The following is a 72,089-nucleotide window of genomic DNA, read 5'->3' as shown; positions in this document are numbered from 1 at the left end:
ATGCCACGAGGAGCAATGTCGCCTCATGGTAGCTAGGACTTGTTTGTCCACTAGGACTGGTGTTAGGCCCATTTTGGACACGCCCCCTGAGTCCGAGATCCCTTTGCCGCCCCCTTACTTTCCGTTAAGAGGAAGTGACGCAAATGCAGGAAGTCCTGCAATCCTCCCCTCATTACCCTCATCCACTTCCGCTTCCTCCTCCAGTACAGAATCCACCCCCTCTCGTACTAAATCTCCCCTTCCGGAATCAGAACCAACCCCCATTAAATCCGAATATCCTGATTTGGCGCCACTTCAGACTTCCGGTCAAGCTTCTTCTAGCTCGGCTCGAAGTGTTTTATTTACAACATTTTCCCAAAACCAAGCTCCCACATCCCCATACCCTATTTCTCCCCGACTGGAACCTATGACTGACGCCCCTCCACGTAGCCCCATACAGACCCGACAACTGACCGGTACCCAACAATTAAAACACTATCAGATGCCTCTTCGTCTGAATCCTGGGTCAGCCTATATCGATGCAGCAGGCCAAATGGCACATGCTGACCCGGTCTTTGTATATGTCCCGTTCACGACAACCGATCTCTTAAATTGGAAGACCCACAATTCCTCGTATACTGAGAAACCACAAGCTATGACTGATCTGTTCACCTCAATAGTACAGAACATAACCCGACATGGGCTGATTGCCAGCAGTTATTAATGTCTTTGTTCAACAATGAGGAAAGGACAAGAATTAATCAAGCGGCCATTAAAGCACTAGAGGATAAAGCCCGTACTTTAAACCAAGCCAATCCATCAGCATGGGCCGCAACACATTATCCCAACACCGATCCCGATTGGAATGTAAATGGTGCTGATATGGTTCAACTCAGAGCCTATAGAGACGCTATAATTGCTGGCATGAAAGCCGGAGGAAAGAAAGCCATTAATATGTCGAAGACAGTTGAGGTGATTCAGAAAAGTGATGAAGCGCCCAGTGTCTTTTATGACCGATTATTGGAGGCATACCGCTTGTATACCCCCTTTAATCCGGAAGACGCAGATAATTCCCGAATGGTGAACTCCGCCTTTGTCAGCCAAGCTTATGGAGATATTAAGCGCAAGCTACAGAAGTTAGAAGGGTTTGCGGGTATGTCCATCACCCAACTGATGGAGGTAGCGAATAAGGTATATATGAATAGGGAAACAGAAAGTAAGAAAGAGGAAGAGCGCAAGATGCGTAGAAAGGCAGACATGCTAGCGGTAGCGATCGCAGGCGTAGATAGACGGGGCCCAGATAGAGGCGATAGTAGATGGAGTAGGGAGCCCTTGAGTAGGAATCAGTGCGCGTATTGCAAGGAAGAAGGGCATTGGAGGAACGAATGTCCACAAAGAGAGCAGTACGAGAGAGACCAACCCAGGGCAGGTTACGGAAACTTTAGAGGCAGAGCGAGAGGTAGAGGAGGCCCCGGAGGGAGTAATGGTAATAGAGGGAGCAATGGGAACAGAGGAAGTGTTAGGGAAGATAGGTATATCCCAGCAGCGCAAAGGTCCCGCGATAGAGAAGGCAGGGACTTTGTAGGATTGGCTGACACGGTCATGGAGGACTATTGATACCGACCGGGCTCCATCCCCCTTGGTCGAGCGGAGCCTATGGTCGATGTATCAATAGGGGGAAAAAGGAGTGCGTTCATGATCGACACTGGTGCTGAACATTCAGTGGTGACTAATCTAGTTGCTCCTCCATCTGGAAGGACTATTACTGTAATAGGAGCAACTGGAAGAAGTGCTGAAAAACCGGTTCTTAAAAGTCGACTCTGTACATTGGGAGGCCACGTAGTAAAACATCAATTCCTTTATATGCCTGAATGTCCAGTCCAATTGCTGGGACGTGATATGCTATCAAAATTACAAGCGCAGATTACGTTCCTACCAAATGGAACAACATCCTTAAAGTTTAATGGACCTTCAGGTATTATGACATTATCCGTACCAAAGGAAGAAGAGTGGCGACTTTATACAGCGTTGACTAGCCAAAACCCTAGGAGTGATGAGTCATTATTCAACATACCAGGAGTTTGGGCAGAGAACAACCCACCAGGACTGGCCCGCAATATTCCACCTATAAAAATTGAACTAAAACTTGGGGTTTATCCAGTGAGCCTAAGACAATATCACATCCCGCAGAAGGCTAAGAAGAACATCCAATCTTATCTGGATAAGTTCATACGGTATGGTATCCTAAAATTCTGTACTTCCCCCTGGAACACCCCATTGCTGCCTGTTCAAAAGCCCGGTACAGATGAGTATCGACCTGTGCAGGACTTGAGAGCAGTCAATGATGCGGTTGTTAGTATACATCCAGTTGTACCCAATCCATATAACCTGCTTGCTTTAATTCCGGGCGGGGCTACTTACTTTACAGTCTTAGACCTCAAAGACGCCTTCTTTTGCCTCCGAATTGCTGCAGAAAGTCAATGTATTTTCGCTTTCCAATGGGAGAACGCTGTAACGGGCTCAAAACGCCAAATGACCTGGACAAGACTGCCCCAAGGGTTTAAAAATTCACCTACCCTATTTGGTTCAGCTCTAAGTCAAGATCTACTGGATTTCGAGTCCATCCCAGGAGAGTGTGTATTGTTACAATATGTAGATGACTTGTTGATAGCAGCAGTTACAAAAGAAATCTGTCAGCAAGCAACGCACGATCTACTACACATTCTCTGGAAGGCAGGATACAAGGTGTCTAGAAAGAAGGCTCAGTTGTGTTTGCCAACTGTCAAATATCTGGGATTCCATATCTCTGAAGGTCAAAGAATTATGGGGCCAGAGAGAAAAGAAGCTGTGTGCCAAATACCGATACCCAAGAATAGAAGACAAGTGCGAGAATTCTTGGGGGCAGCAGGCTTCTGTAGGATATGGATTCCCAGCTACGCGATACTGGCAAAACCTCTGTACGCAGCTATCAAAGGTACAGAGCACGACCCCTTCTTGTGGACCCAAGAACAGCAAACGGCATTTGAAGATGTGAAGAAGGCTTTGATGAGTGCCCCAGCATTAGGTCTACCTGATCACACACGACCATTCTACCTGTATGTACATGAGCAAAGAAGAATGGCTGTGGGAGTATTGACACAGTACTTGGGATCATGGCAAAGACCTGTTGCCTACATGTCTAAGCAATTGGATGCAGTGGCCAGCGGACTTCCACCTTGTCTAAGAGCCGTAGCTGCAGCCGCCCTGCTAGTAGCTGAAGCCGATAAACTCACTCTGGGTCAAGAACTTTATGTACGAGTCCCACATGCAATACAGACGTTGTTGGATTACAAAGGAAATCATTGGTTTAGTAATAGCCGTATGACCAAGTATCAAGCAATGTTGTGTGAAAACCCAAGAGTGCATTTAGAGACTGTAAACACCTTAAATCCAGCTACCCTTTTGCCACAACCTACTGAAAGTCAACATGATTGTTTGGAAGTAATGGATGAAGTATTCTCAAGTAGACCAGATCTTCGTGATTTTCCCATCCAGAACCCCGATGTTCAATATTATACCGACGGCAGTAGTTATGTGAAAGAAGGGATCCGCTATGCAGGATATGCAGTGACAACAATAGACAAGGTGATAGAAGCTCGGCCACTGGCGAAAGGAACATCAGCACAAAAGGCAGAATTGATAGCACTGACACGAGCGTTACAATTGGCTGAAGGTTTAAGAGTGAACATCTACACGGACTCCAAATATGCGTTTTTAACCACTCATGCCCACGGAGCTTTGTATAAAGAAAGAGGACTACTGAATTCAGAAGGCAAAGAAATCAAATACGCAGCTGAAATCCTACAACTATTGGAAGCAGTGTGGGAGCCGAAAGAAGTCGGTACCATACATTGTCGAGCGCATCTGAGAGGAGATGGTGATGTAACCAAAGGAAATCGGATGGCAGATAGTGCAGCTAAGCGTGCTGCTGAATCAGGAAGACAGGAATATGTGGGGCATACAGCTGCTCTTATACCAACTCCACTGTCCCAATGGACTCCAGTTTATACAGCTCAAGAAGAGGAGTGGTTAAAGACTGAACCAGGAAAGTATTTGGAGAACAAGTGGTATCAGCTAGAAGATGGAAGAATAGTCATACCAGCATCACTAGCGGTAGAAATTGTCCAGAATTATCACAACGGGACACATTCTGGGAGAGACAGCACAGAAGAATCTCTCAGAAAACATTTCTACATACCAAGATTGTCCAACTTGACCCAGGCCATTGTACGAAGATGTGTAACGTGTGCTAAAAATAATGCAAGACAAGGACCAGTAAAGCCACCAGGAGTCCAGTTTATGGGGGGACTCCCCATGTCCGATTTATAAATTGACTTTACAGTGATGCCTAAATCGGGTGGACATCGTTACCTGCTGGTAATTGTGTGCACCTATTCAGGCTGGGTAGAAGCATGTCCTACTCGTACAGAGAAAGCAGGAGAAGTTGTGAGATTCCTGCTACGAGAAATAATACCCCGATATGGACTACCCTGTTCTATAGGATCGGACAATGGTCCAGCTTTTGTTCACCAGTGCCTACAGCAACTGACTCATATGCTTGGTATAAAGTGGAGGCTTCATACAGCATATAGACCCCAGAGTTCTGGTAAGGTAGAGAGAATGAATAGAACTATTAAGAATCAGTTGGCTAAAATGTGTCAGGAAACCCAACTTAAGTGGAACGTTCTCTTACCCATAGCTTTATTGCGAATCCGCAGTACCCCTACCAGAAGGATGGGCCTCTCTCCTTTTGAAATCATGTATGGGCGACCACCTCCCGTACTTGGTAACTTAAGGGGGGACTTGAGTCAGTTGGGAGAAGGAATTACCCGGCAGCAGGTTGTAGAGTTGGGTAAGACTATGGAGGAGGTACAGAAATGGGTACAAGATAGATTACCTGTGAATATTTATCCCCCAGTTCATAGTTATCATCCAGGAGATCAAGTGTGGATTAAAGAGTGGAATAATGTACCGTTAGGGCCCAAGTGGAGAGGTCCTTATGTTGTTCTTTTGTCTACCCCTACAGCGATAAAAGTAGCCGAAGTGACTCCGTGGATACATCACTCCAGGGTTAAACCAGCAGCAGTCGATTCTTGGCAAGTTACAGCAGATCCAGAGAATCCCTGCAAGATCCGGTTAAAACGCACTACTCAGTCGGAGTAACGAGGAATTATTGTGGATTACAAATTTTATTATTTTTGGGATTTGGTGCGTGAGTGAGAAGGCCATAATAAAGCCTGTCCGCCCACCGACGTATAGTTTATAAGCCAGGGAAAGTCTCGAAGGGACTCCTGTGAAGACGAGCAGAACTCCATTCCCTGCAGCCCTTACATCCTGGAAGCTGAGGTGCCTTCGCACGGACGAAGACTGAGGATGACGGCGAAAGATGTGTTGATGATAGTGTTTATTTATGTGTATTTTTATATTCAGGAAGGTAGAGGTACCGACACTCCTAGCTGTGAGGTATGCATTAAGACTACAAGAACAGGTAACCATATTTCCCAAACCCTAATTTGGCATTCACAATACGAGTGTAAAGGAGATGTATCGAGATGTAGATACCTAAATATAGACTATAGTGTGTGCCATTTAGGAGTAGGAGAACCTAGGTGCTTCAGTCCAGAGTATCAACCCCGTACAATTTGGTTGACTCTCAGGAATGGAGATCCTCAGGGGACCCTAATTAATAAGACAGTGTTAGAATCCGTACATTCTTCGGGTGTTCTGCTATTTGATGCGTGTAAAGCGATATCAAGTGGTAGAAAGCCGTGGAATGTATGTGGGGATCTTAGATGGGAGAGGACGTATGGGTCTAATGATAAATATATTTGTCCCAGTAGTAAAAATAAATATGTGAGTCCTAGATGCCCAAATAAAGACTATAACTTTTGCCCATATTGGTCTTGTGTGGGGTGGGCGACTTGGGGACAGACAGTAGACAAAGACATGATAGTGACTAAGTTGCCTACCAGCCCATATTGTAAGTCTATGGAATGCAATCCCATCCATATACTTATAAATAACCCCGATAAGTTTTTAGACAAATATGGCAATTTATTTGGGTTCCAAATATACGGGACGGGTTTAGATCCTGGGACAGTATTGTTTATAGGGATAGAGACTGATACGGTATCCTCCCAAACTCATCAAGTATACCATTCCTTTTATGAAGAGATGAGTATAGATAATAAGATCCCCCATAATGCTAAAAACCTGTTCATTGACTTAGCTGAAAGTATTGCCGGTAGTCTTAATGTTACCAACTGCTATGTGTGTGGAGGTACTAACATGGGAGACCAATGGCCTTGGGAAGCAAAGGAGGTAATGTCCGGTTCTGAGGCAGTTGACCAACTAATATCTACACAAGCCGATTATCATATGAGTGTTAGAGGTAAATCTGAGTGGAGATTAAAGACCTCCATCATAGGTTATGTTTGCATAGCAAGGAAAGGAATAATGTATAATACTTCTGTAGGAGAATTAACTTGTCTAGGGCAAAAAGCTTATGATGATGATACAAAGAATACAACTTGGTGGTCGGCTTCAAATGTCTCAGAACCATCTAACCCGTTTGCTAGATACGCCAATTTAAAGGATGTGTGGTTTGATTTATCCATCACATCTACCTGGAGAGCCCCAGCAAATTTGTACTGGATCTGTGGTAAGAAAGCCTATTCAGAGTTGCCACAGGACTGGGAAGGGGCATGTGTGTTGGGTATGCTCAAACCATCCTTCTTCTTGTTACCGATTGAAACAGGTGAGACTTTAGGTGTTAAAGTGTATGATGTGAATCATAGGAAGAAAAGGGGACCCATAGAGATAGGCGCCTGGGAAGATGATGAATGGCCTCCCCAGCGTATCCTAGATTATTATGGGCCAGCCACGTGGGCAGAGGATGGTACCTTTGGTTATAGAACCCCTATTTATATGCTCAACCGTATTATAAGATTACAGGCGGTGGTTGAGATTATTACTAACGAAACATCACAAGCGCTCAATCTTCTAGCGAAGCATAATACCAGGATGAGGACAGCAGTCTACCAAAATAGATTAGCCTTGGATTACCTATTGGCAGTAGAGGGAGGTGTATGTGGGAAGTTTAACCTGAGCAATTGCTGTCTTCAAATAGATGACGAAGGGCAAGCAATAGCTGAGCTTACTAGCCATATGGTTAAACTAGCGCATGTGCCTACTCAGGTATGGAAAGGGTATAATCCAAGTAGTTGGTTTGGTAGCTGGTATGAGTGGTTTGGAGGGCTTAAGGCAGTGGTAGGTGGAGTCCTACTGATTTTAATGTTGTGTCTACTCCTGCCGTGTCTTATACCCTTAGTAGTTAGGTCTGTGCAAAGCCTGATAGAAAATATAGCAGAGAGGAAGGCTGCTGCACAGATAATGGCGATTTATAAATATGAGGCTCTAGATCAGGGAGAACCAATGCAGGAAGATGAGTGTTGAAGATTCACATCATAAGTTAAGTCTGGTCTGGTTCAAGGTAACTTGCGGTGTATGCAAACTAAGGTTAAGTGATGCCTCAAGTAATTGTGAAATATCAAGAGGCATCAAAGGGGGGAATGTGGTGGAATCTCGGTAAAAATAAATTTAGTAGGCCGAGATTACCACGTGGCATGTGTACGTGCATATGCTGACGTATCGATCAGTTGGTTGCACGAGGCAAGATACGATCAGTAGTGTACGGAGCATGTGCAAGAATACAGGATGTAGTATTCCCCTCCTCCATTGTGCTGGACAGGCCATGCGGTCAAGCAGGAAGTTAATTCTTATTTGTATTGATTGGTCAAGAGAATGTGCGGGTGGAGCTTAATATGGGAGGAGTTATGTGCCTATATAAGGAGCCTGCACTATTGTCCGGGGCTCAGAACTTGTGGTATTTTGGTGACGCTAGTCCCTCTGAGTCCCGATCGGTGATCCAATAAAGAATCTCTTCCTTCCTGAAGAAACCTGTGTCCATCTCTCTGTGCTTCGCTTCCGTCAGTTTCTCCGTTATCACAGGCTATGTGGTCGGTCTATTTCTGTCCTAAAAAACGGTAAAGTCCCAACCGAAGGCGGTGTTCGAATAGTCGAACGCACTTCGACTTTGTCGAAGTGTCGAAGTACAACGCGGTTAAAACTTCTGCGGTGATTGCCAGTCGGGCGGTGATCTACTTCCTAGGAAAAGATGACAAAGTCCCTTCCGAACGGGTGTTCGAACGTTCGAACGGGACTTAGTCTCCAGCCGTGTTGTTGAAGGACAGGGGAAGGTACCGGTCACCGCTGACCGCGTTGGACTGCACTAAAATGGCCGCCGCCACGTGTTCGGCTGTAATGGCGGCTTCGGCACTTCGACGGCTTCGGCACTTCGACTGTATTCGAAGTGCCCGGGAAAAGGTATGTTTTAATCACACATCAAGGGATTCCAGTATTTGGTAGGAATATACTGATAAGGAATGAGTCCAGACCACCGAACAAATGATTTATAAGGTAATTCACTGTATTATTCCACAAAGTTTAGGAGATAATAATGTTCTGTTACAGTTCTGTTACACTGCTCCCTTTTTGTGGAACACTCCGGCAGACCCGGATTGATCCTTTTCGGGTCAACTTGGGGCTGTCTGGTCAACTGTTTAGGGTAAAAGTTCTGTTTGCCTGGACAATCCATCGGCATTCCCATTAAACTTGCCAGGGCGGTATTGGATGGAGAAATTGTATGGCTGCAGTGCGAGACTCCATCTCAGTAAGCGTCAATTATCTCCAGCTACTCTGTTCAGCCATACAAGGGGATTATGGTCGGTAATTAAGGTGAATTCTTGTCCATACAAATATGGGGTCAATTTCTTTAGGGCCCAGACCAGGGCTAAGAACTCTTTTTCCACTGCCGCGTAACTCACTTCTCTAGGTAACAGTTTTCTGCTGAGATACGCGACAGGGTGTTCGCCCCCATCTTCACCGACCTGGCTTAGCACTGCCCCCAGTCCGTACATGGACGCATCTGTGTGGACGACAAATCTTTTGTTAGGGACGGGGGCAGACAAAACAGGTGCATTGATCAAGGCTTGTTTCAGGGTTTGGAATTCTGTTTCACAGGCGGGAGACCACAGGACTACCCTAGGTAAATTTTTCTTTGTTAAATCTGTCAGGGGTTTGGCGATGGCGCTGTAGTCAGGGACAAATCTCCTGTAGTACTCTGCTGTCCCTAGGAATGCTAACACTTGTGTCTTAGTGTGGGGTGTGGGCCAATTGGCTACGGCCTCTACTTTAGCGGGTTCTGGTCGTTGTTTCCCACACCCCACTCTGTGTCCCAAATACTGGACTTCAGCCATGCCGAAGTTACATTTCTCCGGTTTCAGAGTTAGGCCGGCGGCCCTAATCTGATCCAACACAGTCTCTACGTGTTGTAGGTGTTCCCCCCAAGTCTCACTATAGATCGCAATGTCATCCAGGTATGCGCAAGCGAAGTCCTGGAAGCCATCAAGGAGGCGGTCCACTAAGCGCTGAAAAGTAGCTGGGGCGTTTTTCATCCCGAAGGGCATGACCTTAAACTGGTACAGGCCAAACGGGGTGACAAACGCCGACTTAGGGATAGCGTCCTTGGCCAGGGGAATCTGCCAGTACCCCTTGCACAAATCAATGGTGGTCAGATAGCGTCCCCTGGCAATGCGATCTAATAGCTTGTCTACTCGGGGCATGGGGTATGCGTCTGTCACGGTTCGGTCATTGAGGCGTCGGTAATCGACACAGAACCGGGTCGTTCCGTCCTTTTTGGGGACTAGGACGACGGGGGATGCCCAGGGGCTGTCGGATGGCTCTATAACTCCCAGTTTTAACATCTCCTGAATCTCCTTTCTCATCTCTTCTTTTACGGCTTCGGGGTTTCTATAGGGAGTTTGTCGGAGAGGAGTTTGTCCTGAGGTTTCTACGTAATGTGTCGCTACGGGTGTGTAGCCGGGCTCCTGGGAAAAGGTCAATCTCTTTTCAACTAGTAGTTGCTGGAGTTGCTCTCTTTCGGTGGGAGTTAATCACTCCCCTAGCTGTACTGTATTAAGCAGAGTTTTGGGCTCGGGGTTGGCCAACAGATCTGGGATGGGGAGACTGTCAGGGTCCTCAGTGGCTGGGATGCATATGGCTGCTATGTCTTCGGGGCGTTCTTGGTATTCTTTTAATAGGTTTATATGAAAGGACTTCTGTATCTTTTCGTCCTTGCTACTGGCAATTACATAGGTGGTGTCACAGACCTGTGCTACTACTTTGTAGGGGCCTTGCCAGGAGGTCTGTAGTTTATTTCCTTTAATGGGTTTAAGTACTAGAACTTTCTGTCCTACCTGGAATGTTCTCAGCCTAGCGTTCCGATCGTACCACTGTTTCTGCCGACCCTGGGCCGCATGGAGATGATCCCGTGCCATCCGGGCTAACTGTTCCATACGGTCCCGCATTTCCAGCACATATGGTACGATGGGGACACCTTCGTGTTCTGTCTCTCCCTCCCAGTGCTCTCGGATGAGGTCGAGAGGGCCTCGTACTCTCCGTCCATAGAGCAGCTCAAAGGGAGAGATCCCTGTGGATTCCTGCGGTACCTCCCGATAAGAAAACAGGAGGTGCGGCAAGAATCGCTCCCAGTCTCTGTATTCCGCCGTAAAGGTCCGCAGCAATTGCTTTAGGGTACCATTAAAGCGTTCACAGAGACCGTTAGTCTGAGGGTGGTACAGTGAACTAAGCAGGGGCTTAATACCACAGACCTTCCATAACTGCTGGGTTAGGTCTGCGGTAAACTGGGTCCCTCTGTCAGACAAGATTTCCTGGGGAAATCCCACTCTGGTGAATATCCCGACTAGAGCACTGGCGACAGTGTCAGCCTGGATATTCGTCAGAGCGACGGCTTCCGGGTAGCGAGTAGCATAGTCCACTACAGTAAGAATATATTTCTTACCAGAGGGACTGGGGTTAGGTAGGGGTCCCACTAGGTCGACTGCCACCCTGCTGAATGGTTCCTCGATCACAGGCATAGGTAGCAGTCGAGCTTTAGGGTGATCCCCTCTCTTCCCTACCCGTTGGTATACGTCACAAGTACTGCAGTAACGTCGTACATCCTTCGAGACCCCCGGCCAAAAGAAGGTCTGGGTGATCCTGAAGGTGGTGCGGTTACCCCCTAGATGTCCTGCCAACGGGATGTCATGGCCAATTCGGAGAAGCTCCAACCGGTACTTTCTGGGTACTACCAGTTGGCGCTTCTGCGAAGGGATACAGCCCCTCTTCCTGCCTTTGGTCAATCTGTATAACCTGTCCCCCTCCCATATAAAACGTTCCCGCTCATCCCCTCTACTGTCGGCTAGTTCTCGGTACCTTTGAAGGGTGGGGTCCTGTCTAGTTTCCCTCCCAAACTCCCCTGGGGTGTCCCAAGCTATGGGTCTCTCTGCGGTGTTAGTGTTAAGTGTCCTTTTGTGGCTTACCTGGGTCTCCCGACCTGTAGTAGAGTCGTCCTCAGTATGGGTCTGTAAGCGGGTGGTCACGGGACAAGCAGCAGCGGTCGTGGGTAAAAAGGCTGAGGCTAGAGGGCCAATGTCATTGCCCAACACGACCTCAGCAGGCAAATTGTCCATAATGCCCACTGTGGTCTTTCCCGACCCGACTCCCCAATCCAAGTGTATACGGGCGGTTGGTAGACGAAAAACAGCCCCTCCTGCGACACGGACAGCAACGGTACGATTAGACACATGTTCTGGTTTTACAAGGTGCTTCTGCACCAGAGTGATGGTAGCGCCAGTGTCCCTTAGTCCTTGTGCTATCTGTCCGTTTACACGCACCTCCTGACGGTGATGCTGGCGGTTATCCGGGGAAGCAGCTTGTATGGGGTTGGCCTCATATAATATTCCCAGACATTCCTCAGGGCTCCCTTCCGTTTCCAGGCAGTGAGCAGCAGCGGGGCGTGATGGCGGGTTCTCCGTGTTCGGTGTTGTGCGCCTCCAGTTATTATTGCCGGATCCCAACGAGCAATATGCCCCGTGTTGCCGCAGCGATGACACGTCACTTTATAAGATTCCCGGGGTTGGTTGTTAGACCCCTGAGGACGTGGGGGCCCTGGAGGTACTGGGGCCCGAAATTCTGTGCGTGCAGCGTAGGTTGGGGTGCGTGCCTCTGTTCTAGGTGCTGATCGTGTGTTACTTTGGCTCACCTTCCTTGTTTCTGCGTATTCATCTGCTAGCCGCGCTGCCTCAGTTAAGTTGGCAGGGCGGCGATCTCTTACCCAGTCCTGTATATCTGCAGTCAGATCCTGGAAGAAATGTTCCATCAAGAACAACTGTAACACTTCTTCTCCGGTGTGGGCATTGCACCCTTGCACCCAATGTGATGCCACCCTTTGTATCTTGTTTGCCCATTCCATGTGGGAGTCAGCTGCCTTCTTTTTGGACTCCCGGAAGCGACGGCGATATGCCTCTGGGGTGACAGCGTATCGGGTGAGTAGTGCGGCTTTCACCCGTTGATACTGTGTTATATCTTGGGCCGTGAGTGCCCGAAAAGCCTCATTTGCTTTTCCTGATAGTTTTCCAGCCAGAATAGTAACCCATTGGTCTGGTGGTACCTGGTGCAGTGAGCACTGACTCTCAAAATCCGCCAAATATCCGTCAATTTCTTCCTCATGTTCTGCAAACGCTTTAAATGCAGTGAATGGTATCTTCTTCCCTGTAGCAGCGGGTGGAGGAGTAGGAACTGTATGTGTACTGGCTTGTTTAGCTAATACATGTTCTGTTTCTGGTCTCCTCTTAGTTTCGATCTCCTCTTTTGCGTCCTTGAACAGCTTGTTTGCTAGTTCCGTGGTTGTTTCTGGATACAAGGCTAATCTCCGCTGTACAATAGCAGTAAGTACATCGTCCTCGCTGACTGGTGCAATAGGTTCAGTCAGGGACGGCCTTAGGCATTTAGACGCCCTGTGCGAAAAATCTTCACAGCGCCCCCCCATCATCCATGTATGCTGTAATGTTTGTGTTGTCTGTGTATGTGATAGTAGGTGTGATGACGGTGTGTGATATGTATGCTATGTGTGATATTTGTAATGGGTGTATTAACAGTGTGTGATATGCGTGTATTGGTTGTATGTGACACACACACACACACAGAGTCAGACGGCCATACACACACACACAGGAAGACAGTCATACACACACACACACAGACAGTCAGTCATACACACAGACACAGACAGTAATACACACACACAGAGGCAGACAGTCATACACACACACACACACACGCAGACAGTCATACACACAGACACACACAGGCAGACAGTCAGACAGCCATACACACAGAGGCAGACAACCATACACACAGAGGCAGTCATACACACAGAGGCAGTCATACACACAGAAGCAGTCATACACACAATCACACACACAGAGGCAGACAGTAATACACACAGACACACACAGAGGCAGACAGTAATACACACAGACACACACAGAGGCAGACAGTCACACACACACACACACAGACACACACAGGCAGACAGTCATACACACAGACACACAGAGGCAGACAGTCATACACACACAGACAGTAATACACACAGGCAGAGAGTCACACTCACCTGACAATCCCACAATTTTTTTTTTTCAATCCCGGCCGGCTGTGCGGCCGCACGGCGCCCCCTGCTACATGGCGCCCTGTGCGGCCGCACAGCTCGCACACCCCTAAGGCCGGCCCTGGGTTCAGTTACCTCCATGGACCTATCCATTTCGTCCAGCTCCAGTAGGTCAGCTATCAGCTCTCTCCTTGGTCTGTTACTGGCACTCCTACCACGATTCTCCAATAGATCTTTCAGTGTGGGTCTTTTCAGCTTGGCATACTGGGACTCCATTCAGCACTTGCTCCTTGGATAAAAGGACCATCCCACCGCTGCCAACCAATGTAACGGCTACCCAAGTTGAGAGAGGGTATCTGCCGTTTGAGACGTCCTTTTCCCTGCAAGTTGCTGTGGAGAAGTAGAGCTGGTATAATCCCATCCACGATATCCAGAGAGAGGCAGGTTCAGCTGTAAACAGGATAATCCCAAATAATCCCCTTCCAAGAACGAGACGAGGCTACGTTTTGAAGGGTCAAGAAGAACTGAGGTCTGGGACACCCAGCCTGCTTTTTATTTACAAAAAGTACACACAGGACACACCCAGGGGGAGGCATAAAATAACCAATAACAGAATGGTACAGCCCACAGGTTCCCTCCCCTCTGCTTGGGAGATAATTGAGTTTCCTACTGTATCTACTCAATTATCTCCAAGCTAAAACTTATACATTTTTATGCATTTTTATAACTTTCCCATTTTACATAGCACAGGAATAAAACTTACATTTTTATGGACAACATAAATTGTGGAACAACATATTCAAAATTCGTGAGAATCCGTCCAGTGGTTCCAGAGATATTAAAAAGTCCCTTTGGACCGACCGCACGCCTGTATGTATACCCAAAAATAGTTCCACAGGTTCAGGCTATGTGGTCGGTCTATTTCTGTCCTAAAAAACGGTAAAGTCCCAACCGAAGGCGGTGTTCGAATAGTCGAACGCACTTCGACTTTGTCGAAGTGTCGAAGTACAACGCGGTTAAAACTTCTGCGGTGATTGCCAGTCGGGCGGTGATCTACTTCCTAGGAAAAGATGACAAAGTCCCTTCCGAACGGGTGTTCGAACGTTCGAACGGGACTTAGTCTCCAGCCGTGTTGTTGAAGGACAGGGGAAGGTACCGGTCACCGCTGACCGCGTTGGACTGCACTAAAATGGCCGCCGCCACGTGTTCGGCTGTAATGGCGGCTTCGGCACTTCGACGGCTTCGGCACTTCGACTGTATTCGAAGTGCCCGGGAAAAGGTATGTTTTAATCACACATCAAGGGATTCCAGTATTTGGTAGGAATATACTGATAAGGAATGAGTCCAGACCACCGAACAAATGATTTATAAGGTAATTCACTGTATTATTCCACAAAGTTTAGGAGATGATAATGTTCTGTTACAGTGAGGAAGGCTGAACTTGATGGATGCAAGCCTCTTTTCAGCTATGTAACTTTGTATATGTAACCTCCTATTCTACGTGGGGTCCCTAGACTTTAGTACAACCGACACAACACCATAGGAATACGTCTTCTTTCCCACAATATATTGGGAGGCAATCAGTAGTGAAACTAGATTGACTTCCTTACCTTCCAACAAAAAGGGGGTTTCAGGCTCGGCAACCTATAAAACATGTTTATAACGTAACAACAAATAGACAGACATTACGACAAAGTGCTGCTGAATTTAAGTTGTGAAAACATATTTATATGAAAATTATAATACGTGCAGTACTTCCCCTATGACCTCTAGGAGTCATTAGGCTACCAAAACCTGTTTGTGTCATTTAAACGAATGGCCGCATGGACTGTAAAATAGGGCGTTCAGCAGTAATCATATGAACGGCTCCAAAAGAGGGACAAAGAGTTGCATAAAAACCGAACGCTCCAATACAACGAAATACTATGACATATACCAGAGAATCGTGAGTATCGTTTGTGCGTGTGAACTAACTGCCGAATGGGTGAGTATAATTCCACGGAAGGTAATTATATAAACCGATAGAACATAGTGGGCAAACTACTGAAACTGTGCGTTCGAATGAAAGTTTAAACGAAAGACTGATGCCAAAGCAGACGAACTGAGGTATGTGAAATAGAGTTGGCCCGTGATGACGCTTTGCACCTGTGACTGTAGCTATGAGACCGTGTGGTAATGACCGGAGGAGGGGGGAAAAATCCCAGAGGCTTTGAACAGTAGAAGAAGCTTGATCCAGGCAGACATTCTGAAAGCAGGTAAGGTCTCCACGAGGAAAGAAAACAAGATGGCGGTCTGCTGCAGCCCGAAATCCAGGTATGCAAATCGCCAGACCATCAATGGTAATGAGGAGGCGTCTGGCGATCCTTAAGTAGAGAACTCATGCCCCTCCCACAACTACAGGCCCGGCCTCTATATATATATATATTAAACCAACAGGGCTGCACTCACCTGAACATGCTTACATTATAGGGTGCTGCTGGAGCCAATTCATACAACATACAAAATACACAATCCAGCGCACTCGCTTATTCACTAAACAATGATTTCAAATCTCACAGATTGTAACAGTTTTATTTAAAAACACCTCACACCTAGGCAAAAAATAATGGGGGCTTAGTTACATTATATGATCATATATTGCATAAGCCTGCCACAACGTCAATGTACCCTATGTCAGGATCGGGACGCAGAATACAAACAGGAGATAGGTACGTATACCGGACCTTAGAATGGCCGGACTAACGTAAGGAGAAAGCAAAGAATGGTCAAAGACAAGCCGAGGTCGAGGGTACGAGAGAGCAGGTAAGCGAGAGACGAGCCGAGGTCAAAGGACACGAGAGATAAACAGGAACGAAAGTACAAGCCGAGTCAAAACCAAATAGACAATAGAAATAAGAGCACTGAGGGACCAGACAAGCTAGAACCACGACAGGGCAATGAACCATTACACACATCCCTCTTTTATACCTTGGTTCTTTAATTGATGACTCCGCCCTTGCCGAGCCCTGATTCGTTGTTCAGAACTAGATTGACAGGTCGGGATGTGATTGCCGTCATGACGTCGGCTCCTGAGCGCCGTGTCATAAAAGGAAGCGGGGCTATCGCGGCCGGCGTGAGAACGACTATGAGAGCTGTGAGGATTGGGTGAATCAGCCCCCCTGAGAGGACGGCCGTTGGAAAGTCTAACCTCCTCCGAGGTAGAGACTTCAGGTACCCTGACACCCTATTCTTGGCAGGTCCTACCCTAGCAGCCCAACGCTTGCCCTTATGAGATCAATTCACTTACTTGGGAAATACTTCCTGCTGGAACTCTCTGCAGGTCTATATTTAAATAAGGATAGACAGAAAACAAAAACATGAGATGTAGACAGACAATATGAGTCAGAATAACAAATGTCTAAAATATATTGGAAGAAGTCACCTACCAATGTACCCGTTCTTGCAATGCCTAGGGAAAGATCTACTTGACCATTCACATGTCTGCCTTTCGGTCTCACCTTGGGCCCCGGGTGTTTTTCATAGAACTTCTAAAACCGGTCTTGACATCTCTTCCATCATTTCCTCGAGGATCAGAATCCGGATAAACTTAATCGAGATACTCTTGTGATGGTCCAACTGCTGCAAGATCTTGGATTGTCATTGTCAATGCGACAGAGTTATTCCTTCCCAATTGAGAGGGATCTGGCTAGGCCCATAGGCTTCCTTTATGCCCCTGTATGGGTGTTTCTCCTCCCCTCCCCCCCCCCCCCCGGGTCCTCTACACTATCTAGACGGCTTGGCCCCTGCGAAAGTCCACCTCATATGACCGGAGCTTTCGCTTGATGGATGAGGTTCATCTCGAATTTCATGGGTAGCTGTCCACATGGACGAGTGGAGTGGCAAGAAAATTTTCCGCTCCAATCCGGATTTCATTCTGGATTCAGATGCCGGATCTTTGGGCTAGGGCCTCAGGACTCTTTCTCCTGATGGGGTGTCCTCTGTCGTTCTTGTCTGACAAGCCTGGTTCTTCTTTGGTCTCTCACTCTTAATTCTTTGGATAGACCTTGACTTTGTGTAGCCTGCTGCCTTCGTTGTTACATCTCAGTGACTTCATCTTTGTAGTCATCTCAATCGCGTTCAGTTTTTGATTTCTTATGTTCGACCTTTTTATATCGGTCTCGGGTCCTACAATAGCTCAGTGTATCCTACATCTTGCAGGTGTAGAAGGTGTAGTGGAGCTCCCTGTACCCTGGCTGGGTACTTCCACCAAGGATCACTTCCTATCTGGAACCAGGAAAAACTCAGCGCTTCTGTCCCAGTCGCCGTGGGTGACTGTCCCAGTCTGTCCTCCTAGAACCTCTCTCTCTTGGAGACTAGCTCTATTCCCTCCCAGGGACTGGACAACACACAGTCCTGGGAGCTGTAGTCCTTACAAGGACTTTCCTCGCTTAATCCTCCACGAGCTGAAACAAGATGCTGAGCAGTGAATGGCCCTTTACCCTCCCAGATGACACACAGTTCTGGGAGTACAACTGATTTTAGTCAGACAAACTCTGCCTTTTATGCACAGACCCCAGCAGGGGGTATCAAAACAATACAAAGCAAGCCCCTCCCAGGAATCTCTAGGCCTGGGATATAATGGAGTTAAAGACCGGTAAGCTAATTACCAGGAACAGAGAGCCCAACACAAAACATAAAAGTAGCCCCAAAAATTCTAAAAACATATAATAAACCCACGTCATACATCCTGATCTGAGTTCCCATGTTGTCCAAATAGCGCTCAGATCCATACAGTATAGGGGAAACACCACTGTGTCAAAGTTCTGACCGGCTGCACATGTGGTCCTATGCCAAAAATAGTTCCAGAGCAATGTGTGCTTTGGCCGGCCAACTTTCAGGAGCTCCTGCGGCCGCACTATGGGGTGCTCCACCTGGCTCTCAGGGAGCGTTTGTTTCACTTGGTCTCAGGCACCTTTCCTCCAAAAAGCATTCTCCTGGCAGGTCGTAAAGTGGTTCAAAACCCTGGATCAATTTGTCCAGGAACCGCAAGGTTACCTCATGCCGAAAACAGTTCCTTAACATTCGCGGCTAAGTACAGCTGATGTGACCGAGAACCACGAAGTCCTCATGCTGAAATTAGTACCATAACAGTCGCGATTAAGTACTGCTGAGGACCATTCACTGGGTTTGTTCATGCGAACAGCCACCAGGGAGCTAGTGTTCGGTTCCATTCAAATGAAGGGAAAGTGCTGAACCAGGGACATCGAGGGAAAGCTGCTGATGGCGGCTGGGCAGGTTACCGTATATACTCGAGTATAAGACGAGTTTTTCAGCACATTTTTTGTGCTGAAAAACCCCAACTCGTCTTATACTCAAGTCACTGTCTGTATTATGGCAATTTACATTGCCATAATACAGACAGGGGGCTGGCAGCGAGCGCTTACCTCTCCTGCAGTTCCTGTCAGCTCCCTTCTCCTCTGCGCCGGTCCGTTCAACACCTCTGTCAGCTCCCAGTGTAAGTCTCGCGAGAGCCGCGGGGTCATAGTGCGGCTCTCGCGAGACTTACACTGTGAGCTGACAGGGGAGCCGACCGGACCGGCGCAGAGGAGAAGGGAGCTGACAGGAGCTGCAGGAGAGGTAAGTGCTCCCTGCCAGCCCCCCTCTTCCCCCCCCACTGAACTACCAATGCCACTGGACCACCAGGGAGTGAGAGCCCCCCTCCCTGGCCAGTTAGGAAGCAGGGAGGGGGGACGAAAAAATTAATATATATAAATAATAATAAAATAATACAAAAAATAATAAAATAAAAAAATTATAAAATAAAATAAAAAAATATTAATGAAACAAAAAACAATATTAAAATAATAATTAAAAAATAACCCCCCACCAAGGCTCTGCATCACACACACACACTGCATTCATTATATACACACACTGTAAATAAATATTCAATTAATATAATTTTTTTTAGGATCGAATTTTATTTAGAAATTTACCAGTAGCTGCTGCATTTCCCACCCTAGTCTTATACTCGAGTCAATAAGTTTTCCCATTTTTTTGGGGTAAAATTAGGGGCCTCGGCTAATATTCGGGTCGGCTTATACTAGAGTATATACGGTAACTCCCTGTAACGGAGCTTCCAGTTCCAGTTGGGTACCTCAGCCTTTCCCCACACACATGAGACGAGACTCTATGTTGAGGGTAAAACAGGAACTCAAGGTTTAATGGGACACACTGGCCTTTTATACAATTTTCCCAACAAGGTTGACGCCCAGGTGGACCTTGTTGGGCACAGGATACAAAATATACAAGCCAATCAAAGCAATGTGACAATGTACAGTAAACAATCCCTGCCCTCTGCCTGTGATACAATTAATGCAGATAAGATGATACATTAACTCAATTAACATTAGGCAGAAAAAACACATTTTTATAATGTACCATAAGTACCCCAAAACAGAACATGTCCCCATAACTCTTACACCCCCTGATAGCTCTGATCTGATGTGAACATGTCCCAAAATCACCCAGATCAGATAAGGGATTCAGACATTTTATGAAAGTCATATTTTTGCCCAGGTGAACCCAGGATTTCATGCCCAAAACACTTCCATAGATTCGCAGTTATGTGCTGCTGGAGGACCAACCGGGAACCACAAGGTTTTCATGCCGAAAATAGTTCCAGGGCATTCGTGGCTAAGTCCCCCTTAAGTCTATTCGCGGTTTTGGTCCATGCGAACAAGATGGCCGTCACCACGTATTCGAATTGCTGGCCACTTCGACTGTTCGGGAGTTCGAAGAACCAATGTTTGAAATGCCAATAGGCACAATTAGGGTCTCTCAGCCAAAATAAATTACAGGGGCCATAGTCACAGGGTAAAAGGATGACCAGTAGTCCCCTCCAAAACCCAGTGGCGAAATGGCTTTCATCACACTCCTGAACAGGGTCTCAGACCTGGACCATAGTCGGTGGGATGGAGGCCAGCTTCCACACTTCTTCAGGAGTTTGTGGCAAACGTCCGTAGAAAAGAGTGTTTGTCACAGAAGAGGCTTGTGGGGCCATTCAGTGCATGGTGCTGTGCCGTTGGCCGTGGATTTGGCCAGCTCGCTGTCTGAGTTTTTGGCTACAACGATTTGGTTGTGGGTATTCTATTTTTCAAAACTTTTTGAATCTGTCCGCGATCTGAGGTTTCTTTGCTTTGCTCTCGGGGCAATAAAAATGCAAATAAGAAGCCTCCTGTTTTGCTGTAAAATTGAGTATTATTTCTTGCCTTGGTGAAGAAATAATGTACATTTTATTAAAGACAGGAGGTGAATATTCCTCAGTTTCCTGGCTTTTTTTTCCCCTTTTCTTAATTATATTATTTGGGGTGTTATGGTGGTTTTTACATTGGGGATTTGTATTAGGAGTTAATATAATGCTTTGGTTTAATATTGGTTTACTGGACTGTTTTGTGATGTTGCGACTGTCTATTACAGTTTACTTTCACGAGCCTGTTTTTCTTTTCAGAGTGACAGTTTATCCAGATTTTCTTTCAGTTCCTGTTTGGTTGTTCTATTGTAAAGCTTTAAACCTTTTTCGTTTGGGTAGTGTGGCCCTTGTGCCATCTGGATACAGTTTAGGTGTTAGTCCATGCTGCTATCTTCTCCCACCTTGATTACAGCAGTCCACTTCCCGTAATATAAAAAATTCTGGTCCTTGCTTATAAATCAGTGATAACACACATGAAGGCATGTCAGTCAGTTACACGTTACTAACCCACCATGCTATTGTGTCAACCAAAAACAAAGATAATCATTTTAAGCTGTTTTAGTAACCCACTTTTCCCATAAATGAAATACATTGAAAAAAAATCTCAATATATCCTTCCTGGTAAAATATTTTTTAAATAAATAAACCTTACGGTTACCTTTTGGGTCACTTTACCCCACTCTCCCGTGGAACGTAAACTGGTTTGAGCAGGGCCCTCCGCACATTCCCTTCATCTGTGTCCAACCTGTGTGCAGCAAATACCTCTGTTAGTCCACCTATTGTACAGCACTACGGAAGGTGTTGCTGCTTTATGAATAAAAATTATCTGATTATATGGAACAGTTTTTAGAAATGAATGTCACCTTGTGAGGTTTCATATTAAAGGAACCACATACAAACCTAGTAAAAGCATCAGCAATCCTAAATAGAAGGATATTAAGGCAATTTGCAAGTGGTTTTGAAATGAAAGTGATGAAATGATTCAAAACTCACTCACGATTCCTCCTATTTAAACTCCCTTTACAAAAAGAACCTTTGTACATCACATGCAAATCCGGCCATTAAAACAAATAAAAGATAAAATAAACTTTGTGGAGCTTTTCCCCACCAAACATCACCCAGTGAATTTACAAATTAAACGTTAAAATATTTATTAACTTCATGGTTAAAAAACAAAAACGTGGGGAAAAAAAACAAAAGCACACGACAAAGTTTTATTATTTCATTTGAAACCAACTCAAGATGCTATACAACTTAGAAAAACGAGAGATAAATTCAAACAAGGTATGTACATAGCAAAACATCTGGATGGGGCACAAAATGAAATAAAAACATCCTTCAGGAATCGGGAATTAAGGCTTCTTCTTCAACGATACCCCCTTTAAACATGAAGAGGTTAAGTTTGGAAATTTCCGTACAGTTAGCAGATTCCATCTGAGCGATAGGCCGGCATTACTCGTATATTATGACTGTGATACATGGACACCCCTAATGTGCGATCAGGGAAATAGGATATTTAACAGTACCTGGCTAGGGAAACATAATAAAACTAATTTAAATTGAGTATAACACCAGAGAAAGCAAGAGAAAGATGGTTTCCTAAAAGCGTCGACTGTATGTTGAACAATAAAACTCGAAAACCAAATCCGAGCTTCGTAAAATAAAAAAAATTAAGCAAAAATAAATATTAATCAAGGACCGTGTGCCAGTTAACCTAAAAACATTTTTTTTTTGCTTTGTAACATAAAAGCCGATCTACTAAAAGTTTAATAGAACAGTTCCTAGTTTATAACATTTGACAAGTAAATAGTAAAGTTAAACTTAAAACAATGCCTTGCGATTAGAGTGCCAATAATGATCTCTAATTTCACCTGGCTATGTAGGCTATGGAATAGAAATCATTCTAGCCAGGGCATTATCACCTCCTTCAGAGGCCACGCTAGCTGTGGTAGGGTTTTCTAATAATGTCTGGAGACATGTTATACGATCTGAAGCAGAGTGCAGTAAGTTAAGTATTTCTCAAGAGCACCAGTGAGAAAAAAAAAAAAAAAAAAAAACATAAAAATGCACCTATTCCTTAGAGAACTGAGTGTATTAACCCATACTCCCGGGAGTCCCCACTACCCAGGAGCTTGTGATCCAAGAAATACTAGGTTATGCTACATCACCAGGCATTGTCATTGGTATAGTGAGCAAAGGAAAACAGACCAGTCTGAGCCCTCTTCCCTGACCTCTAACCCAGCTTTCTAAATCCCAAAATGAAGGTGTGAATAAGTAAGAGGAACTTAAACGGGAAAGTCAGGTTCCACAGGCACAACATGCAATTCGTTAGCTGCACCTTTCCAGCCCACCTGATTAATATTTTACATGTTTATACCAGGATCTAAAACATGGCTTTTAATTCATACATTTTGTACATAAAAAGTGAATTTATCAGTCCAGTCCTAAAGAGGAAAAAAAGAAAGGCAAAAACGATTATGTGTCCTTCAAAGCCAAATGGTATTAAAAGGTCCCAAAACAATTTCAGCTTTAAATAAATATTTTCTTCTTGTTTCGGTCATTCTGCCAAACCAGTCGTGTCCTTGCCTGCCATGGTTATTGGTAGCCAGCCGTTATCACTGTTTAATCCACCGATGATATCGGGCACAGTGTACACATGTGGAAGAGTTCTTTGTCACTGTGTTTGATAAGTGGCCATGCTGTACCCAGGGGCATTTGGTATCACTGGAGGCCCCTGTGCCTGTGGTGGTGGCTGAGCACTGAATCCACCCATCCAGGAAGCTGACTGGGATTGTCTGCAATGGGATAATAAGCACAGAATTGCTAAGGTTATACAAAGCTCTGTTACATTGTAACAAAAATCCTTCCGAAGAAACGTGCATGTGTAACAGGAATTACTTACTCGACACCAAAGCTTTGCTGATTCCAGGCTTGCCCATACATGCTGTAAGATGGCACCTGCCAGCCATTGGTCACATACTGTCCATATTGCTGTGGGCTCCCATATACCTGGCTCCACTGACCCCATTGACTATAGTCCACCTGGAAGAGACAATCAAAGTTGGAACAGCTGGCAGACACCAAACCATATTCCAGGACCACATTGTAAGCCTGGTACCCAAAACGAAACCGATCACAACAGTATTCTATAATTAAAGGGACACTATACGCACCCAGGCCACTACAGATTTGTATAACTAGCACTACGGTAGTATCCCTTTAATTATTTTTGGACTAAACCCCTGAGAAGGGGCACTCCAGATCCCTAAAGCACTTTAGCTTACTAAAGAGCTATGTGTGTGAAGAGTGTCTTTACTTTTTAGAATTCTTTATTTTTCTTGTGCATAAAGAACATAAGCGACTACATTGCAAAAACAGGAGTGGTAGGTATAATGATGACATTTAGATACTTAGGTATGGCACAGAAAACAAAAGCACAGTTTTATAAGTAATATGATAGGTCAACAAGCAAGTCACACATGTCTGAGGATGTCAGAGTCGGAGTGTGAAATAGACACGTAAAGCGTGATGTAATTATGTCAAGAAATAGAGTATGCCAGCATTACAAGCTTCATGTGAAAAAAAAAACATCACATCAACAGCAGCCCTGTCAGGCAAGTGAATAACCAAGTTAGCACAAAATAGAACTGTAGTGTTGTAAAGCTGTATGTGTGAAGCATATTGGCGGCACTGCACTCTATTGGAGCAGAGTCAGCCAAGCCAGCATCTTAGGGTTGAACATGTGCTACTCTGTTGCCCGACTGAGAAGTGTTGGATTGTAGGTGAGTGATTGTGGTGGTGGGGACTGGGATAACCCCCACCTGTCCAAAGGGGGGGAGGGGGGGGGGAGAGAAACAACAAGAGGGCTCGCCCACAGCTCAGCTACTGGATTGCAAGCGAGGAGGTTCAGCCATTACTCCCAGCCAGGACCCATGCTAGGCCGCAATTCCACAGTGTAAGAATTCCGCTGTATTCAGGTACGAGAGTGTGCAGGCAGATGTCCGGTAGCTTCAGGACACTAGTATGTTGCAGTGTCAGTCAATTATGGCTGTATTCACGTTTGGCGAATTGGGGAAAAATAAGTGTGGAGCTCACTGTCCATGTGTCTGCCCGACTCGGTGGTCAAGCCCTGCCCCTGAATGTGTCCTCTTTTCAGGTTACAAAAAAGTGCAGATTTCAACAGAAATTGGCACTTTTATAAATTATCCCTGTTACACCCCCTGCCTATCAGACACCCTGTCCTGTTACTTCCTGGTTTGGTTAGCTCAGTGAAGCTAAACTCAAGAGGCAGCACCTGCCTTGCAAAGACTTCTCAGAATTTCCACTCACCCACTAGCCATTGCAAGTGGTAGTTCAGCCCTGTTAAGTAGAAATTGACCCCTGGTCAGTGTGCAATGGACCTGCGAGGCTTTCAGTGGCGAGTAACGTTTAGGTCTGTCTATAGTGCAGTATCTGAAATTATTATTCTTATATTAACCTACATATTTTATAAGATTTAAAGGACCACTGTAGGTGTCGAGACCATCTAAATGAAGTGGTCTGGATGCAGTAGCCCTTTGATTTCAGTCCTGCAATGTAAACCATCTACAACATCGCACTTATGACAAATCACGGCTCGAGTCACTATCTTGCTTTGCATGTAATGCGTCTATCTCATATATTAGTTTCCCCTTTTACGTTGCCTTACTGAAATAAATGAACTTTTGCACGATATTATAATTTTCTGAGTATCACCTGTATACTGCCTCCCTTGGTAAACTCATCAGATTTTTTGGCTTCCTTTATCATTTCCCCTGATCTCTCTCCGCCCATCTTGACTCGAGACTGACTACCTCTCTTCGATTTCCAACTGGATGGCTGCTCGCTTCCTTAAACTCAACCTGTCCAAAACAGAACTTTTGGGCTTTCCTCCCTCTAGTGTTACTACTCCTGTGTCTGCCTCCCTCCAAGTCGACGGCGCTTCCATCACCTCTACCTCGCAGACTCGCTGCCTGGTTGTTCTTTTTTACTCCAACCTCTCATGTCGAATCTATTGACAAGTCCTGTCGCTTCCATCTGAAAAATATAGCACGCACCTGCCCCTATTTAACCCCGGATGCCGCTAGGGTGCTGGTCTATGCTCTTGTTCTCTATTGCCTTGACTACTTCAATACCCTTCTCAGTGGTCTTACATGTTCTCAGATTGCACCGCTGTAATCTATAATGAATGCGGCGGCGAGGCTCATTTTCCTGTTCTGTGGAATTCCCTTCTCTTCTCCGTAAGACATTCACCCAGTCTCCACTCATTCAAAAACTCACTTCAAGAAAGCATATCAATTAAACTGTTAGCAGGTTTTTATCCCCCATGACTCCTCTCCCGCAACTGTCAAAAATTACCTACTAAGCCCTCATTGAATACTTTTCTAACAACCTACTCCGTACCCCTACTTTTACCCTTTGTCTCACTATACCCCACTCCCTCTAGAATGTAAGCTCATTGAGTAGGGCCCTCCACCTCTCTGTTCATGTACGTCCAGTTGTCTGGTTACAATTACATGTCTGTTAGTCCACCCATTCTACAGCACTACGGAATGTGATGGCACTATATAAATAATAATAACAATAATTAGTAGATGCAATGATTTGAATATAGGGCTAGACACACCTCTGGTGACTGTCTTCCTGCACCCATTAGAGGCGCATATGCTGTGAGAAACCAGTCAGTCTCAGTTCGAACATGTCATCTCCTTTGATGCTTCTCATAGAGAGCATTCGATTGGAGGAGCGAGGTGCCTGCTGCGCAAGCACTTCTTGCCCCCAATGTGTATATATATATATATATATATAAACCATAAAAAGTAGGTGCGCAAAATAAATTTATCACTTCAACAATAAAATGTGCAAAGCATGCAAACTTATCTTACAATAAGCTGTAGAAACGCAGGTATATCCATATATTCGGAAAACACCATATATCAAGTGACCAGCTATAAAATTGCAGGTCTATACATAAATTAGGAAAACACCATATATTGAGTGATTTGTGCAGAACAATTACACACTGATCAAAAAATAATAGTGAATAGTAATAAATAATACTTGCACAGGTCAGCTCAGATGGTCCAATCTGAAAATATAAACAGACACAGACCTAGTGCAACACTGTTAAAACGAATAGATATAGCTGGAGAGGAATATTTCAAACTCACAATTGTGGAGTGGTTGTAGTACCACTCCAAACTATCTGGCTCTGGGGGGGATCAGTCCCCTGTAATCGTGGGATCCGGTGGGTAGACAACTGGAAGCAATCACTCGGTAACCGGTCCGTTTACAATTAAAATTCCATTTTATTTCCACATAAAAATTATGTATAAAAATAACATAAAAGTTAAAAATAAGTCTTCCTGTCGCTAGTATGAGGGTTCAACAAGTCCAGAGTTGCACTTTCTGCATAAAACGAAAGTAATAGTTCTCTTACTCTGTCTTCGAATTCTCCCAGTCAGTGAAGATACTTCCGGCTTCCGGTTTCCGGTATCACGCAACGCGTTTCGCCCCGCCTCTTGGGGCTTTCTCAAGCGTAAATGTGGGTGGCTCCCAATGTCCTTTAAATAGTCTCTACCCAATTAGCCAGATTGGCATCTTTATAAGTGTCATTACTTGATCCTGTCATATCATACATATAAAGTGCAAATGTGCTTCAGAAAACCAGCATCTAATGTATCCATTAATCCAGTTATAATTAGTTGAAGATACATACATATGCTAGAACAATATCTAAAAAATGTGCAGTAAAAATGTATTAATGCTTTGAAAATTTATATTGCAAATATATATATACCAAATAAAAGCAACAATATTCTTGGAACAAGATCACTTAACATAGTGTCTGAATACATGTTAAATAAATACATCTTGTGGGGGGATTTAAATATATACATAGGTATGGGTGAAATTAAATACAGCCTAAAATATATTCACCAACTAATGTTAAGCTATCACCAATTTCCCAAAACCAAAAGAGAAGGGGATATCTACTAAACACATACCCATCTGAACACCTTATTATCTCTTTATTAGAAACTACATAAATGTTGAACATTAGCCATACTGATCATATGACCAGAATAACCGTCAGAGAGGGTTAAACTCTAGAAAAAAATGGTGGGTTAAGCACTAGAGAAAAATAAAGGAAATTATACTGATAATATGTCCCAAATATATTAATCCTCTGTCCAAAAATAGCTATCAGAGAGGGTTCAACACTAAAGGAAGTTAGAAGGTCAAACGTTAGAGGAAGTTAGGGGGAAAATATATAGATCATATGTCCCGAATAACTGCCAAAGAGGGTTAAACACTAGGGGAAATTAGAAGGTTAAGCACTAGAGGAAGTTAAAAAGGTCAAAATCGATATTCAGTCCTGTGGGGAATAATGTATCCATATAGTAGGCCCATTTCATCTCTTCCTGCCCAATTTTCTTGATGAAATCGCCTCCTCTCCAGTCTTTATACACTCTTTTTATCCCTGTAAAAGAAAGGCCTGAAGGATCTTGATTGTGTGTCTCCTTAAAATGATTTGAGACACTGTGACTTGTGACCCCCTTCCGGATGTTGTATATATGTTCACGTATTCTCACATAGAGAGGCCGTGTGGTTCTCCCAATATACTGGAGACCACAGGGACATTCTAAGAGGTATATTACATTAGCACTTCGGCATGTAATATGCTCCCTTATGTCGTATTCCTTTTTGTTTTTAGTTGACCGGAATTTGTGTACTACTTTGTCAGTCCGGCGTGTATCTCTGCACCCCAGGCATGTTCTACATTTGTAAAAACCTTTTAGGTCCCCAAATGCATTATTAGTCATCGGTGGAATTTTTTCTTTTAAAAAACTTCTCACCAATGAAGTCTTGAAACTCGGTGCTCCCCTGAAAGTGATATTTGGTTTCTCAGGTAATGTATCTCCAAGATCTTTGTCCATTTTCAGGATATGCCATGATTTGTTAATCACTCGTTTTATTGCTTTATGTTCCGAATTAAAATTAAACACCATTAAATCTTTTGGGGGGTCCTTTCTACTGTTTATAGGTTTTTCCAAAACATCCCTCTGCGTTAGCTTTTCCACCTCATGCCATGTCTTGTTTAGAATATCATCAGGATAATCCTTCTCCTTAAACTTATTCAGTAACTCTTTAGCTTGTATCTGGAAGGTGTTGTCCTCTGTACAATTCCGCCTCAGTCTCAACAGTTGCCCTTTCGGGATACCATTGAGCCAGGGTGAATAGTGGCCACTGTTATACGCCACATAACCATTGGCATCCACCTTCTTAAAGAAGGTTTTTGTTTTCAATGTATTATCCGCTACGTAGATATTCAGGTCTAAAAAATCAATGGCTGAGGGACTGATATTATGGGTAAGTTCAATTCCCCAGTCGTTATGGTTAAGAAACCTCAAGTAGTCTAGAAAGGTGTCTTCAGTACCATTCCATATGAGGAACATATCATCTATGTAACGGCGATAGGCAAGCACGTGTGCACCCCAGCCATGGTCACCATAGATGAAACTTTCCTCCCAATGGGCCATGAATAGGTTGGCATAGCTAGGTGCATACGTGCTGCCCATCGCCGTTCCACGTAACTGTAGAAAAAATGAAGAGTCAAACCAAAAATAATTGTTCTGGAGGGACCACCGAATGCATTCCAAGAGAAACTTCCAGATACAAGCTAAAGAGTTACTGAATAAGTTTAAGGAGAAGGATTATCCTGATGATATTCTAAACAAGACATGGCATGAGGTGGAAAAGCTAACGCAGAGGGATGTTTTGGAAAAACCTATAAACAGTAGAAAGGACCCCCCAAAAGATTTAATGGTGTTTAATTTTAATTCGGAACATAAAGCAATAAAACGAGTGATTAACAAATCATGGCATATCCTGAAAATGGACAAAGATCTTGGAGATACATTACCTGAGAAACCAAATATCACTTTCAGGGGAGCACCGAGTTTCAAGACTTCATTGGTGAGAAGTTTTTTAAAAGAAAAAATTCCACCGATGACTAATAATGCATTTGGGGACCTAAAAGGTTTTTACAAATGTAGAACATGCCTGGGGTGCAGAGATACACGCCGGACTGACAAAGTAGTACACAAATTCCGGTCAACTAAAAACAAAAAGGAATACGACATAAGGGAGCATATTACATGCCGAAGTGCTAATGTAATATACCTCTTAGAATGTCCCTGTGGTCTCCAGTATATTGGGAGAACCACACGGCCTCTCTATGTGAGAATACGTGAACATATATACAACATCCGGAAGGGGGTCACAAGTCACAGTGTCTCAAATCATTTTAAGGAGACACACAATCAAGATCCTTCAGGCCTTTCTTTTACAGGGATAAAAAGAGTGTATAAAGACTGGAGAGGAGGCGATTTCATCAAGAAAATTGGGCAGGAAGAGATGAAATGGGCCTACTATATGGATACATTATTCCCCACAGGACTGAATATCGATTTTGACCTTTTTAACTTCCTCTAGTGCTTAACCTTCTAATTTCCCCTAGTGTTTAACCCTCTTTGGCAGTTATTCGGGACATATGATCTATATATTTTCCCCCTAACTTCCTCTAACGTTTGACCTTCTAACTTCCTTTAGTGTTGAACCCTCTCTGATAGCTATTTTTGGACAGAGGATTAATATATTTGGGACATATTATCAGTATAATTTCCTTTATTTTTCTCTAGTGCTTAACCCACCATTTTTTTCTAGAGTTTAACCCTCTCTGACGGTTATTCTGGTCATATGATCAGTATGGCTAATGTTCAACATTTATGTAGTTTCTAATAAAGAGATAATAAGGTGTTCAGATGGGTATGTGTTTAGTAGATATCCCCTTCTCTTTTGGTTTTGGGAAATTAGTGATAGCTTAACATTAGTTGGTGAATATATTTTAGGCTGTATTTAATTTCACCCATACCTATGTATATATTTAAATCCCCCCACAAGATGTATTTATTTAACATGTATTCAGACACTATGTTAAGTGATCTTGTTCCAAGAATATTGTTGCTTTTATTTGGTATATATATATTTGCAATATAAATTTTCAAAGCATTAATACATTTTTACTGCACATTTTTTAGATATTGTTCTAGCATATGTATGTATCTTCAACTAATTATAACTGGATTAATGGATACATTAGATGCTGGTTTTCTGAAGCACATTTGCACTTTATATGTATGATATGACAGGATCAAGTAATGACACTTATAAAGATGCCAATCTGGCTAATTGGGTAGAGACTATTTAAAGGACATTGGGAGCCACCCACATTTACGCTTGAGAAAGCCCCAAGAGGCGGGGCGAAACGCGTTGCGTGATACCGGAAACCGGAAGCCGGAAGTATCTTCACTGACTGGGAGAATTCGAAGACAGAGTAAGAGAACTATTACTTTCGTTTTATGCAGAAAGTGCAACTCTGGACTTGTTGAACCCTCATACTAGCGACAGGAAGACTTATTTTTAACTTTTATGTTATTTTTATACATAATTTTTATGTGGAAATAAAATGGAATTTTAATTGTAAACGGACCGGTTACCGAGTGATTGCTTCCAGTTGTCTACCCACCGGATCCCACGATTACAGGGGACTGATCCCCCCCAGAGCCAGATAGTTTGGAGTGGTACTACAACCACTCCACAATTGTGAGTTTGAAATATTCCTCTCCAGCTATATCTATTCGTTTTAACAGTGTTGCACTAGGTCTGTGTCTGTTTATATTTTCAGATTGGACCATCTGAGCTGACCTGTGCAAGTATTATTTATTACTATTCACTATTATTTTTTGATCAGTGTGTAATTGTTCTGCACAAATCACTCAATATATGGTGTTTTCCTAATTTATGTATAGACCTGCAATTTTATAGCTGGTCACTTGATATATGGTGTTTTCCGAATATATGGATATACCTGCGTTTCTACAGCTTATTGTAAGATAAGTTTGCATGCTTTGCACATTTTATTGTTGAAGTGATAAATTTATTTTGCGCACCTACTTTTTATGGTTTATGTCTTACTTGGTGAATTGTATCAGATCCCCTTGTAGGTTGCTGCATTTATTTGTTTAATTTGTTTTCTCCATACTTCTGCGCCATCCTATTCTATTTACACTCTATATATATATATAAAACAAACAAAAAAATATGTTGCACAAGAGCGAGTGGTTGCATTGGCGGTGTCTCGGTGCTGGAAAAATGTGAATAAAAAGGAAATACTTTCACGACTATAGTTTCTCTTTACCACAACATATAGGTGAAATCCTTTACCTGGTCTGCTAACAAACAATAATGGCTACTCTTTCTTGAATAGAGCTATTGGGTGGGTACCCACACAATTATTATATTTATATAGCGCCAACAAATTCCGTATCGCTTTAAAATGGGTGGACTAACAAATGTGATTGTAATCAGACAAGTTTGAAACACAGAAACAGAGGGATTGAGGGCCCTGCTCAGTGAGCTTACATGTTAGAGGGAGTGGGATATAGTGACACAGTAACAGAGGGATTGAGGGCCCTGCTCAGTGAGTTTACATGTTAGAGGGAGTGGGGTTTAGTAACACAGTAACAGAGGGATTGATGGCATTGCTCAGTGAGTTTACATGTTAGAGGGAGTGGGGTATAGTGACAGTAACAGAGGGATTGAGGGCCTGCTCAGTGAGGTTACATGTTAGAGGGAGTGGGGTATATTGACAGTAACAGAGGGATTGAGGGCCTGCTCAGTGAGTTTACATGTTAGAGGGAGTGGGGTATATTGACAGTAACAGAGGGATTGAGGGCCTGCTCAGTGAGTTTACATGTTAGAGGGAGTGGGGTATATTGACAGTAACAGAGGGATTGAGGGCCCTGCTCAGTGAGGTTACATGTTAGAGGGAGTGGGGTATAGTGACACAGTAACAGAGGGATTGAAGCCCTGCTCAGTGAACTTACATGTTAGAGGGAGTGGGGTATAGTGACAGTAACAGAGGGATTGAGGGCCTGCTCAGTGAGTTTACATGTTAGAGGGAGTGGGGTATAGTGACACAGTAACAGAGGGATTGAGGGCCCTGCTCAGTGAGTTTACATGTTAGAGGGAGTGGGGTATAGTGACAGTAACAGAGGGATTGAGGGCCTGCTCAGTGAGCTTACATGTTAGAGGGAGTGGGGTATAGTGACACAGTAACAGAGGGATTAAGGGCCTGCTCAGTGAGTTTACATGTTAGAGGGAGTGGGGTATAGTGACACAGTAACAGAGGGATTGAGGGCCTGCTCAGTGAGTTTACATGCTAGAGGGAGTGGGGTATAGTGACACAGTAACAGAGGGATTGAGGGCCTGCTCAGTGAGCGTACATGTTAGAGGGAGTGGGGTATAGTGACACAGTAACAGAGGGATTGAAGCCCTGCTCAGTGAGTTTACATGTTAGAGGGAGTGGGGTATAGTGACACAGTAACAGAGGGATTGAAGCCCTGCTCAGTGAACTTACATGTTAGAGGGAGTGGGGTATAGTGACAGTAACAGAGGGATTGAGGGCCTGCTCAGTGAGTTTACATGTTAGAGGGAGTGGGGTATAGTGACACAGTAACAGAGGGATTGAGGGCCCTGCTCAGTGAGTTTACATGTTAGAGGGAGTGGGGTATAGTGACAGTAACAGAGGGATTGAGGGCCTGCTCAGTGAGCTTACATGTTAGAGGGAGTGGGGTATAGTGACACAGTAACAGAGGGATTAAGGGCCTGCTCAGTGAGTTTACATGTTAGAGGGAGTGGGGTATAGTGACACAGTAACAGAGGGATTGAGGGCCTGCTCAGTGAGTTTACATGCTAGAGGGAGTGGGGTATAGTGACACAGTAACAGAGGGATTGAGGGCCTGCTCAGTGAGCGTACATGTTAGAGGGAGTGGGGTATAGTGACACAGTAACAGAAGGATTGAGGCCCTGCTCAGTGAGTTTACATGTTAGAGGGAGTAGGGTATAGTGACACAGTAACAGAGGGATTGAGGGCCCTGCTCAGTGAGCTTACATGTTAGAGGGAGTGGGGTATAGTGACACAGTAACAGAGGGATTGAGGCCCTGCTCAGTGAGTTTACATGTTAGAGGGAGTGGGGTATAGTGACACAGTAACAGAGGGATTGAGGGCCCTGCTCAGTGAGTTTACATGTTAGAGGGAGTGGGGTATAGTGACAGTAACAGAGGGATTGAGGGCCTGCTCAGTGAGCGTACATGTTAGAGGGAGTGAGGTATAGTGACACAGTAACAGAGGGATTGAGGCCCTGCTCAGTGAGTTTACATGTTAGATGGAGTGGGGTATAGTGACAGTAACAGAGGGATTGAGGCCCTGCTCAGTGAGTTTACATGTTAGAGGGAGTAGGGTATAGTGACACAGTAACAGAGGGATTGAGGCCCTGCTCAGTGAGTTTACATGTTAGAGGGAGTAGGGTATAGTGACAGTAACAGAGGGATTGAGGGTCCTGCTCAGTGAGTTTACATGTTAGAGGGAGTGGGGTATCGTGACACAGTAACAGAGGGATTGAGGGCCTGCTCAGTGAGCTTACATGTTAGAGGGAGTGGGGTATAGTGACAGTAACAGAGGGATTGAGGGCCCTGCTCAGTGAGCTTACATGTTAGAGGGAGTGGGGTATAGTGACACAGTAACAGAGGGATTGAGGCCCTGCTCAGTGAGTTTACATGTTAGAGGGAGTGGGGTATAGTGACACAGTAACAGAGGGATTGAGGGCCCTGCTCAGTGAGTTTACATGTTAGAGGGAGTGGGGTATAGTGACAGTAACAGAGGGATTGAGGGCCTGCTCAGTGAGCTTACATGTTAGAGGGAGTGGGGTATAGTGACACAGTAACAGAGGGATTAAGGGCCTGCTCAGTGAGTTTACATGTTAGAGGGAGTGGGGTATAGTGACACAGTAACAGAGGGATTGAGGGCCTGCTCAGTGAGTTTACATGCTAGAGGGAGTGGGGTATAGTGACACAGTAACAGAGGGATTGAGGGCCTGCTCAGTGAGCGTACATGTTAGAGGGAGTGGGGTATAGTGACACAGTAACAGAGGGATTGAGGCCCTGCTCAGTGAGTTTACATGTTAGAGGGAGTAGGGTATAGTGACACAGTAACAGAGGGATTGAGGGCCCTGCTCAGTGAGCTTACATGTTAGAGGGAGTGGGGTATAGTGACACAGTAACAGAGGGATTGAGGCCCTGCTCAGTGAGCGTACATGTTAGAGGGAGTGGGGTATAGTGACACAGTAACAGAGGGATTGAGGCCCTGCTCAGTGAGTTTACATGTTAGAGGGAGTGGGGTATAGTGACAGTAACAGAGGGATTGAGGGCCTGCTCAGTGAGCGTACATGTTAGAGGGAGTGAGGTATAGTGACACAGTAACAGAGGGATTGAGGCCCTGCTCAGTGAGTTTACATGTTAGATGGAGTGGGGTATAGTGACAGTAACAGAGGGATTGAGGGTCCTGCTCAGTGAGTTTACATGTTCGAGGGAGTGGGGTATCCGTTTCCCAGTAACAGAGGGATTGAGGGCCTGCTCAGTGAGCTTACATGTTAGAGGGAGTGGGGTATAGTGACAGTAACAGAGGGATTGAGGGCCCTGCTCAGTGAGCTTACATGTTAGAGGGAGTGGGGTATAGTGACAGTAACAGAGGGATTGAGGGCCCTGCTCAGTGAGCTTACATGTTAGAGGGAGTGGGGTATAGTGACAGTAACAGAGGGATTGAGGGCCTGCTCAGTGAGTTTACATGTTAGATGGAGTGGGGTATAGTGACACAGTAACAGAGGGATTGAGGGCCCTGCTCAGTGAGTTTACATGTTAGAGGGAGTGGGGTATAGTGACAGTAACAGAGGGATTGAGGGCCTGCTCAGTGAGCTTACATGTTAGAGGGAGTGGGGTATAGTGACACAGTAACAGAGGGATTAAGGGCCTGCTCAGTGAGTTTACATGTTAGAGGGAGTGGGGTATAGTGACACAGTAACAGAGGGATTGAGGGCCTGCTCAGTGAGCGTACATGTTAGAGGGAGTGGGGTATAGTGACACAGTAACAGAGGGATTGAGGGCCTGCTCAGTGAGCTTACATGTTAGAGGGAGTGGGGTATAGTGACACAGTAACAGAGGGATTAAGGGCCTGCTCAGTGAGTTTACATGTTAGAGGGAGTGGGGTATAGTGACACAGTAACAGAGGGATTGAGGGCCTGCTCAGTGAGCGTACATGTTAGAGGGAGTGGGGTATAGTGACACAGTAACAGAGGGATTGAGGGCCCTGCTCAGTGAGCTTACATGTTAGAGGGAGTGGGGTATAGTGACACAGTAACAGAGGGATTGAGGCCCTGCTCAGTGAGCGTACATGTTAGAGGGAGTGGGGTATAGTGACACAGTAACAGAGGGATTGAGGCCCTGCTCAGTGAGCTTACATGTTAGAGGGAGTGGGGTATAGTGACAGTAACAGAGGGATTGAGGGCCTGCTCAGTGAGCGTACATGTTAGAGGGAGTGAGGTATAGTGACACAGTAACAGAGGGATTGAGGCCCTGCTCAGTGAGTTTACATGTTAGATGGAGTGGGGTATAGTGACAGTAACAGAGGGATTGAGGGTCCTGCTCAGTGAGTTTACATGTTAGAGGGAGTGGGGTATCGTGACACAGTAACAGAGGGATTGAGGGCCTGCTCAGTGAGCTTACATGTTAGAGGGAGTGGGGTATAGTGACAGTAACAGAGGGATTGAGGGCCCTGCTCAGTGAGCTTACATGTTAGAGGGAGTGGGGTATAGTGACAGTAACAGAGGGATTGAGGGCCCTGCTCAGTGAGCTTACATGTTAGAGGGAGTGGGGTATAGTGACAGTAACAGAGGGATTGAGGGCCTGCTCAGTGAGTTTACATGTTAGATGGAGTGGGGTATAGTGACACAGTAACAGAGGGATTGAGGGCCCTGCTCAGTGAGTTTACATGTTAGAGGGAGTGGGGTATAGAGACACAGTAACAGAGGGATTGAGGGCCTGCTCAGTGAGTTTACATGTTAGAGGGAGTGGGGTATAGTGACACAGTAACAGAGGGATTGAGGGCCTGCTCAGTGAGCTTACATGTTAGAGGGAGTGGGGTATAGTGACACAGTAACAGAGGGATTGAGGGCCTGCTCAGTGAGTTTACATGTTAGAGGGAGTGGGGTATAGTGACAGTAACAGAGGGATTGAGGGCCTGCTCAGTGAGTTTACATGTTAGAGGGAGAGGGGTATAGTGACACAGTAACAGAGGGATTGAGGGCCTGCTCAGTGAGTTTACATGTTAGAGGGAGTGGGGTATAGTGACAGTAACAGAGGGATTGAGGCCCTGCTCAGTGAGTTTACATGTTAGAGGGAGTGGGGTATAGAGACACAATAACAGAGGGATTGAGGGCCTGCTCAGTGAGCTTACATGTTAGAGGGAGTGGGGTATAGTGACACAGTAACAGAGGGATTGAGGGCCTGCTCAGTGAGTTTACATGTTAGAGGGAGTGGGGTATAGTGACAGTAACAGAGGGATTGAGGGCCTGCTCAGTGAGTTTACATGTTAGAGGGAGAGGGGTATAGTGACACAGTAACAGAGGGATTGAGGGCCTGCTCAGTGAGTTTACATGTTAGAGGGAGTGGGGTATAGTGACAGTAACAGAGGGATTGAGGCCCTGCTCAGTGAGTTTTCATGTTAGAGGGAGTGGGGTATAGTGACACAGTAACAGAGGGATTGAGGGCCCTGCTCAGTGAGCTTACATGATAGAAGGAATGGGGTAAAGTGACACAGTAACAGAGGGATTGAGGGCCTGCTCAGTGAGTTTACATGTTAGAGGGAGTGGGGTATAGTGACAGTAACAGAGGGATTGAGGGCCTGCTCAGTGAGTTTACATGTTAGAGGGAGAGGGGTATAGTGACACAGTAACAGAGGGATTGAGGCTCTGCTCAGTAAGTTTACATGTTAGAGGGAGTGAGGTATAGTGACACAGTAACAGAGGGATTGAGGGCCCTGCTCAGTGAGTTTACATGTTAGAGGGAGTGGGGTATAGTGACAGTAACAGAGGGATTGAGGCCCTGCTCAGTGAGTTTTCATGTTAGAGGGAGTGGGGTATAGTGACACAGTAACAGAGGGATTGAGGGCCTGCTCAGTGAGTTTACATGTTAGAGGGAGTGGGGTATAGTGACAGTAACAGAGGGATTGAGGCCCTGCTCAGTGAGTTTACATGTTAGAGGGAGTGGGGTATAGTGACACAGTAACAGAGGGATTGAGGGCCTGCTCAGTGAGCTTACATGTTAGAGGGAGTGGGGTATAGTGACACAGTAACAGAGGGATTGAGGGCCTGCTCAGTGAGTTTACATGTTAGAGGGAGTGGGGTATAGTGACAGTAACAGAGGGATTGAGGGCCTGCTCAGTGAGTTTACATGTTAGAGGGAGTGGGGTATAGTGACACAGTAACAGAGGGATTGAGGCTCTGCTCAGTAAGTTTACATGTTAGAGGGAGTGAGGTATAGTGACACAGTAACAGAGGGATTGAGGGCCCTGCTCGGTGAGTTTACATGTTAGAGGGAGTGGGGTATAGTGACAGTAACAGAGGGATTGAGGCCCTGCTCAGTGAGTTTTCATGTTAGAGGGAGTGGGGTATAGTGACACAGTAACAGAGGGATTGAGGGCCCTGCTCAGTGAGCTTACATGATAGAAGGAATGGGGTAAAGTGACACAAAAGGTAAGGGAAGTATTAGGGAAGTAGATTGGTAGAATAGTATTCAATGAAGATTGTGTGTTTTTTTTTTTAAATGACAATTGCAGTAGATGAATCAGTTGGGAGCCATTAACAGTGTAATTGATACACTTTAGTGTTTTTAATGATTTTTAGAAGGACTTGAGACAAGGTGAACGTCTAATTGAAAAGGGGACAATGACTGGTACAGCTGGGCTGTAGAATGTTTGTGTATATATGTTGGCTTGTCTGTTGCATAGCACGTTGACATACCTGCTGAAAGCTTTTAGTCATGTCCGCAGTTTCTTTACCCCAATAACATTTTACAACATGGCCTTCTATAGTCGTTCCGTTCACAGACACTATGGCATGTGCAGCACTGTCATGGGTAGCAAACCTAAAATACAACAAACAAATCAAACAAACTGAACGCCAGAGCTGGAACGCAGGGAGAGCGTTATCCTGGGGGCAGCTCGAGTGATGGTAACTGGACACAGGGAGAGCGTTATCCTGGGGGCAGCTCGAGTGATGGTAACTGGACACAGGGAGAGCGTTATCCTGGGGGCAGCTCGAGTGATGGTAACTGCACACAGGGAGAGCGTTATCCTGGGGGCAGCTCGAGTGATGGTAACTGCACACAGGGACAGATGGGATGGTAGAATGCCGCTCACCTGATGAAGGAATAGCCTTTTTCTGGAAAGACCCTAATTTCCATGATTTGCCCAAATACACCAAATGTTTGCCGCATTAGTTGGTCTGAAAAGAAGAGGATCATAGAACAAAATAAAACCCAAAGTAATTGACAGAAATCCATGCCTGCATTATGGTCAGACACCAGATGGATCCAGTGATGAAGCATTACTTCTTTCATACTGTGGTCGTTGGACAATAACCATCTCAGCAGCCAAGTCTTACAATTAAAGGACAGACAAGGCCAATGAGACAAAAGTCACAAGTCATAAAAAGGGGACCCAAGAAATGTAGCTATCAGCCTCCACCCGCACGCTTTGTAGTATGTATACGGTAATCAGCCTCCACCCGCACGCTTTGTAGTATGTATACGCTAATCAGCCTCCACCCGCACGCTTTGTAGTATGTATACGCTAATCAGCCTCCACCCGCACGCTTTGTAGTATGTATACGCTAATCAGCCTCCACCCGCACGCTTTGTAGTATGTATACGCTAATCAGCCTCCACCCGCACGCTTTGTAGTATGTATACGCTAATCAGCCTCCACCCGCACGCTTTGTAGTATGTATACGCTAATCAGCCTCCACTCGCACGCTTTGTAGTATGTATACGCTAATCAGCCTCCACCCGCACGCTTTGTAGTATGTATACGCTAATCAGCCTCCACCCGCACGCTTTGTAGTATGTATACACTAATCAGCCTCCACCCGCATGCTTTGTAGTATGTATACGCTAATCAGCCTCCACCCGCACGCTTTGTAGTATGTATACGCTAATCAGCCTCCACTCGCACGCTTTGTAGTATGTATACGCTAATCAGCCTCCACCCGCACGCTTTGTAGTATGTATACGCTAATCAGCCTCCACCCGCACGCTTTGTAGTATGTATACGCTAATCAGCCTCCACCCGCACGCTTTGTAGTATGTATACGCTAATCAGCCTCCACTCGCACGCTTTGTAGTATGTATACGCTAATCAGCCTCCACCCGCACGCTTTGTAGTATGTATACGCTAATCAGCCTCCACCCGCACGCTTTGTAGTATGTATACGCTAATCAGCCTCCACCCGCACGCTTTGTAGTATGTATACACTAATCAGCCTCCACCCGCACGCTTTGTAGTATGTATACGCTAATCAGCCTCCACCCGCACGCTTTGTAGTATGTATACGCTAATCAGCCTCCACCCGCACGCTTTGTAGTATGTATACGCTAATCAGCCTCCACTCGCACGCTTTGTAGTATGTATACGCTAATCAGCCTCCACCCGCACGCTTTGTAGTATGTATACGCTAATCAGCCTCCACTCGCACGCTTTGTAGTATGTATACGCTAATCAGCCTCCACCCGCACGCTTTGTAGTATGTATACACTAATCAGCCTCCACCCGCACGCTTTGTAGTATGTATACGCTAATCAGCCTCCACCCGCACGCTTTGTAGTATGTATACGCTAATCAGCCTCCACCCGCACGCTTTGTAGTATGTATACACTGTGGTTTTCTGTTTACGTCCCAATCTTTTCTCATTATAAATCAAATAGAGATAGGGACACTACGGGCCCAACATGTTGGCTACTCATATGGCACACACACTTTAGTTTATAATCAGGGGGCATGATATGTAACCAATCACAATGTCGTATGTCACGCAAAAATAAAAATAGAAGGTGAAGTCGGTAAGCCTCCTGCACATTGACAAACTGTGCAGTCTAAATTCAGCTCCCTCTGTGTGTAAGTGATCAGATATATAATACTAAAGCTTTGTATGCCGAATAAGGAGTACATTTTTCTCCCTGAAATTTTCCTTCTGATAAACAGAAGAACATTAGAGTTTATATAAAGGGACACTATCCAGCTTATAGTAATATTGCAGCTCACCCTTGAGTCACGGTGCTAGGGAACAGTCCCTGAATACTTCACTTTTAAACCCTTCGCTTTCCTTATTTTGTGCTAGATCCCTGGGCATCCCAACACCATATCTTGCCATGTGACAGAATTTGGTGCAGTCTAGGATTCAAGTCATTGTATGGAGTGAGCACTCACTTCCTGTTAATGCCAAGGAGCTCAAAACTAAATATGCAGGAACTGTGCAGGAAGTGCATGTAAGTGCTGCAAGCACAGTATTTAAGATTTCCAAAGTAACACACTAAGTGCACGAGGATGCAGCTGTGTAATGGTGTAATTATCAGTAAAACAAACAAAGTACGGACAGACAGTCCGATGCCGTGCATTAAACTTTATCACTATTCTGGATCAACACACAAAACACTCACCTGTTAACCCTGAGCCAATCCCACCACAATACACAGTGCAGTTTTTAGGGCTGGACTGATTGACGACATCTTCAAACCTTAACTGTTTCGTGGTACCTGAGGAATAGATATATATACCAATAAAATGAAAGGGTACAGGTCAATATGCAGCAGTTTCTGAGTGGTTTCAGTCTTATTAGATTAGTGTTGTGTTTGTCTAATAGTGGTGTCCCCACATGTTTTGCAATACACAATTCCTAGGGATTAACATATACCATCACAGTGTCCGGCTCTCTTGCTGTCAATATCCCCAGTTTTCTGCTCCCAGATTACGAGCTTACTTTCTTGGGTGCTTTTTGGTGCAGGTGGTTTTCGTGTTGCCCAGTTTGTTCGAATCTGTCGTCCTCCTAGCCATTGTCCTCCCATATGTACAATGGCATTCTCTGCATCCTTGAAAACAAATGACACCAACAATTTTTCAGATTCAGATTAGGTGGGAGTCAACAAAAAAATGCAAAAAAAAAATATAGCAATATGTCAGCCCAAACAAATTAATCGAATCTTAGCACTACAAGTGTCTATCATGGCATAAAAGCAGGTACTATGGAGCTGGACAAAGATGAAACATGTTTTTTTTTAAATTTATTTTATATTGTTGTTGTGCATAATGGTAATAACATACAAGCTTGTGGTGCCCCAACAGCAGTCCTCAAGCATACTGTCATGCATAACAGTAGGAGCATTAGAGATAACAGGCACATTTTTAAGTACAAGAGAAGAGTAACAGTAGCTGGTACCAATGATAGACTAAGTGTTAAAGGCTAGAACATCAGAGTTTGATAAAAATAAAAGATATGCAAGCATATGTCTGGGTGTCAGCGGTTCGATATCTTAGTGTGCGCGTGTATAGGTTATGTGATCTGACGGTGGGATGAAGTTTATGGGTATGTGGTGTCTTGCGTTAGGGTGTAGTTGATTGTCGTAGGAAAAGTAGTAGTGGTGCCCCCCACAGACACTCTGGGTGGTAAGTGTAGTTTTCTAGTGTCTGAGGCCTAGTGAGTGTAGATAAGTGGAGCAGGCTTGGAGACGGCAATGGAGCTGCAGATGTGTGTGGTGGTCCCCTAAGACCGTGAATTGTGAGTGCTCATGTGAGAAGCAGCTGTCCATGTGTTATGGCAGTCAGCAGATTCCCTGCGGGGTCCCAGTGTCTTCCTGGTGTGGTGGTCTGTGCCTCGCTTTCGGTGGCCTAGGATTGCAGGGGAGAATAGTCCCAGTGTGGAGCTCCTGATTGCGAGTCCCTCTGTTTGGTGTAGTCACGGGCTGCCCCTGTTCCAGTGTGGTCGATCTGCTGCTGCCGCCATGTTAGGCCTCGTGCTCCGCCGTCTTCTCGGTCGGTCTAGGTGGGTTGTGCCCCTCCGAGGCCTGTGCTGGGTCATTGCGTGTAGGCAATACTTGCTTGCTCGCAGATGTCCCCTTGACGGCCTTTTTCGGGCAGCGTCTGCTCTCAGTGGGGCTACAGGCCTCTGCTTTCGGGACGGCCAGTCTCCGGTTCTTGCCCGTCTCAGGAGTGGAGTCTGGGGGGATTGCGGTGTTCCTCTCTTTGACTGCCGTTGTCGGGCCCTGTGTTGTGCCGTCGGGCGGTATCTCCAGTATCGGAGGCCTCTTGAGAGCCTCCAGCTTCTCCCAGAATGAGCCGAAGATGCTGTTGAGTCGCAGCTCAGTTTCCTTTCTGGCCCTGTAATAATAATATAAATGGTGAGAGCACACACACACAAACAATCTTTAGGTATATTACCCTTCGTCAAATAAATTCCTGTAAAGACAAAACAGGAAAAACTATCATAGGGTAAAAATGTATAATTCACCATTTTAAAACTTTTTATACGTTTTTACCCTATGGTCGTTTTTCCTGTTTTGTCTTTACAGGAATTTATTTGACGAAGGGTAATATACCTAAAACTTGTTTGTGTGTGCTCTCACCATTTATATTATTACTACATTTGCACTTATTTATGTGTTGTGGAGTGACCCACATAGGTGATAGTAGCACCCTCTTTTTATTGTATTTTAACCCCTATATACTCACTATTTTATCGTTCCTTTCTGGCTCTGCACATGGCTGCGGTGTGTGGGCCATCCGCCATTTTGTAGGCCACATTCGTGTCCTCCGGACTTCGTGGTTGTGTCGCTTGAGAGCAGCTTGTCAAGGGGACCGTGTGGGGGTGGTCCGGAATAAGCCCAGCCAGGCCATATGGTGGTGGGAAAACAAGGGCTCTGGGTCGAGTTTCTGGACGTTCTTGGTGGCGGAAGAGCGGCCATCCCTCCTGCGCTCGCCATGCTGGTAGAGGCCTTGCCAGGGTGTCGGCCGATTAAAGCGTCGCCTGGAGGGTATCTAAGTGTGCAGCCTGGTGTGGCCCTTGTTTGCAGTTTTGACGTCATTTTAGTAGCTTTAGCCAGAGCTGCTGAGGCAAGCTACCTCTCAGCTCTGCGGTCAGGCCCCCCCACCACTTTGCAACCTCTATAACGACACCCAGACACACTTGTGCAACATGAAAATTAGAACAAAATTACTTGTGCAACTTTCTTAAATCACCTGAAAGGGACACTCTACGGCCAAAATACCAATAAAAAAAACAGCCCTTTTTAGTAGATATACACAAGATGATTTTTTTCATTGGACAAATATCTACAAACCGTTCCCTTCCTGTGTAAGCCCTCTCTTTCATCCTGTTGTATTGTACTTCCCAGAATCCCTTTGCCTTTGCTGCACTAGGCTGAATTAGTGCATTAAATGAGAGTGGTTTTTAATTATCTACATACTGTCTGCATCCTTTAAAATCCCTCTTTTTCTTTCATTGTCCATAAGGACACACTCTTCACACGAAAGCTAAAGGGCTTCAGGGGCCAGGAATGTTCCTTTAATGAGACTTTGGGCAAGGTATTGAATCTTTATCACATGAGGAGCTTGTGATAGGCTACGCCCGCTGACACGCTCAGCCTCTAAGTGGCACCCAGTCTGACACCATATATCCTTATACTACATATATCTGCATTGGCATCTGGAGGATCAACACTATTCCAACCACCATATATACTTAGACAGGGATTGTACCGTCCAGAGCTCTAAATAGCTCTATTAAATGTGAGTGGTTTTCTTATAGTGACTACCTACATTATTAATACATATACCAAAAGCAGGTAAGTACAATGAGAAAAATAGAGAGAAAATCATAGGGCAATATTGCCGTGTATGGAATTATATAAAGTTTGTAAATGCACACTCACATTGAAGAATATCCTCGTATCAGAATAGCAGCATATAGGATTCTGATACGAACAAAATAACAATAAAAGAAACTCAAATAACACGAACACTATAGGGCTTTAATGTTTTTATTGTTATTTTGTTTTTATTACTTGATGCTGTGTGAAGGACCCTATCAGTTTAACATCATCTCTGAGGGAGTTCCTGTTTGCCGACATCGAGTTACCATCTTATGATGTGCCCATTTATTGCTTTTATTTATTAAAGGTTTTTATGGTCACTATCACTTTGTTACTTTCTCTCCTATATACTGCAATTCTGATACGAGGATATTCCTCAATCAATCTGGGTTTGTGAGTGTGCATTTACAAACTTTACATAATCCATACATGGCAATATTGCCCTATGTTTTAGTTACCTGCTTTTGCTATGTGTATTGTCTATATTTGAGGACCTGGAGGAGTCCAGCTCTACGTGCAATCATTTATTAGGGTAAATCAGTCTTACTTTTTTACCTTTATTTCTGTGTTTCCTGATACACAAGGTATATGTTTGTACAAACTTTACAAGTGGGGTAGCTTATCCCACTGAGAATTTTGCTTCAGTGTGTCCCTTAGAGGGAAAGATGTCCTGGTGAATCAGGAGACTGCATTTGAATTTTATCTGTTTTTTTGTTTCCAGCTTCTATCAAAAGGACCAGTACTCTTCCTCCAGTGGCCTGATATTGGGAGGGGCACTTGTAGATTATTTAAAGAAATAATCCATGCACAATAACCACTACAGCTTTGTGCAGTGGTTATGGTGCCAGGAGTGCCGGGACCTCCTCCCAGAGTAAGTAGTCAAACCAAACCGTTTAAGAACAGTTTGACAACTTACCTGGGGTCTGCTGGGATATGGGGCTTTAGTAGGGCATAGGAGCAGTGGTGTAAGTGAGTGCTGCAATGTGCGGGGGGGTGCAGTGTGTATGAAAGGTTCACTGTGTGTGGGGGGGGGTGTAGTGTGTGAATGTGTAGGGTGTGTATGGGGGCTGTGTATGTGTGTGTGTCAATGTGTGTATGGGGGCAGTGTGTGTGTGTGGGGCAGTGTATGTGTGATGTGTATGGTGTGTGGGGGTAGGGTGTGTATGGGCGGGCAGTGCGTGTGTGGAGGGCAATGTGTGAATGGTGTGTGTGTGGCAATGTTTGGGGGGGCAGTGTGTGCACATTGCACCCCCCATACACACGCTGCCTTCACACACTGCCCCCCCCCCCCAAACATATTCACATATATATACACACTGCTAAAAAATAAAATAAAAAAAAATAAAGGGAACACTTAAACAACACAATGTAACTCCAAGTCAATCACACTTCTGTGAAATCAAACTGTCCACTTAGGAAGCAACACTGAGTGACAATCAGTTTCACATGCTGTTGTGCAAATGGGATAGACAACAGGTGGAAATTATAGGCAATTAGCAAGACACCCCCAATAAAGGAGTGGTTCTGCAGGTGGTGACCACAGATAACTTCTCAGTTCCCATGCTTCCTGGCTGATGTTTTGGTCACTATTGAATGCTGACGGTAATTTCACTCTAGTGGTAGCATGAGTCGGAGTCTACAACCCACACAAGTGGCTCAGGTAGTGCATCTCATCCAGGATGGCACATCAATGCGAGCTGTGGCAAGAAGGTTGGCTGTGTCTGTCAGCGTAGTGTCCAGAGCATGGAGGCGCTACCAGGAGACAGGCCAGTACATCAGGAGACGTGGAGGAGGCCATAGGAGGGCAACAACCCAGCAGCAAGGAGGCCCTGCAAAATGACCTCCAGCAGGCCACAAATGTGCTTGTGGCTGCTCAAACGGTCAGAAACAGACTCCATGAGGAGTCCGACGTCCACAGGTGGGGGTTGTGCTTACAGCCCAACACCGTGCAGGACGTTTGGCATTTGCCAGAGAACACCAAGATTGGCAAATTTGCCACTGGCGCCCTGTGCTCTTCACAGATGAAAGCAGGTTCACATTGAGCACATGTGACAGATGTGACAGAGTCTGGAGGCGCCGTGGAGAACGTTCTGCTGCCTGCAATATCCTCCAGCATGACCGGTTTGGCAGTGGGTCAGTAATGGTGTGGGGTGGCATTTCTTTGAGGGTCCGCACAGCCCTCCATGTGCTCGCCATAGGTAGCCTGACTGCCATTAGGTATCGAGATGAGATCCTCAGACCCCTTGTGAGACCATATGCAGGTGCGGTTGGCCCTGGGTTCCTTCTAATGCAAGACAATGCTAGACCTCATGTGACTGGAGTGTGTTAGCAGTTCCTGCAAGATGAAGGCATTGATGCTATGGACTGGCCCGCCCGTTCCCCAGACCTTAATCCAATTGAGCACATCTGGGACATCATGTCTCGCTCCATCCACCAACGTCACGTTGCACTACAGACTGTCTAGGAGTTGGCAGATGCTTTAGTCCAGGTCTGGGAGGAGATCCCTCAGGAGACCATCCGCCACCTCATCAGGAGAATGCACAGGCGTTGTAGGGAGGTCATACAGGCACGTGGAGGCCACACACACTACTGAGCCTCATTTTGACTTGTTTTAAGGACATTACATCAAAGTTGGATCAGCCTGTAGTGTGTTTTTCCACTTTAATTTTGAGTGTGACTCCAAATCCAGATCTCCATGGGTTGAAAAATTTGATTTCCATTTTTTTTATTTTTGTGCGATTTTGTTGTCAGCACATTTAACTATGTAAAGAACAAAGTATTTAAGAAGATTATTTAATTCATTCAGATCTAGGATGTGTTATTTTTGTGTTTCCTTTATTATATTATATATATAATTTTTTTTTTTTTTAAATAAAAATAAATTTATGTCCCCCCCCCCTCCCTTCTTACCTTTACTGAGGGAGGAGGGGTGAAATGTATCGATCCCTGGTGGTCCGTGGGGAATCCCTGGTGGTCGCAGTGGTGAGAGTGAACTCTAGCCTGCAGCTCTCCAGGGCTAAAGTTCACTCTCGCAAGATAACCGCGGCAATGCTCCGTGCTTGCAAAAGAAGGACCCGGAGGAGCTACAGGCTGAGCTCCCGGGACCTCTCTCCCTTCGTTCTCTGCCAGCAAAGTGCCTATGGACCGTGGATGGAGATCTCTGATCTCCCCTCTGGTCTGTGAGGGCACATTGCAGGGCACACTGCATTAGCCGTCAGGGGAGAGCCTCGGGGGCCGCCCCCCCTGAATCCGCCAGTGCATTCCTCCACTAGTTTTGTGGAATAAAGTACTTTTTACTTATAAAGGGAATTATGTTTGTAAAATTAAACTTGGTCGCCTGTGTAGATGGAAGGTTAAATTGTAGACAAGAAAAACTAAATTTGAAACAACACTCTGCTTCTGAGAAATTGCATCCTGCACCTTGGTTATACAGGGGCAGCGAATTTACAGTGTGCCGTTCTAGCCACGTACAAGCATTATTCTTCACATTTCACTGCCAGTTTGGGAACTTGCATTCTCAACGGAAAAGTTGAGTATTTTAATACCTACGGTGGGATTTAACTTTTAAATGACTGCAAGGCAAGGTACACCTAAATCCACTTCAAATCCGCCAATGGAAGGCCGAGGCAAGTCGCACCATGTTCTGGATTTAGCTCCTCTACTCAGGATGCTTGTAATTAGTCAGTACTGACAGATAGTGGGTATTGTCCACACGTAATATATATTTTCATCATTAGAAGAGAAAAATAATGAAAGAAAAAAAGCCCAGGAAAAGTGGTTTAAATGAAAGAAATACAGCGGAAATACTGGACTGAGAGAACAGAATAAGCGGCTCACTTACCAGTTTATTGTAGAATGACACAAAGCCATAACCTTTGGACTTCCCTGTAGCCATGTCTTTCACCACCCGTGCATCGCTGTGGGAGAGAAACAGAGTGGGATAAAGAGAGCATAGGGGCGAAAAAATGCAGAATCCAAAAATAAAACAAAAAGGAACCACACACACTGTATCGTGAAGATAATGCTCTTTTCCTCTGGTTTTTACAGTTTCCATTTATCCCTCACACTAAACACTAAGGCTGACAACTCCCTCAAGCAGCTCCTCAAATTCCAAAAGATACAATAATATTACATTTAAACAAAATTCTAAAATTAAACATGGGATAAACATGCAACCTAGCTGTTACGCTACACTTTTTAAAAACTACAACAATGAAAATCAATGTTTACTGTCTATTCTAGAAACTACAAGGGTCCTTGCACAGTTATCTAGAAATCCTCTTCCTAAGCTCACCATGCACGCACTCTATCAGCAATGTCCTTTCCCTACTGATACATAATATATCAAATATAAAAATTGAAAAAGAGGAAAAAAATAGGAATTAAAAAGGCATACATGGCCTGTTAACAGATTTCTTTATTTTTCTTGGTCAATTCTTTATCACCATTTTGGAGTTTGGGCAGCTGTAAATTTTGAAAAATTGACATTTTCAGAAATTTAAGAAAGGAGAATGAGACTAACAACAATACTAAAGCACGCCAGTACAAAACAACAAAAACTTACACAGAAATGGAGATTTTGGTTTTAGTGAGTTAAGGTTTACAAAAAAAATGATCTGATATAAGAACTGCACTGAATAGAGAAGGTTAAAATGTAAATACTAAAAATAGAAATATATCAAATAATAAAATAGAAATGAGAAAAACACTCTACAACTGAGTTCCAGTGTGCACAGTTCCTTGCAGTTAGCCTTCAACATCCTGTCCATTCTTATGAGCATTTCTGCAAAATAATCAGAATGCTATTTTTAATGGTGAGGTGGACCTAGAAGAGACTGCACGTCTTCAGGTACATAGAAAAAAGCAAGAATCGATATGCCGTAACCGTTTCAAAATGTAAAAACAGAGTTACTTACCGGTATTCAGAGACAGCAAAAGTGAAAGAAAAAACACTTCCATATGTATTCATAACAATAGAATGGAAATGGGGTACACATGTGGGTGGAGGAGGCGCAGGTATCCACGCCTAGCAGTAATCCGAGGGGCACTGCACACGCCCCTGGCTAGATTATTACTCGGGGCACATTATTCTATACATTTGGGACATTTCCAAAGTGAGAAAGTTAAAGGATATTATTGTTGGCCGATATAGAATGTTGACCAGATGACGGTTTATGATGAGGTCACTGTAGTGAAGAAGAAGCCCATTATGCTAAGCCTCTGGCTGAACATCAAGGCAGAGAAAGCACAACGTTTGGGCTGTAACACTTCAAGCATGAAGCAATGGAAGCAGTTAGCAAAAAGGCAATAAACCCCCCCCCCTCCCCCCCCCCAAAAAAAAACCAAACAAAATAGAACTAGAGGCTAGAAAGGAAAAACAAAAAAAAGGAATCACACAGAGTTTGCATTTGGAAATTCAAAGATTGAGAGATGCATCATGGGTTGGAATGAATACAATGTATTTGCCAGAAGCAGCTTAGGCCAAGATTTAAGTTAGTGGTTTGTCACACAAATGTATAATAAACCAAGATGTACATTAAACGGATTTACTTCAAACTAACATCACACAACACAGCTCCTTAATATGGGTGTCTGCCACAGAAAGGAAAACTTGTGGAATTTAAAGATATGACTTGAAAATTATTTTAAACAAAAAGCAACATTAACATAATCTGCATAAAAACAAGTCAATATGGACTAACAGAACAAGAAGATGTCTATCTATCTATCTATCTATCGGATTCTTGGAATAGAAATATATACGAGACTTTAGTGAAAGCCGACACAGGCAGCAATCGATGCTACAAACCAGAAAGAAATCGATACTTACGATATTTTACCAAAAGGAGCAAAAGCAGATTTAATGTCTTCTGTTGTGATTTCGGGACTCAAATCCCCAACAAACACATGAAAGTGGTCTGTAAGAAAATATTTTGTCTTATTTAAAGCAGCAAAACAACAAAGTCATTCAGCAACTTGTGTAAATCATACATATAGATTTTGGAAAAGAAGATCATTTGTTGGATTTTTTTTGCACAATCAATTACTACAAAGATAAATAAATTGACCAATATCTCGCCTTCAACCACAAGTGAAAAGTATATTCATAACGATTCGGTATGAAGCCATCTCAGATTAGAGGTTACACAAGGAATGGCTTATAGCATATAATGTCCCAGCTGGCAATAAATGGTTAAATCGAATGAGCGGACCCCATTTCTACCCAAAGAGCTAAAGTAGAGCAGTCTCCAGAAAACCCACATTTTACCTTACTCAGAGTTGTCGTTTAGTGACTGCGTTCACATTTTGGCAACATGTTCAGACAAAGCCTTTGAGATTTCAATCTACTGGTGGTGACATGTGTGCTAGGCATTTAAAGGGACACTATAGTGCCACGAGGGTGCCCCCCCCACCCACTTACCTTAATCCAGCGCCAGGCTCCCTCGGCGCTGGTGACCTCTCCTCCCTGTCCGACGCCACTGGAGCCAAATGCCATGCGCGCATTCAAAGTGTCTATAGGAAAGCATTTCTCAATGCTTTCCTATGGACGCTCTGCGCGATGGAGGCGAAATTCGCCTCCAGCGTCGCAGATGCACCTCAAGAGGCTGTGAGGAAGACAGCCACTAGAGGCTGGATTAACCCCAAATGTAAACATTGCAGTTTCTCTGAAACGGTTATGTTTACATGTGAAGGGTTAAAACCTGAGGGACATGGCACCCAGACCACTGCATTGAGCTGAAGTGGTCTGGGTGACTATAGTGTTCCTTTAACCTTTTTATGTCGTTTCAACAGTCACAAAACCGACTCAAAGCTCCACCATAGCTTTGCAGTGATCATTACTCACAGCCCTGAGTGGCTAATAACTGCAGTAAAAATCACAAAATATATAAGCAGACACAGCAAGTTTCCATTTAAGCTGTGAGTGACTTGCCTGGATTACTCTCAGCTGCCAATCACTGTACAAAGCCCAGCTCACCATCGTGTGAATAAAGCCATGTTTAACCCCTTAAGGACACATGACATGTGTGACATGTCATGATTCCCTTTTATTCCAGAAGTTTGGTCCTTAAGGGGTTAAAGCGATGATAGTGGTACTAATCCTGATCTCCCTAGCGAGAGAAGCCTCTCTTGACTGCTGAAAGATTGAAGGCGAGTACATATTTTTATATTAAATTTGTATATTTAAATGGGTTCAAAATATAATGCACTAAAATATTTTGACAATTGGGCAAAGCCCATGCTAGGAATTTATACTCACTATGCAAAATAAGATGTGTGTGAAATGGCACTACCTAAAATCCTTCCTTTAAAGTAGTGCTCCATTGTAAGGAGTCCGTTTAGAAAGGTTTGACTTCTTACCTGGGGTCAGCCGGGCACCTAAGAAGAGCCAGAAGCTCTCTACCCGAGCTGAGCACGGCAGTGTAGGGTTTAGGTCACGAAGGCTAGCGGAAGATGAGTTACCACTAAAACGTCAATAAGAAAGAATACTTACTGGAAGTGTCTTTTTTCTGGCTACTTGGTGTAGTTGCCCAGTTAACTTTGACCTCCTGTGAAGAAAAAAATAAATAAACCGTTTTACAGCAATGCAAAAGTATTCATCTACATCAAGAGAAGCATTTCAGCAGGAAATAAAATGGAGACCAATAGCAAGCCCCATAACACAAATTATGGAGCCCCTCCATCATGGAGACCAATAGCAAGCCCCATAACACAAATTATGGATATCCTCCATCATGGAGACCAATAGCAAGCCCCATAACACAAATTATGGATATCCTCCATCATGGAGACCAATAGCAAGCCCCATAACACAAATTATGGAGCCCCTCCATCATGGAGACCAATAGCAAGCCCCATAACACAAATTATGGAGCCCTTCCATCATGGAGACCAACAGCAAGCCCCATAACACAAATTATGGATATCCTCCATCATGGAGACCGATAGCAAGCCCCATAACACAAATTATGGAGCTCCAATCATGGTTCATTTGGCTATTTGTAAATATTAACCCTCCCGGGTTTGGGCATTTTACGAAGTCCAGAGCTATTAAAGTTAAGGGCGCATTTTGCATGCATTCTTCTCTCCCTGACTGGACTGCATGTCAAACAGTCACTTAGAAAATTCGTAGCTGCCATCATTGTATTGAACAATGTCCCCGAATCATAAGCCCTGTTTGGAGCAGTGAAGTCTCTTTCAGGAGTGGGAGGAGGTAGCACGCAGCTGCAGACGGCCTCCATGAGGTTAGCAGAAGCAGGATTTCCGAAGGAGGGTATTTATATTATGCATTATAGCAGGAGGGGAGGTGGCACAGTTTGAACTTCTAAACATTGTGCATGAATGGACTGATGGACTGAAAACCATGCCTTGCACTCATTCTGCACGTGGATGATCAGAAAGGTAGCTTTGCTTACACTGGAGCAAAACACAAAAGTGAGAAAAACATTACTGTAGCGAAGCTCCAATACCACGACTAGGTATCTCCGCTGTTCCTTGCTCGAAGTTGTAAGCAGCGCTGTAGTAATTAAAGCCCTTCCCCCCCCCAGCAACTAGACAACTCATAATTCTGGGAGTCACACTCTGCTTTTTATGTACAGACCCCCAGCATGCGGTCTCCACAGAGAAATGTACAAGTCCCTCCCAGGCGCCTCTGTGTCTGAGAGATAATGGAGTCCAAAGCAGAATAACTCAATAATCCCCCAGTCACAGGAAATAATACAGAATCATGCAAAACACCCCAAAAACACATCAGAATTATACAGGAACCCCACAACAGTCATACTCCTGAATAGCTTGGGTCTCAGCACCCGAGTTGTCTAAATAGTGCTCAGATCCCTTTGGTAGAACAGAATTGCCATTCGGGTAAAGTTTTGACCGGCTAGGTCAACATTTCCACCAAAAATGAGTCCACGGACGGTTTTCTTTTGGGGGTTACTGTACGAACACCTACGAATCACTAGGCTGTAATGTAAACACTGCATGTTCTCTGAAAAGACAGTGTTTACTGCAAAAAAAAAAAAAAGGATTCTACTCCCCAGAACAGATACATTAAGCTGTAGCTGTTCTGGTGACTATAGTGTCCCTTTAATTTGGCATGCCAAGAGTTTAAAATAAACTGCATCCCACACTCCAGGAGCAATGTTATAAGACACTCTTTAGGTGGTACACAACACCGGTAAAACAATACCACATGAAATTAAGCAACACAGACACATGCTGGCACTTGTGCGGCAACAAGGGCAGCTTTATACACATTTGGTGGCAGTGCCCAAATGTACAGACCTTTTGGAGCAAAGTGGTATCCCTAGGCTCCCGGGTATTGCAGAGGAAGCGGACACTGGACCTATGGGGGTGTCTGCTATCTAGACCCACGGAGGGATATGATATATCTAGCAGCGAGAAGGGCTCTGTCGCAAAAATGGGCCAGTCGAGACCTGCCTAGCATGACCCTAGTACACACGAAATTCCAAGATAATTATCTCAGGTCCGAAATACCACCACCACCACCTTCACCAAGGTCAGGGAACTGGGGGAGCAATATGAGGAGTCCGCCCCGGTGGCTTAAAATTACTGCCTGCCATACATATACCCACACCCAAGGGCAAGCATATCACATTATGTAGGAGTACGAATAACAAGCGTTTCATGGAATAATTGAGCCTTTTGTGTTTCATTTTCACTGTTTTATTTGAATGTTTTTTCTTAAACATTGCACACCTAATAATAAAATATAATTACAACACAAAAATGATAGTAAACAGCGACAGGCAACCTGATCATTGCCATATTCATGAGCCACGCTGGGAATGCATGTTCAACTAACGAAAAGTACAAACTGTTATACTCATGGGACAGGCTTCTGCCAAAGCCAAAATGTATGCCAATACTATTTTATTTCACCTGTCAACGCAAAATAAAGGGTTTAAAAAAATTAATAAATAACCTGCATCCCACTAAGGGTGACTGGGCATGGAGACACACAGAATCTGTTATACCACTGGACCTATGGGCTGGTTGTCCGAATCCTGAGGTTATTTTCACTAGATCGTTCTCAGTTAAACAAGTACATTTTATCTAACAGGTACTAGGGATAAATCCACAACAAATGATGTTCCCAAGTGAAAGGAAAATCCATGTGACACTGGGTAAGGCTAATGAAAGGTTTCTGTAAAATTCTATCGCATAAGAAATTGATTAAAGAATGGGTCATGGATCACCAAGCTCTTTCCATGGACTTCATTAGCATGATTAATAACCACGGTCCTAGATTTAGAGAGGAGGTTCAGGATCTCTGGCATAAACTAAACATACATCAGGTAATGTTCTACCATTACAGTTCGAGATATTAAACAAGACCCTCCTTGATACGCAACTTACTTTTCCCATTATTTTCCGGCCATTCATTGCTGCCAGGGCAGCGGCAGCATCTCTGTGCTCAAAAAACTCAACAAAGCAATAGGGATCATTGCTAGCATTCGGCAACACAGAAAATCCAACGGAAGCACCGACCCTTCTCGCGTCAGTTTGCTGTGAAAAGAGAGAACATTAATAAATTACATTCTAGATACATAAATAAACAAAAGGCTACAGGTTCCATGATGCTCCACACGAGCTGGATGTCAGGCTATAACAGAACTTGGAAAAATGGCTGCCACTACATGAGTTATTGGAGAACTGGAAACTAAGGTCAAAATATCCAAATCGAAAATGCAGTTATATATCCAACAAGACTGCGAGGATGGTAAATTTGTGATTATCTTGCCTATTTTCCCAATTTAGTAAACAAACCCCTAACTCACTTCCTTCCACAATGGCTTGCATGCACTCTCATAAGAATCATACCAGCAATGGGGATAGAATACACGGGTATCGAGTGCAGCGGCCATACTTGTAGTTCATACGATGACAAAGCAGAGAGATGCAGCACAAAAACAGACACTAGGAAAAAATAATGTAATCAACAGATTCTCCATTATTTTAGTGCATTTTCTGTACACAATCTGAAGATACGTTTTGAAGTCATGGACAAGATAAATAAATCAGGTCTCAATGGGGAAAAACATGAAGGAAATATAGACTGGTATAAGAGAGACGTTATACTATTTACAATGAAAAAACATTGCATGTCAATAATCCCAAAACATACCTCAGTTATCATTTTGCAGCTTTTACAAGGACCAATCTGACTGAACAACTGCAGGATTAGAACCTCTGTCACATCTCTGGAGAGGTTGCCAACATAGCTAGAACAAGAAGAAAGATAAAAGCGGGTCATTGGTTGGAGTTATGAATTAAAAGAAGAAAAAAAGATTGAAAAATATATTTATAGCTAGTCTCCAATTCCCTTTTCAATTAAGAGGAAAAAAGCAGCATACAAAGAATACTTAATGCCTCCAATATGCAATATCCTGGCATGACCGCATTTGGGTGCAAGGTTGGCTAGCAGTGCCCTAGAAGGTAAAACGAACAAAATCAAAACAAATGCCCACACACACTCCAATGGAACATGGTCACATACTCATTCTGATGGAAAATTGCTCATTTAATCTCCACTGTCATTTTGTAGTCAACATACACGATTATTATTAGTATTACTATGTTTCTATTAGGGATGCACCGAAATGAAAATTCTGTGCTGAAACCGAATATTCATGATGCCATTGGCCGAAAATGATTTTTTTCCCCAAATGATTTTAAAAATGTTTTCCTTTAATTTTATTATTATTAGACTTAATTAATCTTATATGAAAAACTTCCCTTCTTATTTAGTGGTCCCTCCCGCAGTGTTCTTTTCTCCCCCACCTCCCCTGTCCCATGGTGTTCTTTTCTTCCCCCTGTCCCATAGTATTCTTCTCCCCCTTCCCCCTGTCCCATAGTATTCTTCTCCCCCTTCCCCCTGTCCCATAGTATTCTTCTCCCCCTTCCCCCTGTCCCATAGTATTCTTCTCCCCCTTCCCCCTGTCCCATAGTATTCTTCTCCCCCTTCCCCCTGTCCCATAGTATTCTTCTCCCCCTTCCCCCTGTCCCATAGTATGCAACCCTGGATGGTCCAGATGGATGGAGTAGTGGATGGTTGGTGGACGGCCACCCTGTTCCAACAAGGCTGCAACGTCAGCAATGCCGCGGTGGAGTCATGTTTGGGGCCGGAATCATGGGAAGAGAGCTGGTCGGCCCCTTTAGGGTCACCGAAGGTGTAAAGATGACCTCTGCAAAGTATGTGGAGTTTCTGACTGACCACTTTCTTCCCTGGTACAGAAGGAAGAACTATGCTTTCCGTTATAAAATCATCTTAATGCATGACAATGCACCATCTCAGGCTGCAAAGAATACCTCTGCATCAATGGCTGCTACGGGGATAAAAGGACAGAAAGTCATGGTGTGGCCTCCATCCTCCCCTGACCTCAATCCTATTGAGAACATTGGGAGCATCCTCAAGCAAAAGATCTATGAGGGTGGGAGGCAGTTTACATCCAAACAGCAGCTCTGGGAGGCTATTCTGACATCTTGCAAACAAATTCAAGCAGAAACTGTCCAAAAACTCACAAGTTCAATGGATGCAAGACTTGTGAAGCTGCTATCAAATAAGGGGTCCTATGTTAAAAGGTAATGTGACCTGTTAAAATGTTTAAAAAGTTAAAATGTTGTTATAAGCTTGATTGAAATAGCTTTTGATTTCAGTAAATATGCTGCAAACACAACAAATGACAATTTTCAGTTCTTTACAACATATAAAGTTATTACTGTGCGTAATAATTTGGAACAGTGCATTGTAAGTTTATGTTTAAAAAAAAAATACTGTTATCATTAAGAGGTTTGTTCAATAAAATTTGAATTGTACTCTTGAGAAAAATATAATTTGCATAATAATTTGGAACAGGGTGTAAAGTGCTTGAATTGATTGTGATTACCCAAGGTTCGCCAATATATTGTATATGTAAATTGGTAACAAGTGTATGCAAACAATTGAGTAGAATACAAAATATTTACATAGATTCACACACACGTTACTCGCTCAATGAATGCAGCAAGCAGGGCATTGTGGGTATTAATCTGAATGCATTCTGGGAATCCCATTAAACTGACAATAGCAATAGGCAATGTACAAGCTCAAATCCAGTACAGGCTGTGCAGTCCCAAAGAGAACGCAGGTAATTCTGTGTGTACAGGTAATAAAAAATACAATCTTCACAAATTTTACAGGTGTTCAAAAATCTCACCATATTATTATTATTACAGTATGTTATTTATAAAGATAGCGCCAAGAAATTCCCACTGTAACGGCACCAGTTGGGAGCATTCAGATCTCCAAACGGAACGGATTACGTTTTACTCTGTGCACAGACATAAAAAGCTGCAAAAAGGGGAACCTCCAAAAATCTGGAATATAAGTTTTTGTCAAACAATCCCGATAATGGCTTCGATTTCATTCATTTGGATACGATTTCCAGTCTGTCTACAAAACTTCCCATAGGCTTTAATGGTGACTTGTAAATGTAATCTAACAGATCGAGATCAATTAAAACGCTGATTCGTGGAATACTAAGAGATGTCTCCCATAGATTTAGCACCATAATCACTACAATAAGTGGTAGTGAGTACCCTTTAACCCCTTAAGGATACAACTTCTGGAATAAAAGGGAATCATGACGGAATATATCCGTCCTTAAGGGGTTAATACAATGCAACAGCTCCTCTAGAACATAAAGCAGGTAACCATCAGCACTGCAGGTCTGAAATACATTTTTCTGTGAACATGCTAAGGATCATGGGAAATGTAGTCATGTCATTAACATCTGCAGTTCTCAGGTTAACGATTACTGCACTCTATTTAACATGCTAATATCCAAATAGTCAATAAACGGAGGCTGTATTATATAAATCATATATATGTATACACACACACACATTGAAATAACTCCTCCTGGATCCTTCCACTATGTGTCTACATGAGGTCACGAATGAACAAGCTTATTGGCTCCATGTTTTGCTCATCTCCCTCCTTCAAGCACCACAACATAGTAAGGTTTTGCCACAAACGGCTGCTATAAGCAATAAGTGATAATAAATGCAATAGGACAGCTACGTGGGATCGCCATTTGCCAAGGTGAATATAAAGGCCATGCCGTAATAAAAACATGTCTTCATAGAGAAGTGTCATCTAAGGGGAAGGAGAGGTCCCTCATTGCATTCCCAGATGGCACCCCTAACTGCCCCCCAATAAGGTTTCTTGCTTTGAAGGAACCAAATGAACCAATGGATTCCGGATCACGGTGCACCATCCGTTCACTCCTGGCTCTCCCACTACACAAACGAAACATATTCTGTTCTTGTTTCATTCGTTTGTGGCGGGTGGCATGCCCACAGCACATACTTCAATTCTTTCACCTTTATATCATATAAGACCTCACATTATTCTACTTTACCACTTACTTTCTTTTACTTGTATTACAAAAAAAATGTAATCTTACAAAGAAGAAAACAAAAGTTAAACACAAGTCATGTAATACTGTATCAAAGTAACGATTTAACGTTTCTAATCCCAGGAAGTCCTGCCTTAAAAAAAGACTTATTGCAGATCCACCCATTAGATGTTCCTAAAATACAGGTTGCTCAATGAATCAATACAACCTCCACAGAGACAGGTTCTATGCATTCTAGGACATATTCAAATAATACAAAAACCAAACTCGTCTTGAGAAATCTGCTCTTAGAATCACCTCTTGGTCTCAAACCAGTCGAACATAATAATTAAAATGATAAAAATAGCTAATGGGCACTCTTAGCCAATGAATGAGCAATCCATGAAAGGGCCACAAGCTACTGGTCTATGATGATATACACACAGTATTACGGTAAACACTCACAGGGTGCAATGCGGCTATACTCAGGGTATTACGGTAATCACTCACAGTGCGGCGGCTATACACACAGTATTACGGTAAGTACTGGCAGGGTGCAGTGTGTTTATACTCGGGTTATTACAGTAATGACTGACAGTGCGGCGGCTATACACACAGTATTACGGTAAGTACTGGCAGGGTGTTTATACTCGGGTTATTACAGTAATGACTGACAGTGCGGCGGCTATACACACAGTATTACGGTAAGTACTGGCAGGGTGCAGTGTGTTTATGATGTGGGATTATTATGGTAGTTTTCCTTCTTTTAAATATAGTCTCCACTTTTACTGTGTTGTTTCCCTTTATGTATTTAAAATGCTTTTATCATATTTCCCCTGTCTCGTCTTTTCACCAAGCTATACCTGTCAAGATCCTTTAACCTTTCCTGGTAAGTTTTATCCTGCAATCCATGAACCAGTTTAGTAGCCCTTCTTTGAACTCTCTCTAAGGTATCAATATCCTTCTGAAGATATGGTCTCCAGTACTGTATCCAGTACTCTAAGTGAGGTCCCACCAGTGTTCTGTACAATGGCATGAGCATTTCCCTCTTCCTACTGCTAATACCTCTCCCTATGCAACCAAGCATTCTACTAGCATTTTCCGCTGCTCTATTACATTGTACATTGTCATCAACAGCCAGAAACTGGAGAACAAGAAATGTGAATTAATGTATAGCCATTTATAAGCTTATAGCCATTTATAAGCTTAACAAAATCTCCATTATCTTTTCCATTTATTTTGCAGAAGGCAATGTTATTTGTCTATTTTGTATGTTTTAAAAATACATTATCAGTGAAGAGTAGAATAAATTTTATCCCATTTACGAGACATAAAATTGTGATAATGTATATTTGTGATATAAGTAGAAATTACATTTTGAGATGTTAGATATAAATTATTAAATTAAGAACGAGAGTCAGGGATAGCGTCTGTCTCCGCGGGCACAAGACCCCGTGTGGAGAAGTGGTGGGCAAGCCATCATGGGCCACCCATGGGAGTGAAACGTTCGAGGCTTGTGGAGACAAGATGAGCATGTTAGCCTTTTATTATTTTTCTCTAGGGAAAGCTTAGGGCCAGTTAATAGTTGTTGTACATGGGCTATTTGCAGCCTCCATTGCATTTCTACCTAGTCTTGATTTCTGATGTCTCCTCCATTGCTACATCACCTGTCTGCTCCCTTACCTGCCCACCCCCGCTTATTCCTCCCACCAATCCCTCCCCTTCATCTGCAGTCCCCCACTTTCCCCTACTGCCCCTCCCTCTACTCCACCTTCTCCTCCTCCTACTCCTTCTTCCTGCTCTTACTCCTCTCTCCTCTTCCTACTCCTCCCTCTACTCCACTTTCTCCTCCTACTCCTCCCTCTACTCCACTTTCTCCTCCTACTCCTCCCTCTACTCCACCTTCTCCTCCTCCTACTCCTTCTTCCTGCTCTTACTCCTCCCTCCTCTTCCTACTCCTCCCTCTACTCCACTTTCTCCTCCTACTCCTCCCTCTACTCCACTTTCTCCTCCTACTCCTCCCTCTACTCCACCTTCTCCTCTCTCCTCCTACTTCTCCTCTCCTCCTCCTCCTCCCTCTACTCCACCTTCTCCTCCTCCTACTCCTTCTTCCTGCTCTTACTCCTCCTTCTTCTTCCTACTCCTCCCTCTACTCCACCTTCTCCTCTCTCCTCCTACTTCTCCTCTACTCCTCCTTCTCCTCCTCCTACTCCACCTTCTTCCCTCTCACTCTATCCGCTACTCATTCTTCCATCTCCCCACCACCATATCTATATCCTTTATATGCTTCCTCCCTTCTTATTCCTTACCAATTTCCTCCACCCATAGACAACTCTGCCTCTACCTGACAACATTATATTTTGAAGAAAAGTTGCTCTGGCCACTCTTCCGCCACTTCCCAGGGGGGAATACCACACTGAAAGAACTGTTTTGGGCACTCTCAAGGAAATAGTGCGACCCTGACCCAGATTCCCATGGAAGTAAGGGAGGTGGCTGTCCCTCGTGTTTTTTTTTTTCTTCACTAAGTCCCCAGAAATCTCATGAAAGGAACCTGACTCATTAGAACAAAACATGAACATTCAATTTACAAATCTCTACAGAGGGGGGTCAGCAAGAGAACTGTGAATAGAAAGACAAATACCCCCCAATCTCACACAGAAATAGGTGAGGAAACCTCTTCTACTGCTCCTCATGGTTGCTTTGAACAGATGAAAGAAGAAACAAGACACCTTTCAACAGAGCATGCAGTAGCTTTACCAGATCCTGACTCCACTCTGTTTGCGGATAAAGAGGAAAGGTACCATACTGGATTTGCTGTTGCTACAGAAGATCAGGTATGTCAAGCATCTTCACTTTCCTCATTCACATCTGCTCAAGACGCTGAATTGACAGCCTTCTCAGTGGCATACAAAATGCCTGAAGGAAGACATGCCAATATCTACACTGACTCAAGACATGCCCTGGGTGCAGCACATTATTTTGGATCAATCTGGAAGATGAGAAGCACCACTCAGCTGACTAAAAGCTGCCAACCAAGCCACAAGTGCACCAAGGGAAGTGGACAGAATGGTGTCCGCTAAAGAAACTTCTATACTCACCATGTAGATCCTACCTACAGATCTCAAGCTTCTAAAAGAATGACAAAGCAGCTACTGACCCTGAAGAAATACAAAGCTGGAAAAACAGAAAGGGGCAACCCTTGAAGACGGGCTGTACTCCAACGCTCTTAAGCTCTGTTTACCCAAAAACATGTACTGGGCAGTGAGCCCATGGAACTTTATACCTATCCAAGACCCTCATGAACTCTTTGATCTCTAAATACTCCTAAGCACCTAGCTAACTCTCAATATCCCTTTCAAGAATCCAGGTGACAAAGAGCTACTGGGTCAAATATGCACTAGTTATAATAGACATTTTGTCAGAATGGCCAGAAGCCTAGCCGGTCATCAATGTGACAACCAAGACCATATACCCAGTAGTGCATTGTGAAAGTTGCAGAGATCACTCAGTGGATTCATTGTTCCAGATTCAAGACTCTCTCTCTCTGCAACATGAGAAGTGACATTTGTTGATTTTGACTCTAAAGAAAAAATGACTTGTTAAATAAAAAGATACCAGCAAGTAGGTGTTTGATGGCCATAATAATGCCTGACCACCTGCCATCGATGGAAAGCCGAGGACCCCAAAAGGAGACCTCGTGAAGCTAAAGAGATCCAAACGCCAAGCTCCCTCAGGATTATTTGCCCATCCTGAGTTTGTGGTGATATTAATATTGACTAAATGATCCGAGTCCACCTACGCTGATGTAGCGTGGGACAGGTTTAATACTACAATGCATAAGCAAATGCGCCCTAGCCAAGGTTATTATGTCCATACACATAATACATGACAAGGTACTCTTGACACACCACATTCATGCTTCAGAACATAAAGAGGAGCACCCCTCTAAAGGGAAAGTTTGATTGATATATATATATTGATGCCATAGGTGTGCCAAGGGGGGTACCAGATGATTTTGCAGTAAAAGGAAAGTTTGAGTCCATTTTCCCAACCGTCACTGCTAATAATAATAATAATATTTTGATTTGCATTTATTATATCTATTGCAACCAACAACGTTTACCTGTCACCATGACTACTTGTGCCTATATTCCAGATAACACAAGTCCATATGGTAATGTAAGCTTGTCTATTTATGATGTCCCTCTGAAGAACTAAGAAGACTTTGAGAACCGTTACTCCAGTCATTTCTGTGCCTTGGGTTAACACGTCTTCCTGATACTAACTTAATAAAGTTTTTATCTCTTAGAATTTAACATTTCATAGGGGGGACTGATGTGGGATTATTAAAAATCTTTATTGTACTTGTATTGAATTATTGTACTAACTCCATTTTAACCTTATATTGTGACAATCCTCCATTTTGTCCTCCTAACCTGACTTCTTCAAATCCTCCATTTTGTCCTCATGATTTAACTTGTTCATTTTAAAACTACATTACATGACAGAATTGCTCAGCACATCTAACACAATAGACAAAGACTGTATTTTTCCATAAAGATATGACTAACCTAGGAACTGCTGAATTTCCCCTAACTCGCAACATAGTATAAATTGAAGGCCATGAGAACACTGTAGTAATGAAATGTTCTATTCATAAGAGACCTTGCACCTGGCCACGAGGCCTGATATCACTGACTGTGTAAAATGACGCTCAAGCCCCCCTTTCCACCGAGTAAACCTCATGCTGGGAAAGATGGCGCCTGAGCCTTCTGTCCACACCCTTGTCCAGAACAATACCACCTCCCGGTGGGAGGACACCTAGCTGGTCACTCAAACCCCTGAGCCAATTAATAATATTGATGGGTGGACACTGATATAGTCACATAACATTTAATCAAATTAATGATGTTTATTTGTTATTATCTGATATTCAATGATGATGTCATTTTGCTTTTAAAAAGATCTGCACAACTGTTTTCCAACCAGATTGTATTACATTTTCTGAAGTGCTTTTAACCTGAACTCCATGTGTCAGTGTGAGCTTACTTCTGCGTATACGCAATTTAATCATCTCAGATTTGGACAGGAACAGATAGACATTTAAACATATTTGTTTATTTCTAAATTAATCTACATCATTTATACTCGGGTTACTACGGTAATCACTCACAGGATACAGTGCGGCTATACTCGGGTTATTACGGTAATTACTGACAGTGCGGTGGCTATACCCGGGTTATTACGGTACTCACTCAAGGTGCAGTGCGGCTATACACAGTATTACGGTATGTACTCACAAGGTGCGCGGCTATACTCGGTGTATTACGGTAATCACTCAGTGCAGTGCGTTCATACTCGGGGTGTTACGGTAGTTACTCACAGGGTGCGCGGCTATACATAGTATTACGGTAATTAGTGAGTGCGGCTATACACACAGTATTACGGTAATTACTCAGTGCAGTGCGCTCATACTCGGGGTATTACGGTAGTTACTGACATGGTGCGCGGCTATACTTGGGGTATTACGGTAATCACTCACAGAGTGCGCGGCTATACTCGGGGTATTACGGTAGTTACTGACATGTTGCGCGGCTACACACAGTATTACGGTAATCACTCAGAGTGCGCGGCTATACTCGGGGTATTACGGTAGTTACTGACATGATGCGCGGCTATACTCGGGGTATTACGGTAGTTACTCACAGGGTGCACGGCTATACTCGGGGTATTACGGTAGTTACTCACAGGGTGCACGGCTATACACAGTATTACGGTAGTTACTCAGTGCAGTGCGCTCATACTCGGGGTATTACGGTAGATACTCACAGGGTGCGCGGCTATACTCTGGTCATTACGGTAGTTACTTACAGGGTGCGCGGCTACACACAGTATTACGGTAGTCACTCAGTGCAGTGCGCTCATACTCAGTGTTTTACGGTAATGACTCAGCGCAGTGCGCTCATACTCTAGTCGTTACGGTAATCACTCACAGGGTGCGCGCTATATTCTGTGTATTACGGTAGTTACAGGGTGCAGTGCGGCTATACTCGGAGTGTTACGGTAGTTACTCAGTGCAGTGCGCTCATACTCTGGTCATTACGGTAGTTACTGACATGGTGCGCTCATACTCGGGGTATTACGGTAGTTACTGACAGAGTGCGCTCATACTCTGGTCATTACGGTAGGTACTCACAGGGTGCGTGGCTATACACAGTGTTACGGTAGGTACTCACAGAGTGCGCTCATACTCGGGGTATTACGGTAGTTACTGACAGAGTGCGCGGCTATACACAGTGTTACGGTAGTTACTGACAGAGTGCGCTCATACTCGGTGTGTTACGGTAGTCACTCAGCACAGTGCGCTCATACTCGGTGTGTTACGGTAGTCACTCAGCACAGTGCGCTCATACTCGGTGTGTTACGGTAGTCACTCAGCACAGTGCGCTCATACTCTGGTCATTACGGTAGCTACTCACAGGGTGCGCGGCTGCCCGTCGTCCTCCATGCCGAGCTCGGGCGGGTTCCCCAGGGGGTCCCGTGGGAAGTGTTGGAGGGGGCAGGGCGGGGGCGGGCTGGGGCTGGGACTCGGCCTGACGGGAGCCTGCAGCAGGTCCAGGAATCCTCCGTCCGGCTCCCAGGAAGATGGCGGCTGCGGCCGGCCTCCAGGCAGGGGGAAGCGGCTCATTGCGCAGGCGCGGAGCGTCTCCTCACACATGCGCGATCCCGCTGCGCTCTCTCACACTGTGCGTGCGCGCCCACGAGACTCGGCCGTTCAACGTATCCTGCGACGTCACCAGCACGAGCCACGCCCAGCGCGCCACGTCAGGCTGAACGATGAGTCAGTGGCTGCGCGGCGAGCGGGTCAAGGGTCGGCTCCACCCACAGCCCTGTCACGTGGCCAGTGACGTATACCTAGTCTGGGCAGCAGCCTACATTCCTATACTGAGAGATAAAACATTCACTGGGAATCCATCATTAGCCTCAGTGTCAGCCAGGACCATAACTACTGAACCATGTCAGCCAGGACCATAACTACTGAACCATGTCAGCCAGGACCATAACTACTGAACCATGTCAGCCAGGACCATAACTACTGAATGAGAATGGAGGGACCAAAACTACTGAATGAGAATGGAAGGACCATAACTACTGAACCATGTCAGCCAGGACCATAACTACTGAACCATGTCAGCCAGGACCATAACTACTGAACCATGTCAGCCAGGACCATAACTACTGAACCATGTCAGCCAGGACCATAACTACTGAATGAGAATGGAGGGACCAAAACTACTGAATGAGAATGGAAGGACCATAACTACTGAACCATGTCAGCCAGGACCATAACTACTGAACCATGTCAGCCAGGACCATAACTACTGAATGAGAATGGAGGGACCATAACTACTGAATGAGAATGGAGGGGACCATAACTACTGAATGAGAATGGAGGGACCAAAACTACTGAATGAGAATGGAAGGACCATAACTACTGAACCATGTCAGCCAGGACCATAACTACTGAACCATGTCAGCCAGGACCATAACTACTGAACCATGTCAGCCAGGACCATAACTACTGAATGAGAATGGAGGGACCATAACTACTGAATGAGAATGGAGGGGACCATAACTACTGAATGAGAATGGAGGGACCATAACTACTGAACCATGTCAGCCAGGACCATAACTACTGAATGAGAATGGAGGGGACCATAACTACTGAATGAGAATGGAGGGACCATAACTACTGAACCATGTCAGCCAGGACCGTCACTACTGAATGAGAATGGAGGGACCATAACTACTGAATGAGAATGGAGGGACCATAACTACTGAACCATGTCAGGCAGGACCATAACTACTGAACCATGTCAGCCAGGACCATAACTACTGAACCATGTCAGCCAGGACCATAACTACTGAATGAGAATGGAGGGACCATAACTACTGAACCATGTCAGCCAGGACCATAACTACTGAACCATGTCAGCCAGGACCATAACTACTGAACCATGTCAGCCAGGACCATAACTACTGAATGAGAATGGAGGGACCAAAACTACTGAATGAGAATGGAAGGACCATAACTACTGAACCATGTCAGCCAGGACCATAACTACTGAACCATGTCAGCCAGGACCATAACTACTGAACCATGTCAGCCAGGACCATAACTACTGAACCATGTCAGCCAGGACCATAACTACTGAATGAGAATGGAGGGACCATAACTACTGAATGAGAATGGAGGGGACCATAACTACTGAATGAGAATGGAGGGACCATAACTACTTAACCATGTCAGCCAGGACCATAACTACTGAATGAGAATGGAGGGGACCATAACTACTGAATGAGAATGGAGGGACCATAACTACTGAACCATGTCAGCCAGGACCGTCACTACTGAATGAGAATGGAGGGACCATAACTACTGAATGAGAATGGAGGGACCATAACTACTGAACCATGTCAGGCAGGACCATAACTACTGAACCATGTCAGCCAGGACCATAACTACTTAACCATGTCAGCCAGGACCATAACTACTGAATGAGAATGGAGGGACCATAACTACTGAATGAGAATGGAGGGGACCATAACTACTGAATGAGAATGGAGGGACCAAAACTACTGAATGAGAATGGAAGGACCATAACTACTGAACCATGTCAGCCAGGACCATAACTACTGAACCATGTCAGCCAGGACCATAACTACTGAACCATGTCAGCCAGGACCATAACTACTGAATGAGAATGGAGGGACCATAACTACTGAATGAGAATGGAGGGGACCATAACTACTGAATGAGAATGGAGGGACCATAACTACTGAACCATGTCAGCCAGGACCATAACTACTGAATGAGAATGGAGGGGACCATAACTACTGAATGAGAATGGAGGGACCATAACTACTGAACCATGTCAGCCAGGACCGTCACTACTGAATGAGAATGGAGGGACCATAACTACTGAATGAGAATGGAGGGACCATAACTACTGAACCATGTCAGCCAGGACCATAACTACTGAACCATGTCAGGCAGGACCATAACTACTGAACCATGTCAGCCAGGACCATAACTACTGAATGAGAATGGAGGGACCATAACTACTGAATGAGAATGGAGGGGACCATAACTACTGAATGAGAATGGAAGGACCATAACTACTGAACCATGTCAGCCAGGACCATAACTACTGAACCATGTCAGCCAGGACCATAACTACTGAATGAGAATGGAGGGACCATAACTACTGAATGAGAATGGAGGGGACCATAACTACTGAATGAGAATGGAGGGACCATAACTACTGAACCATGTCAGCCAGGACCATAACTACTGAATGAGAATGGAGGGGACCATAACTACTGAATGAGAATGGAGGGACCATAACTACTGAACCATGTCAGCCAGGACCGTCACTACTGAATGAGAATGGAGGGACCATAACTACTGAATGAGAATGGAGGGACCATAACTACTGAACCATGTCAGGCAGGACCATAACTACTGAACCATGTCAGGCAGGACCATAACTACTGAACCATGTCAGCCAGGACCATAACTACTGAATGAGAATGGAGGGACCATAACTACTGAACCATGTCAGCCAGGACCGTCACTACTGAATGAGAATGGAGGGACCATAACTACTGAACCACGTCAGGCAGGACCATAACTACTGAACCATGTCAGCCAGGACCATAACTACTGAATGAGAATGGAGGGACCATAACTACTGAACCATGTCAGCCAGGACCATAACTACTGAACCATGTCAGCCAGGGCCATAACTACTGAATGAGAATGGAGGGACCATAACTACTGAATGAGAATGGAGGGACCATAACTACTGAATGAGAATGGAGGGACCATAACTACTGAACCATGTCAGCCAGGACCATAACTACTGAATCATGTCAGCCAGGACCATAACTACTGAATGAGAATGGAGGGACCATAACTACTGAACCATGTCAGCCAGGACCGTCACTACTGAATGAGAATGGAGGGACCATAACTACTGAATGAGAATGGAGGGACCATAACTACTGAACCATGTCAGGCAGGACCATAACTACTGAACCATGTCAGGCAGGACCATAACTACTGAACCATGTCAGCCAGGACCATAACTACTGAATGAGAATGGAGGGACCATAACTACTGAACCATGTCAGCCAGGACCATAACTACTGAACCATGTCAGCCAGGACCATAACTACTGAATGAGAATGGAGGGACCATAACTACTGAATGAGAATGGAGGGACCATAACTACTGAACCATGTCAGCCAGGACCATAACTACTGAATGAGAATGGAGGAACCATAACTACTGAATGAGAATGGAGGAACCATAACCACTGAATGAGAATGGAGGGGACCATGTCAGCCAGGACCATAACTACTGAATGAGAATGGAGGGACCATAACCACTGAAGGAGAATGGAGGGGACCATAACTACTGAATGAGAATGGAGGGACCATAACTACTGAACCATGTCAGCCAGGACCATAACTACTGAACCATGTCAGCCAGGACCATAACTACTGAATGAGAATGGAGGGACCATAACTACTGAATGAGAATGGAGAGACCATAACTACTGAATGAGAATGGAGGGACCATAACCACTGAATGAGAATGGAGGGAACCATTTCAGCCAGGACCATAACTACTGAATGAGAATGGAGGGACCATAACTACTGAATGAGAATGGAGGGGACCATTTCAGCCAGGACCATAACTACTGAATGAGAATGGAGGGACCATAACTACTGAACCATGTCAGCCAGGACCATAACTACTGAACCATGTCAGCCAGGACCATAACTACTGAATGAGAATGGAGGGACCATAACTACTGAATCATGTCAACCAGGACCATAACTACTGAATGAGAATGGAGGAACCATAACTACTGAATGAGAATGGAGGGACCATAACTACTGAATCATGTCAACCAGGACCATAACTACTGAATGAGAATGGAGGGGCCATAACTACTGAATGAGAATGGAGGAACCATAACTACTGAATGAGAATGGAGGAACCATAACTACTGAATGAGAATGGAGGTTATCTATTATTTTTTTATCATTATCTTTCAAGCACTAGTTATTATTATTATTATTATTATTATTATTTATTTATTGCATATCCAGCGTTACTATATGCATATATATTTTCTGTCTGTCTCATGAACAGTTCACAATAATTATCTTGGAACTACTAAGTTTTCTGTATTTGTTATTTGCTCTATCATCTCCTTTATACATTAATGCACCAATTTTCAGTTCTTTTATTTTTTCCTTTCTGGAAGCTTAAGGGTTAATATCCCTGTATTTCGTTGTAGGCTGGGGAGACCCACCCCCTGTGACGTTTACAATTGTAACCAATCACATTTATTCTTGAGTGACCAATCATGATCAATTTTCCCCTTTTTAAACCGAGTGTTTCACACCGACCGGTTCCCTTCTGGCGAGCGTCAAGGGGTGTATCATCACGCACCTTGATATTCCAGCATGATTTAATATGTTCTCATTTAATCTGCAGCATCTAGTCAGCCGGTTCGTTCTAGGTGCCCTTGAAGGCACGGGGGGGTATAGCCAGCTTATTTAGCTCTATATCTTCACTCTTCATCATCTGTAGCTGTTTGTAAATTCCGATGCTTTATCAGTTTGTAGCCCTATAGCATCGTATCTAGCCTTCATTGGTTTTGTATGTCAGTACTGGCACAGTGTTATCCTAGGGTGCAGCATCCCAGCATATTTTTCTAATTTAGTCTAATCGTTCTTTCTCACCTGGCCGCGTATATTCGTAACGCCAGGCTTTGTGCAAATCGGGACTGCTAGTGCGCGTCCAGGATTGCATTTGGAAAACTGGGCAGACGAGATGGGCCGAATGGTTCTTATCTGCCGTCACATTCTATGTTTCTATGTTTCATTTGGACTGCACTATTCTTCAGCATGTATGCATTATTAGCATTACACTTTGATTTTTTTCTATCGAGTGTAATTTAGGCGATGCCTGTAGTTCCGGAGTTGATTGGAGCCTGTGTAGACCTTTCTGGGTTAGCACGTTACCCCCTTCTTCAGATTTTCACCTTCCTTTCCCAGTACTGAGGTCCACTGACAGCACTCTGTAAACATACCGTTAGCTGTGCTCCGACAGCTCTATGGACACTACCAATCTACTGATACTTTGTATCTTCTATCAGCTGCAGTTGCATTACATTAGCTACATTTTTGCTGTACGTCTTTGCTATCATCTTCTATGACGACCAACATTCGTATGCCACTCATTGAACTACTTATGTTCTCATATGTCCAGTATTAAGTTGTATCTCTACACTGTTTACTCTGGCATTTCGTACTAAGCACTATTCAGCATTTCTTCCCCATATATTTAATTTATAGGACTTATACACTACATACCCTGCATTGTGTTATCTATTGATATCCATTCTATACTCCCTCTAGAACATCGGGTATTTATCAGATTCAGCCTCCCGGCTAGCACAGACGTGTGCTTCAGTTCGTGATTTATATATCGTGATTTCAGAGTCTTTTTATCTCGGGTTACCAAGCTTTGCACATCATTTTATCTTTATTTATTTTTTCACTATTTATTTTGTGTTTAGCACTTTGGGTGATTGCAATATTTTTGCCATTTTTATATTATATCTTACCAATTAAATTCTTTTTTTATTTTCAATTTTTTAGTCTCTCATTAGTACGTTCGACTTCTACAATTACTGTACATACGTGTAAGAGCAATATAATTATTCACTAGAAATAGAAGCACATAGTATGAGGGGTATGAAGGCTGAGAGGATGGGCAGAGAAGTGAGGAAGAAGAAGAAGATGAAAGGGAAAACGGTATAAGATTGACTATAATTAGTAGACAGAAAGTTCCGGTAGAATGTGTAGCTTTAAAAAAAAAAAAAAATTATTTTTT

At 44.2% G+C, this 72,089-nt stretch overlaps 1 protein-coding gene across 3 annotated transcripts; it reads right to left on the bottom strand.

The window, feature by feature from the left end:
- Positions 1-21,953: 21,953 nt before the first annotated feature.
- Positions 21,954-65,841, bottom strand: TIAL1 (TIA1 cytotoxic granule associated RNA binding protein like 1). 3 transcript variants are annotated; one of them, XM_063434988.1, is made up of 12 exons: positions 65,590-65,841; positions 55,858-55,954; positions 55,089-55,238; positions 52,204-52,258; positions 50,542-50,629; positions 48,553-48,628; positions 41,828-41,936; positions 41,508-41,603; positions 39,214-39,298; positions 38,816-38,939; positions 23,722-23,861; positions 21,954-23,614 (listed from the first exon to the last, which is right to left on the bottom strand). In XM_063434988.1, the coding sequence occupies exons 1-12, from the start codon at positions 65,826-65,828 to the stop codon at positions 23,494-23,496; spliced, it is 1,380 nt and encodes a 459-aa protein (XP_063291058.1). In that variant the 5' UTR covers positions 65,829-65,841; the 3' UTR covers positions 21,954-23,493. The 3 variants fall into 3 exon arrangements, with proteins under 3 accessions (XP_063291058.1, XP_063291057.1, XP_063291059.1); XM_063434987.1 differs by having other exon boundaries at positions 41,762-41,936; positions 65,590-65,837; XM_063434989.1 differs by lacking the exons at positions 21,954-23,614; positions 23,722-23,861; positions 38,816-38,939 and having other exon boundaries at positions 39,210-39,298; positions 65,590-65,839.
- Between the last annotated feature and the right edge of the window lie 6,248 nt (positions 65,842-72,089).

This window comes from Pelobates fuscus, chromosome 10 (genome assembly GCF_036172605.1).
Source record: "Pelobates fuscus isolate aPelFus1 chromosome 10, aPelFus1.pri, whole genome shotgun sequence".
NCBI classification, from domain to species: Eukaryota; Metazoa; Chordata; class Amphibia; order Anura; family Pelobatidae; genus Pelobates; species Pelobates fuscus.
Note: the sequence above shows the minus strand (reverse complement) of the source record. Positions and strands in the feature narration are given on the sequence as shown.

Coding starts and splice junctions, on each gene's coding strand:
- TIAL1 (XM_063434987.1), bottom strand. CDS start 65,828: ATGTGTGAGGAGACGCTCCGCGCCTGCGCAATGAGCCGCTTCCCCCTG. Junction 55,955..65,589: donor GACGGGCAGCCGCGCACCCT/GTGAGTAGCTAC, acceptor TTCTTGTTCTAG/CTATGTTGGCAACCTCTCCA. Junction 52,259..55,088: donor GCCGGAAAATAATGGGAAAA/GTAAGTTGCGTA, acceptor TTTTCTTCACAG/GAGGTCAAAGTTAACTGGGC.